Raw genomic sequence first — 72089 nt, 5'->3', positions numbered from 1 at the left:
CCTTTGTTTTACAGATTAATTTATGTCATGTCACATTTTTTTATACTGCTTAACTTAGTACAAGTTAAGCTTTGGGGATGTGGAAGATATCCTTCACAAAACTAAAGTGTAAAATATATCAACACACACACACACACACGCACGCACACGCACACCTTGAGGGGCAGAGGGAGTCACCTTTATCAGTCAGCAAGTCTGGTGAACCATGTGAAGGAAAAGCTGGAATGACTTTCAGGACTAAAAAGCACTGACATTACAGCCTCTGACAGAGAAATTCATAAATAAAACATCCTCACCTTCGTAAACACAGTTTCACAGCAAGCTGTTTTTGCAAACCTGGAACCTTTGAGAAAGGGAATACTTTTTCTTTCAACACTGTGCATCAAGCTTTTAAACAAATGAATTAATCAAGATTTTGTAAACATTTCCTGAGATTTGGTTTCTCTTGGTTATGAACAATTTTGAAATTCTGCTTTTTGACTTTTTCTTCCAGCCTAAATATCTGTTAGACTTTCTGCCGTCTTTGCTTGATAGTCAAGATTTTGTAACCATTTCTTGAGATTTGTGTTCTCTGTCTTTAACTTGTTTCTCTCAGGAAACATGAATTAATTCCTGTTTCCTGGGAATTAATCAGATTGTATGAGTCGGTGGCGAGAGAAATTTCTGAGCCTATGGAGCTTCAAGAGAAAATTTAAGATTTCCAGCTGGAGTTGAGCACCGTTAACCTCAAGAAGAATTATGATAAAAAATAATTTCCATCGCTCAAGAGACGAGCTTAAACAGATGCATTCAGTTTGGCATGAGAACAATTTAAACATTAAGGAAAGCGCTTAAAAGGGAGACAGTTTAGGATGAGATCAAAGAAAAGCTCACGGATAAGCTGGCGCTTCTTGAATCTAAGCTGAAAAGAAAAAAAGCAGGTAGCGTATTGGAATTTGTGTGCAGAGGGTTCATGCCCTGCAACAAAAGGAAAAATATCTTGTTTGAAAATTGGTGGTGCAAAGGAACACTGTTGATCCGTGATCTGAACCAATCCCTCTCAACGGTTTGGCATGCGCATGATCCGAAGATTCGAAAAAGCAAAAAGGAAAACAAATTTCCACTGTATGGTGCGTGGGCCTGAAGTTCAGGTCAGTCTAAAACAGAGAAAGCTAAAAATAACATGCCATAAAGAACGATTGAGTTTGATAAAGGTTTTGGATGAGAAGGTGAGCCATAGAATGGAGGAGCAGGTAGCAGAGCATCTTTCTGAGTGGGACAAACACTACGACAAGCCCCTGAAGAGCAGGCCCTTGTTAAGGAGGAAGTCCTTATCACCCAAGCCACCTACAGTGTTTAAATCCCCTGCTGATATAATGCAGGAAGTCCTATTGAGTCCTCATACCTCATCAGATTCTGACAGCCAACCATTGCGACCAACGCTGTTGTGTGGGATTTCAGATTCCTTGAGGAGGAGACCACCAAACCATCAGCTTCAGATACTAGCAGAGGCTCAGAGAGAGGTAAATTATAGGTTACTCGGTGGTGTCAGAACTACACATTTTCAGTTTGAACTGTACATTTTCAAAGGAAATAGTCACTCAACTAAGCTTTAAATTTTCCCATTCTTTCATCTACAATTATATTTATAATTATTTTTATGTATATAATAAAAGGTATTTAGTTTTGCATTTACTGACTAGATTGGAGGTTCTTTTTCTAAATGTTTTTCTTGACACTCCAAAAAGTTGATTCTGTTCATCTGGACGTAGCGTTTACTTTCCTGGATGATTGAGAATGCATCAAGACGTTTTTCTTGACAAGTCTTAGTGTTATATTGTCGCAGAGTTTGATCAGTGTTAAAACAGAGTAGAAAATAAGGCTTGTAGATGGTGTCAAAAGCTCTTTCCAATGAGTTTGACTGTATTGTCGATCTAAGAAGTCGCGTCCCTGAGCACCATCATAACCAATCACTACTCAGATGTTGGGTTGAAGCTTTCAAGCTTTGAGTGCATTTGTTAAAAATATGCTCCTCATTATTGCCTGGCAGGTTTCGCTAGTAGATGTGCATGAGAAGATTGATGAGAAAATTTGACGAAAAGATGGAAGAGTTTAAAAGAAAGACTCAACAGTCAGATGACATCAAAGATCTGATTGTGGCAGAGAACGAGAATTTGCGCGCAGAGGTTAAAACCATTCAGACAATGCACCTAGACGTTCAGGAAAAGGAAGCATTTCTCCTTGAGTAGGAATGAACTACAGAAAGAGAACACAATTGAGCATTGCTACTCAGTTGGCCCAGATTGAAAGTGAGAGAGATGAACAAAGGAAGGAGAACGCAAGTCTAAAGAAAGCTTTAGAATGTCTTGAGTACCAAGTAGAAGAAGCTCATCATAAAACAATAAAAAAAAAGAAGAGATAAAAGAAAAACAATATAGGGAAATAGTTCGCAAGACGGAACTGACAGTTGAGCTGAAAAAAGAAATATGTATTCTTCAGCGTCGGCTGAGACATGCTCTGAATGAAAAGCAGTCACAGGTGAAACCTCTGGAGGCTAAAATGCAGGAACACGTTAAAACCATTCAGGGGATGCACCGTGACTTCCAAGAAAAGGCAGAATCTGTCATTGAGCAGAACAGCAGCATTGCTGCTGAGAGAAACAAGTTAAAGACAGAGAACACAAATCTCAAGAAATGTTTAGAAAATCTTGAGTATCAAGCCAAGACAACAGAAAGTCTAACACAAGAGATATTTAGGCTGGAAGAAAAAGTCAAAAAACAGAATTTCAAAATTCTGCATAACCAAGATCTCATAGATGAACTTTATGAACATCTAAAAATGAAAAGAGAGATCATTGAAAATCTTAAGGATGAGCTGAGAAGGGAGGAGGAAGAAAAAGTATTAGCTGCTGTTCACAAGATCACTGGTGAACCTCTGCAGCTGGAGAATCTTGCTTCTGAACTTGCGGAGCTTTTTTCTCCAGTCTCAGAACCATCTACTGATGTGGACTCGACACAGGACAATCTTGCTCCTGAACCTGAGGAGCTTGTATCTCCTGTCTCAGAACAACCTCCTGAAGTGGTTCATGGCGTCATGGTGCCAAACGCCTACTTAAAATAGGTTTAGGTGTTGCCGCAGTAGGCCTTATTATACCTGCAGCTTACTGGGGCTTTTCAAAGCTTTACAGGGATTGCACAGGTGGAATCTCTGGAGGCTAAAATGCAGGAACAGGTTAAAACCATTCAGAGGATTCACCGTGACTTTCAGGAAAAGGCAGAATCTCTCCTTGAGCAGAACAGCAGCATTGCTGCTCAGTTGTCCTGGAATAATGGAATAGGACTCGGGTTCTATTTTGTGGGTTTTCTCTCTGAACTGGGGCCGTGATTAAGAGGGACAGCCGGGGGCATTCGTATTGTGCCGCTAGAGGTGAAATTCTTGGACCGGCGCAAGACGGACGAAAGCAAAAGCATTTGCCAAGAATGCTTTCATTAACCATTCAGAGGATGCACCGTGACTTCCAAGAAAAAGCAGAATCTGTCATTGAGCAGAACAGCAGCATTGCTGCTGAGAGAAACAAGTTAAAGACAGAGAACACAAATCTCAAGAAATGTTTAGAAAATCTTGAGTATCAAGCCAAGACAACAGAAAGTCTAACACAAGAGATATTTAGGCTGGAAGAAAAAGTCAAAAAAACAGAATTTCAAAATTCTGCATAACCAAGATCTCATAGATGAACTTTATGAACATCTAAAAATGAAAAGAGAGATCATTGAAAATCTTAAGGATGAGCTGAGAAGAGAGGAGGAAGAAAAAGTATTAGCTGCTGTTCACAAGATCACTGGTGAACCTCTGCAGCTGGAGAATCTTGCTCCTGAACCTGAGGAGCTTGTATCTACTGTCTCAGAACAACCTCCTGAAGTGGTTCTGACTAGTGGTTTGTAGCCACGTGGTGCCAAACGCCTACTTAATGTATGTTTAGGTCTTGCCACAGCAGGCCTTGTTATTTCTGCAGCTTAATGGGCCTTCACAACGATTGTCAACTGAAGTGAATTTCCCAATTGTTTTCTGTGGAACTGTGCTTATGATCTACTTGAGGCCTACTAAAAATTTTGGACTTGAAACACTTATCTTTTACAAAACGGTAATACTGTTTTCCAACCATGGCCCACCAACCATACTGTGATCTCCTTTATGTTAAGTTTTGCCCCCCCCCCCGGACTGAGTGTATCTCGTTTAGTTTATGTTCTTTGATTTAGTAGTATTTTTTGTTCTGTTTCTTGCCTCCCATGTGTCAATGTTGTTTGCATAGTCTGTCGTGTCTCTCATGCCGGTGCAGCATCGGGGAGTACGTCCACGTCGCTCCAGAGGCAGTCAAGCATGTCCATGTTGTCCACGTCACCACCACCACTGCCCACATCATCCACGTCGTCCACATCTCTTTCAGGGCGGGCGAGTGAGCACCTCCACATCGCCTCGACTTGACCACTCTTTGACTGCCTCCTTCCTAGCTGGATTATGGTCAGAGAATGACGAGGCCACCGCTTCATAATTTCAGCCTCATATGAACAATTTGGCTATGATGATGTGAATAATGTGTCTCCTGAAGGTTTTCATAGTTCTGTTTTCAGTCTAGAGAAAAGTCTAAATAAGTCTGGGGTGGCTGAGACAGCCAGCCCAGTTTGTCTTCTGCTGTTTCTGTTCTTGTGGAGTTCACTGTGTGCTCTAGGGACAACAAAAACAAAAAACAAGAGAACATGTTGGATTTACTTAATTCAACAGTGGTTGCACACAGATGTTTTGATTTGGCAGCAACTTAAACTTCAGTTAAATTAACACAAGGTATTCATATTAAAGTAAACGGCTGTGAAATTGGACGGTCTAGCCTTCAGATTTGCGTCACCACTGTCTCAGATGGAGTTTAATAAACTCGGCCGTCTGCTCCTTGCTATGTAAAATATAGTAGGACACTGGTGTAAATTCTCGACCATGCCACACTTCTGTTTAATCAGTTTTATGTTTGACGTTTATTCAGCTGTGTGAAAGCCAAGGAGGAACCCACCCGAGGGATTAATAAAGTTTTATTTTTATCAAATCTAATAACTTTAATCTCAGCCAAACCGATTTACTCCGGAACAAATAAAACACTGAAAAAAGCCAGAAAATAACATTTTTAGATTATCCAAGTGACTTCTATATTACGTTTAACCAGTGTTGGGTAAGTTACTTTAAATGAGTAACTTAGTTACATTACTTCTATCAAAAGTAACTCAGTTACTTCAAGTTACTCGTTACTTTCAAAGTAACTAGTTACTAGGGAAAGTAACTTTGGTTGTACTCAGAATTCTCTTGTTAATGTGTTGCTTCCGTAACTGGATACCCAGCAAGATTGTCAGTCTTCTAGCTTGCTTACTTGCCACAAGTGCACTGTGCCACCTACAAATAGAAAGGAAAAAATAATGTGCATATTTCTACAAGAGAAATCCCACGACTGGACCGCAGTCGACTGCCGCCGTGATTCTAGCCTACGTCACAACGTCATGTGCGCTTTTTACATTTTAAATGAGAATAAGAAAGAAAAGTATTTCTTTGTGCCCCCCTCTTCCTGTTAATGCCCTACCTGGCCCCCTGGCAAAACTTTGCTAGACCCGCCCCTGCACAGTTACCAGCTGTCAGCTACGTAAAAAAAGGATCCTGGTGTTATTTGTCTCTCAGAAACAGTTCATAACTTTCCTTCAACTCATTCATGTCACCTAAAAGGTTTACCTGTTACTCCATCACCTGTTCAGCTCTGATGATTTAGTAAGGACATCTCCTGGCTTCATCGTCATGTTTCCCTCTCACCACATATCCAAACCGATATAGTGACCAGCAGCTTTTACAGCTGTGGCCCCAGCAAACATCAGCTGATACTAGGAAAGTAATATTAAATAAATTCTAACAACAGCTGATCAAGCTTAAACGTGCTGCTGTTGTTTAACGCGACCTCCGCTGCTTTCTTCTTTCTGGCGCAAAGTGGCCGATACACAAACAAGAGAGACGGGACTTGGACAAGCCGATCAGCTGATCATTGATCAGTTTCATGAGTGAAGTAGAAACAGAAGAGGTGATTCCGTTTTTTAGGGGATGGTTGGCAACTCTAATAATTAACCTTATACATCATAGCACCCACCCAGCTGTACAGAAACTCCGTCATGCTAGCTAGTACCCAGTACAAAAAAGTCAGCATAACGAAAAATAACCTCCAACTAAACTTGGTTTATATCTGACCCAGATAGACTGCAGGTCATAACTTCTTACCTGAAGTTCAGTTCACCTGACACTCGGACAGGTGGCCGCCTGCTTCTCCTGCCTCCCCTTTCCCTCATCCACCTGCTCGCCTCCACCACTTGCTAATGTTACTGAATCTGTGGAAGCTCCGCGATAGCCACCGGAAGAAGTAATGAATAACGAGCCTATCTAAATCCCAGTAACGATTAACGCGTTCCTGATTTTGGCATAATAACTAGTTACTGTGCTCGTTACCACAATAATAACGTAGTTACAGTAACGCATTACTTAATAACGCGTTAGTCCCAACACTGCGTTTAACCTGAATAGCGAAAGCCCATTCTCGGCGGCTCTAGTGACCCTCGAGCTCCCGGCTAGCTATCGAGCTGGTGGGTAACAGACGTCTTTGAAAACGTCGGATCGCTTTTGCAAATACAGTGGCTTGCAAAAGTATTCGGCCCCCTTGAACTTTTCCACATTTTGTCACATTACAGCCACAAACATGAATCAATTTTATTGGAATTCCACGTGAAAGACCAATACAAAGTGGTGTACACGTGAGAAGTGGAACGAAAATCATACATGATTCCAAACATTTTTTTACAAATAAATAACTGCAAAGTGGGGTGTGCCTAATTATTCAGCCCCCTGAGTCAATACTTTGTCGAAAACCACCTTTTGCTGCAATTACAGCTGCCAGTCTTTTAGGGTATGTCTCTACCAGCTTTGCACATCTAGAGACTGAAATCCTTGCCCATTCTTCTGTGCAAAACAGCTCCAGTTCAGTCAGATCAGATGGACAGCGTTTGTGAACAGCAGTTTTCAGATCTTGCCACAGATTCTCGATTGGATTTAGATCTGGACTTTGATTGGGCCATTCTAACACATGGATATGTTTTTTTTGTTTGTTTTTTTTTTTAAACCATTCCATTGTTGCCCTGGCTTTATGTTTAGGGTCGTTGTCCTGCTGGAAGGTGAACCTCTACCCCAGTCTCAAGTCTTTTGCAGACTCCAAGAGGTTTTCTTCCAAGATTGCCCTGTATTTGGCTCCATCCATCTTCCCATCAGCTCTGACCAGCTTCCCTGTCCCTTATGAAAGAAGCACCCCCAGAGCATGATGCTGCCACCACCATACAGTGGCTTGCAAAAGTATTCGGCCCCCTTGAACTTTTCCACATTTTGTCACATTACAGCCACAAACATGAATCAATTTTATTGGAATTCCACGTGAAAGACTAATACAAAGTGGTGTACACGTGAGAAGTGGAACGAAAATCATACATGATTCCAAACATTTTTTACAAATAAATAACTGAAAAGTAGGGTGTGCGTAATTATTCAGCCCCCTGAGTCAATACTTTGTAGAACCACCTTTTGCTGCAATTACAGCTGCCAGTCTTTTAGGGTATGTCTCTACCAGCTTTGCACATCTAGAGACTGAAATTCTTGCCCATTCTTCTTGCCCATTCTTGCAAAACAGCTCCACAACTGCCCTGTGATGGCCTCAGAGGTTGTCTAAGAGAATATTGGGAACAACGACACCATGAAGTCCAAAGAACACACCAGACAGGTCAGGGATAAAGTTATGGAGAAATTTAAAGCAGGCTTAGGCTACAAAAAGATTTCCCAAGCCTTGAACATCCCACGGAGCACTGTTCAAGCGATCATTCAGAAATGGAAGGAGTATGGCACAACTGCAAACCTACCAAGACAAGGCCGTCCACCTAAACTCACAGGCCGAACAAGGAGAGCACTGATCGGAAATGCAGCCAAGAGGCCCATGGTGACTCTGGACGAGCTGCAGAGATCTACAGCTCAGGTGGGGGAATCTGTCCATAGGACAACTATTAGTCGTGCACTGCACAAAGTTGGCCTTTATGGAAGAGTGGCAAGAAGAAAGCCATTGTTAACAGAAAACCATAAGAAGTCCCGTTTGCAGTTTGCCACAAGCCATGTGGGGGACACAGCAAACATGTGGAAGAAGGTGCTCTGGTCAGATGAGACCAAAATGGAACTTTTTGGCCAAAATGCAAAACGCTATGTGTGGCGGAAAACTAACACTGCACATCACTCTGAACACACCATCCCCACTGTCAAATATGGTGGTGGCAGCATCATGCTCTGGGGGTGCTTCTCTTCAGCAGGGACAGGGAAGCTGGTCAGAGTTGATGGGAAGATGGATGGAGCCAAATACAGGGCAATCTTGGAAGAAAACCTCTTGGAGTCTGCAAAAGACTTGAGACTGGGGCGGAGGTTCACCTTCCAGCAGGACAACGACCCTAAACATAAAGCCAGGGCAACAATGGAATGGTTTAAAACAAAACATATCCATGTGTTAGAATGGCCCAGTCAAAGTCCAGATCTAAATCCAATCGAGAATCTGTGGCAAGATCTGAAAACTGCTGTTCACAAACGCTGTCCATCTAATCTGACTGAGCTGGAGCTGTTTTGCAAAGAAGAATGGGCAAGGATTTCAGTCTCTAGATGTGCAAAGCTGGTAGAGACATACCCTAAAAGACTGGCAGCTGTAATTGCAGCAAAAGGTGGTTCTACAAAGTATTGACTCAGGGGGCTGAATAATTACGCACACCCTACTTTTCAGTTATTTATTTGTAAAAAATGTTTGGAATCATGTATGATTTTCGTTCCACTTCTCACATGTACACCACTTTGTATTGGTCTTTCACATGGAATTCCAATAAAATTGATTCATGTTTGTGGCTGTAATGTCACAAAATGTGGAAAAGTTCAAGGGGGCCGAATACTTTTGCAAGCCACTGTATTTGACAGTGGGGATGGTGTGTTCAGAGTGATGTATGAAAATTGTAGTTTTCCATGTTTTTGTTTTGTAAAACCAAATTACATTATTTACCAATTTTTTTGCCAAACAAGCAATTCCATGTAATATTCTTAGTTTCCAATAGGGGCGTATGACGGCTTACCGCACTCCAATGGGCCAAAAGAATGACACAATTTTGATATAGGCTTGATCTTAACAAGGTAATAGTTTGCGTTTGTGTATGACATTGCCGCAAAAATGTGTATTTGCAAAATAGCCTGAAATAAATTACGACGCATCAAATATTACAATGGCTGCAGTGAATTTCTGTTGATGCTGAGCCAAGACAGAAATGGACTGTTACCTCAGTGAGGAGATCGTAGATGCAGAAGAAGATCCACTGGCTTGGTGGAAAATGAATGAAGAACATTTCCCGTTAATGTCCCACATGGCACGGAAATATCTGTGTATTCCAGCCACAAGCACACCACCAGAATGGATCTTCAGCACCGCTGGTAATATTGTTAATCACCTGCGCACGCAGATGAAACCTGACAAGGTAAACAATACATAGGAATATAGGAAATATTTACTTTCTTTTGTTCGTTTGAGAATAACATTAAAAGTCCATAGGAGAGATGGTATCTGATTAAACAAGTTAGGGCTGTGCGATATGACCAAAATCTCATATCCCGATATAAGACATCTATCGTCCCGATAACGATATAAATCACAAAAATTTTACATTTTCTGAAAATTCTGTGAATCTGTTTTGAAGTGTTACCAGCTGGGCGCCGTGTACCTGGAGTCGAATATTTTAACCAATGCATGAAACTATACATTATTAGACATAAGTTGTAACGGCCGCCGTTTTCTATGTGCTGCGGGGAAAAGCCTGTTCTAACGTTTGAGTCTAAGGTTTACTTTTTAGCACCTGACGACTCTTTTTTGCTTCTCATCCACAAACACTCTGCATACTCTTTCATGTGATTCAGTTTATTTTGAAAAGTCTCAACAGGATCTTGGGCTTTATTCTGAAAGGTTTATGTGGAAAATAAACAAGCGGACACGCAAGGGTTTTACCGTCGTTGTTGCTAACAACAACAACGCATAAAAACAGGCTCTTGTCCGTCCGTAGTGTGGTTATATTAAATATTAGAGAAAGAGAGAACTTAAAGAAATTAATATAGCCACTACAGTGACCATCAAAACGGTGAAAAAATATTGGCACAGTTTATTTTATGATACCATGAAACAAACAATAGCGTAAAATGAAACGATAGATGTCTTTATATCGTCATCATATATATATACGTTATATCGAACAGCCCTAAAACAAGTGTTACAAGATAATAATAAAATGCAAAGATTAGTGACAACGCTTGGAACCATAAGGCAACAGATTTAAAAAACTGTGGGAAATAAACCAAGCTCTGCCTGTGACTCACTCTTTGCTTCTCTTCCTCCTTCCATCTCCTCGTCTCATCTATCGCTCTCCACTTCCTGTTGATCAGAGAAAAAGGCACAATTTACTATTACATTAATCTATTATTTAATTATCCACACTTAACAACTCTTGCACCTAATCCATAAAAAACGTAATGATAAAAAATGTTACAGAACCAAAACATTGCAATTGTGTTTGCTATTATTATTTTTACATTTGAATACCTCTGCAGTTCAACAACTGGTACATGTGTTATTGTTGCCTGTGGTCTGGTGATGGATCCACTGCCTTTAGCAGCCTCACATAGCTCCTTTTGCCACCGTTTCCTCCTCATGTCCCTACAGGACATGTCTGGACATTGTTATATCATGAGTAATAATTTTAAAACATCTATACACATAAAATATGCACACACTGTGCAGAGTACTATACATACTATTGCCACAAGTTTTCATCATGGTGGTGATACATAATACTTCCCTCATTATTTAGTCATAGTGCTATAATAATAAAGTAGAAAGAATAAAATAATAAGAATAAAAATATTAATATAGCTACTCTTTGGACTATTCATTTATTTATTTGAAATGCGCCAAACTGCACAAAAACTTAACTTTTTTTAATTTTTTTGATGGAAGCACATATGTTCGCTGCAAGAGACATTTTGATTTTTAACATACTTTTGTTTAATTTTGTATTTGCTGCTTGATCGAGTGTATAAGACCGATAAACACTGGAAAAGCCTGGAAACACTGTTACAGAGGAAAAAGAAGCCAGTTTCTTTGTCTCCCTCCCCACTGTTGTGGTTTTTTAAAATTTAAGTTTTTTTCTGAACACAGGCAACTGCCTGTCTTTCTTTCTGTAATGAGTTTGAGTAAATGAATCGCTGCATTTGGGCAAACTCCGAGGAGGGTGCATTTGCTCGCAGATAAAATAGGGTGCTGTTAAAACAGCGCCATTTCTTTTTCTGTTGACTTCTTCTATTAGCGCCATCATTATTAGCAAACTTACTCATGGGCAAATAAATAAATCGTCCTTGTAAAAGCAATCGAGGATAGGATAGTCGATATATTTGTCCAATCGCCCAATCATAATCATATGGTTAATTGAATGCATTTTGAAAAGTTGCAAAGCCACAATCTATTCACAAAACGCTCACCATGTACTCCTGCACCAAGATGTCAGGGATTGTAATTGAGACAGATGCAGAATCCTTTGATGAGGGACTCCCTTCGAGCATCATTTTTCTTCAAGTGTGCATTAATGTGAGTCCAGTAATCCCTCTCAGACACAAGATCCTTACAAGAACAGAAATGATATTTTAATGACATTCCTGACTGATGACGACTAGTTTTAACAACATGACATCTATTCAAATGAATTAATAGTGTATTCCACGTTTGAAAAGTGCATTGGCAGCTTGCATGCACACCTGGAATACGATTATCATTTCCGTATCATTGCCCATGTCTCACTCGACAATGCTTCAGTATATGGGACCTACTTGGAAAAACTGAAGGGCAGGCCTAGCATTGCTACATTTATCATTTCACTGCAACACTTCTAGCACCATTCACAGTAAAAGAGGAAACAACGAATAATTTATATCTAGTGAGGACAAAATGGTGTTTGACATTTCAAGAATGCATTTTTGAATTAAATGTGTACAACAACTAAGGGAAGGTATACACAACAGTAAGAGTATTGCTAACCAAATGTGGGACAGAGCCTTTTTCAGGGTCAAATTCAAGCTCTTTAAGCACTTTCAAGGTCCCTTTTCACGCTTTTCCAGCACATCTCCCCCCCCCAACAAAAAAGAATGCATGTTTCAATTCGCATCACCTCAGTAAGACCATGTGAAAATTAAAACAAATCATCCTAGGTGAACACCTTTGTTCCCCTTTTGTTAAGACAGAAAAACGCACCACACAAAAATACTGCTAAAGGGAACAGTCACCTTATATACATAGTGTATAGGGATGGGTATCGTTTAGGTTTTATCCGATACCGGTGCCAAACCGGTACTTTTGAAACTGTGCCGGTGCTTAAACGGTGCTCAAACCGGTGCTTAAAGAATGGAGAACACAAAATTGGTCCAAAAACCTCTCATGTTTAGCTGTTTTTTGTAAAAAGATAACAATGTTAGCCTTTTCTTCAGCTATAGGGCATATATGGTATCACTCTTGGCTGGAAGCAGTGCTTAAACAATGGGAAAAAAAAAAACACAAACTTTGTCCAAAAACCTCTCATGTTAAACTTTTTTCCACTTTTTCTTTGGTCATTTTAGCCTTTTTGGCCAGGGTGAAGGGAGTATCTGCCATCAAACAAGAAGACAGCCGCATGTAACTACGACGGTGTTTGCTAGTTCACCTTACATGCATTAATTTAATAACATGGTTAGCCTACTCAACATAAATTACACACGAACAACATTAAGCTACTCACGCAGAGAAGAACGGCTGCTGCTGCCATCATCATCCTCATCATTTCTGCTACACTGGCAGGGCTAGGGGCCAGGACTCTCCTCTTCGAGTTTTTGGGGGATGTTGCTAACTCCAGGTCCGATAACAGGCACCACACCCGCAGTAGATGTGCTCGGTGTGAGGTCTCGCAGCAAGCTATCAAACACGGCGCATTTCTCGGCTTTAAAAAAACGCTATGCGTCGCCAGGTGTTTCATCGGATTCGAGGTGTTACCTCCTTTGACAGTATCACCTTAAAGCACTTGTTCCAGGCTGCTGAGTTTGCATCTTTTGCTGCGAAGTACAGCCAGACTTTTGACCGCTTCGCCTTGGGCATTTTTAATCTGTAGCTCTGCTCTACAAGAACGTACGTACCTGGGCCCACCTACTATCCTCGGAAACGTAAAATGATTGGCTAGAATTGGCTCAGGAAAAAAAAAAAAAAGCACCGAAACAAAGCACCGAAATGTGCGCTGCTTTTCGGTCTGGTTACTACCGTTTATGTCAGAACTGGTGCCATCATGGCACCGGACACCGGTACCCATCCCTAATAGTGTATAAACTCAAAATGCACATTTCACTTAAAAATTAAGATGTGAAAATGTGAACAAATCAACTTGTTGGAGAAATTCTTCTGTTGAAAAACAAACAAACAAACAAACAAACAAACAAACAAACAAACAAAAAAAAAAAAAAAAAAAAAAAAAAAAAAAAAAAAACACACAAAAGGAAGAAATAAGTCTTCTCATCTGATATTGATGCTTCCTTCCTGTGTGACAAAAAAATAGGAGACAGATGTTTGTTTGTTTATTTTTTTTAAGTTAATTCCAGATAAAACTGTTTTATTGCTAACTACATTGCTGTCTCTATTATTGCTGAAGTCCTAAATGATCACCTTTAAAGTGTTTGTGCTAATAAAATCATGTACAGTCAGACAGGCATGGAGAACAGCACTGACTGGGAGAGGCTTTGAACAGATCACACAGTTCAATTCAAAATATAAGACTTTAAGAATGCACAAGCATCTACTTAAAACCTATTTAATTTATCATCTGTGATATTATTATGTACAATTCCAATGTACAGTGGAACCCCCGACTTACGAAATTAATTTGTTCCTGAGGGTCTTTCGTAAGTCGAAAATTTTCGTAAGTCGAAGCACCCATTGCGCGTTTTGAGTGAGGCGATGCTGAACGATAGGCTATAGGCTAATTAGAACAATAATACGTCGTTCAAGTGGAACAGCGAAGCGCAAGTACGGAAGTCAAGGGGTTGTCACATGATTCGGAAGGCATTGTGGACATTGTAGGCTCAGCCAATCAGAGCCAGCGGATTTCGTTACTCGGCCATTTTGCCGTAACACGGGCAGAAATATTGCCGTTCAGTGCCTTTGTAAGTTGAATTTTTCGTGAAACGGGTATTTGTAAGTCGGGGTTCCAATGTATTTTGTTCATCTCCCTTAAATAAACAGGCAGCCTTAAAATATGAAATATTCATATACAGATACACATAAATGTGTCTACTGTCTCAGTGGCTGATAGTGCCCCACAGGCCTCAGTGTGAGCTTGAAGACATTTATAATGTTTAAGTAGTTTAATGTGTAGGTGCTGACAATAAACACATTTTGAATGAAAGCCGGGGAACTTTGGTAGCACAGAAACAAGTGGCTATTCTTTGTGACCATATGGATCGGTCCCTAACATTACCATTATTTCACCCAAAGTCACCAAGTTAATACTCAAAAAAGCTGCAGCAATACACACAAATATAAACAGCACTTGGTGACAACTTTGCTTTTAGCCTTTAACCCTCTGGTGTCCAGGGTATAATTGGCCGTTTTTGACTACTTTTGATTTGGCCTCTATATTTCACCTTTAAAAACTGTTTCTTGCCAATCTGTGATTTTCTCATTTTGACAAACTGTATCAGCACAATTTATCTAAATTCAGACAAAATTTAAAATACGAGTAGAAAGTAATATTTTTGACTGTAAAAACCACAAGCATGTTTAACGAATCATTTTCATAACTTGGAATGCAAACAGAAATTGTACATTGTTAAAAAAATATGCACAAGTTTTGCAAACAACAAAGTTATATGGTACTATTTACCTAAAAATGCAGCCAAGGCTCAGATGATTTTTATATAACCATTTCAAACTATTTACAGAACAATGAGGTGTTCTGTATCAAATAAGAAGGCACACAAATTATTTATGCAACTCCAAAAAAAAGTTTGTGTCCACTAGGGCTGGGCGATATGGCCTAAAATCCATATCGCGGTATAATTTGAAGCACGTGCGGTAACGATATATATCGCGATATAGGGCTGGGCCATATTATACCGTTCACGGTAATACCGGTATAATGTTAGGCAACGATAGGAAAATGAAATATCGCGATAGAATATGGGTCAAACGCGCATGCGCAGTGCCTTTGTTTTCATACGCACATGGCCGATTGTTGAGTGAAACGGATGAACCAGAATTAGTTTGTAAAAATGGTGCCACTTCAGTGATGTGGAACTGGTTTGGTGTTTGTCCGTCAGATACACAACAAAGCACATTTTTTTGTAGAACATGCAAGCGGCCGTCGTTATTGCCGTATTTGTCGGACTAAGGTGCTCGTAAATCTGGGAGTAATCTGGGTCCCTAAACTCCCTCCGCTTCAGGTCCCAAAGTCAAACAAACACTGCAGCATCACTGAGAGTTAAAAACTGTCTAAATTCTTTCATCTTTGATAAAATGATCAGCATTGCTGCTTTACCAGGTGTAACTATGAAGTTTAAGATCCAGGCATACATGAAAACAGAATTTATTACATTTAACGGAGTTAGAAGTTAGCAGGAAGCTAGCAGAAGTTAGCTCGCTAGTTTCGCTAGTTACCTAAGCATGATATAGCATGTTCTGACTGAGAGATTTCTGAAAAAATTCAAACGTACAGCTCTGCTATCACTTCCAACATAAATGAAGACAGGAAACTAAACAGCGGTGACGTTTGTAAGGTTACTGAAGTTGGGCTAGCTGGTATGTAATGATGTGCTACGTGATCGCTAGCGACACAGCTATGTTAGCATAACATAAACAGTGAAGCTGGAGGAATCAAGGCTAACACTTTTCCACTCAATAAAAGTTAACGTGAAGTTTCCTGATGGTTAGAGACAAATGTAATCGCATAGCAGGATGCTGTAAACGGACCAAACTTTAGTCAGGAGAACAACTGAGATAATCCATCCACAATAGAAGGTTAGTCATTAATATACTGCAACAACATGGGAATAGAGCAGCTGTGATAGACTACAGCATTAATGAATCAATGGTACAGAAGTGGAGGAAGCAAGAAGAATGAGTTGAATAAAGTTTGATTTATCTGACTGCTTTGTTTCGCTTAATGTGCCTTATAATCCCGTGCACCTTATGGTCCAAAAAATATGTATTTGACTTTTTTTATTTGGCACACTGCAGTTTAATGTTGCAAAGCAACTCTTTTTAACTTCAGTGGATATTATACATGGTTATGCTCAGGATATGTCAGCCCATTTCTACTGGAAATGCCTTTTGGTTAAACTTTCAGCAAGGAATTTGCATTTGCACTGTTAAATTTTTATATAGCTTTAATGCACATAAAAAACAGCTTCTTGTTTAAGTGAAAATAAATGGATGGTGTTTTTTGCGCTAGTAAAGTTGTGGAGTTGTATTTTGTCTCGCATCAATTATATCGTCAGTTATATCGTTATCGCAAATTTTCAAATATATATCGTGATAAATATTTTTGGCCATATCGCCCTGCTCTATCGCGATATATTCTTTTCTTCTGTACAACGTATTTTCCACACTATAAGCCACACTTAAAATCCTTTAATTTTCTCAAAAATCCAGAGTGTGCCTTATGTATGAATTCTGGTTGTGCTTACGGACCTCGAGCCGATTTTGGCGTGCAGAAATCTGTTAAAAAATGTTTTAGTACAACTTTGGTAAGCCGCACTGCTTGATGGATTGTCAGAGCATTACGGCTGCTGTGGTGAGGAGCTTCGCGGAGTAATCTGGGTCCAAAATGCCGTCCCCTTCAGGTCCCAAAGTCAAACGAACACAGAGTTAAAAACGGTCTAAATTCTTTCATCTTTAATAAAACGATCAGCGTTGCTGCTTTACCAAGTGTAACAATTAAGTTTAACATCCATGCATCCATGAAAACAGAAGTTATTAAATTTAACGGAGTTACAAGTTAACAGGAAGCTAGCTCGCTAGTCTCCAAAAGTTGATTCTGTTCATCTGGACGTAGCGTTTTGTGGGAGAAACGTTTCGTCACTCATCCAAGTGACTTCTTCAGTCTCAGCTGACTGCAGGTTTCCCCAATTTTATAAACAGTACATTTGCATAATGACTGAAACCAGCCCACTGAAGGAACAATGGGCTGGGAGGTCGCTAGTTTACACCTAAACATGACATACCATGTTCTGACTAAGAGATTTTTGAAACTAATTAAAACGTACAGCTCTGCTACCACTTCCAACATAAATGAAGACAGAAAACTAAACAGCAGTGGTGTTTGCAGGGTTACTGAAGTTGGACTACCTGGTATATAATGTTGTGCTACGTGATTGCTAGCGACACAGCTATGTTAGCATAACATTAGTACAGTGAAGCTGGAGGATGAACGCCAACTTTTTTCCACTCGATAAAAGTTAACGTGAGGGATTCTGGTGGTTAGGGACAAATGCAATCGCATAGCAGGATGCTATACACGGGGCAAACTTCAGTCAGGAGAACAACTGAGATTATTCATCCACAATAGGAGGTTAGTTATTAATATACTGCAACAATATGGGAATAGAACAGCTGCGAGAGAATTCAACATTAATGAATCAATGTTACGGAAGTGGAGGAAGCGCAGTTTTTGGCTTTCCCCATATTTCAAAAGTGCTTCATCTCTTTGCTATGACTGTCGCCCGGCATAATTTGCAGATGATAATGGTTGTAGCCTGTTTTCAACCAAAACAGGCGCAGCTTGATGACATCATCAACATGCGCTATCGCGATAGAGCGGTATAGTCAAAATCTCTATCGTTGGCCAAATTTATATCGTTTCTATCGTATATCGTTTAAATCGCCCACCCCTAGTGTCCACTATAACACAGATGAGAACAGCACAGGGATAAATCATGCAGGTCTGACAGCAGATGTGTCACTCAGCGTTTACACTGCAATCTGCCTTTGGTGGCTTTAAGGCAGTAACTGTGACATTCACTAGTAGAACTGACACACAAAACAAAACAACGACTACACTACACACTAACTACACAAGACAACACACTAACTTGAGACTCCAAACACGGTAAACATCACAAATCTCTCTCGTATCCAAACTCTCTCTCTCTCTCCCCCTTTCGCTCACTCGCTCTTTCGCCGGTCACTCCTAAAACTTCCCCCTCTTCCCAAACAACCGAATGCCACATGTCGCCATATCATTTTTTGATTGGTCGACATGGTACATTTTTCCACCAATAGGGAAGGAGTGTTTTTTTCTTTTTCTCACTCACAAGCAAAGCGTGTTTGCTAGCGCTCTCCTTAGAAAACGCCGTTTTTACAGTTTCTTGCCGGAGTAAACGCCACTGTTTTTTTGTTGTTGTTTTTTTCAGAAAAACAAAAACAAAAAAACATCGGTTTGACGTGGCCTATCAAGACAATTTAAAAACTGGTATATAGTTTGAAGTCCGCACGTTTGAACCAAGTTGAAATGGGGAGACTGGATCCGTCGAGCCCAGAGGGTTACTCAGAAAGCCTTAAGGTGGCTAGTTATGTATCTGGCTAATGTTTAAAGCTTTCACTTGAGTAAATGAACTCATATCACTGCTAAGTAATGTTAGCTAAGTTCACAGCATATTCCATAATAGCACTGCCATACTGCATCACACTCAGTGCATTTCAATCATTTCTCCAGCGAGTTTGACAGCTAGCAAAATAATAATCATAATTTTAAAAAAATAGCATGTGTAACGTACACATACTGGAAAATTATTTACTAGGACTCACCTATCATGCGATTAGAGAACGCAAACGCCGCCATTGTCGTTTTCCATCAAACACTCATTAAAACAACAACCTACAGGTATTAGCGCACTCATACCTGACTGTCCGAGGGAGAGGTGGGGTCACATGCTGAAACAGACAGAGGAGCAAGGCAGCCCAGGCGGGGAAATTTTGCTTTTACATTTTGCGACTCATTTTATTTCTCTATCTGATAAGAAAACTATTCAATCAGATAGTCATTTGTGGTGAATGAAATACAGTTACACTTTCAAGCACTTTTAAGCACATCTGAAATTCAAGCACTTTTCAAACCTTGAAAAGACAACATTAAAAATCAAGTATTTTCAAGGATTTCAAGCACCCGTACGAACCCTGAAGTTAAATCAATTACTGATTACTAGGAATGGGTACCGGTATCCGGTGCCATTATGGGACTGGTTCTGACATAAACGGTAGTAAACAGACCGAAAAGCAGCGCACATTTCGGTGCTTTTTCTTCCTGAGACGTCATACACTTCAGATTCTAGCCAATCTTTTTACCTTTGCAAGGATAGTAGGCGGGCCCAGGTACATATGTTCTTTTAGAGCAGAGCTACAGATTAAAAATGCCCAAGGCGAAGCGGTCAAAAGTCTGGCTGTACTTCACAGCAAAAGATGCAAACTCAGCACCCCGGTGATACTGTGCAAAGGAGGTAACACGGGGGTGGGCAATCTCAGTCCACGAGGGCCGGTGTCCCTGCAGGTTTTAGATGTGTCCTCGAACCAACACAGCTGATTTAAATGGCTAAATTAGCTCCTCAACATGTCCTGAAGTTCTCCAGAGGCCTGGTAACGAACTAATCATGTGATTCAGGTGTGTTGACCCAAGGTGAGATCTAAAACCTGCAGGGACACCGGCCCTCGTGGACTGAGATTGCCCACCCCTGAGGTAACACCTCGAATCTGATGAAACACCTGCCGAGAAATGCACCGTACCTACTACGGGTGTGGTGCCTGTTATCGGACCCAGAGTTAGCAACATCCCCCAAGAACCTGAAGAGGAGAGTCCTGGCCCCTAGCCCTGCCAGTGAAGCAGAAAAGATGATGGATGATGATGGCAGCAGCAGCCGTTCTTCTCTGCGTGGGTCAGTAGCTTAATGTTGTTCATGTGTAATTTACGTTGAGTAGGCTAACCACGTTATTAAATTAATGCATGTAAGGTGAACTAGCAAGCACCGTCGTAGTTACATGTGGCTGTCTTCTTATTTGATGGCAGATACTCCCTTCACCCTGGCAAAAAAGGCTAAAATGTCTAGGGCAAAATGTCAGAAACGCAAAGTAGTCCACTAAAATACACTGCACCAGTTAAACTAATTAGCGTAATCACCTTTCTGATAATATATACAGGCAGGGCCGTGCAGAGATGTTTGAAGGGGTGGGTGCTCAAAGTTAAAAAGGGGCACATAAAACAAGGCTGAATACCAACAACCCACATTCATCAAAAATCTAATATCAAACCATACTATATCTCTGTCATCAGGTGGGGACAATGCAAAGTAAACGTAGCCTATATTTTACCTGATGGGGTACAATGCTGCTTTTCAGAGGTTGCTGCTGCTCCTGCTGCTGATAGTGCTGAAGGGCAGGGTTGTGTTGATCTGAGACTGCAGATTTACAAAGTCCATAGAAGAGATGGTATCTGATTAAACAAGGGTTACAAGATAATAATAAAATGCAAAGATTGGTGACAATGCTTGGAACCATAAGGCAACAGATTTAAAATACTGTGGGAAATAAAACAGGCTCTGCCTGTGACTCACTCTTTGCTTCTCTTCCTCCTTCCATCTCATCTCATCTATCACTCTCCTGTTCCTGTCCATCTGAGAAAAAGGCACAATTTGCTATTACATTAATCTATTATTTAATTATCCACACTTAACAACTCTTGCACCTAATCCATAAAAAAGTAATGATAAAACATGTTACAGAACCAAAACACTGCAATTGTGTTTACCATTATTATTTTGTTGCCTGTGGTCTGGTGAGGGATCCACTGCCTTTAGCAGCCTCACATAGCTCCTTTTGCCACCGTTTCCTCCTCATGTCCCTATATCTGGACATTGTTGTATCATGAGTAATAATTTTAAAACATCTATACACATAAAACATGCACACACACACTGACATTTTATATCTTCTCCAGAGTACTGTACATGCTATTGCCACAAGTTTTCATCATGGTGGTGATACATAATACTTCTCTTATTATTTATTCATAGTTCAATAATAAAGTGATGACAATAAAAAATAAAGTAAAAATATAAAATTATATATTTATGATTATTCAATTTGTTTGACTAGCCACTCTGTGCAAGGCAGAAAGCTTATTATAGGTTTAAACGATAGAGATACAATAATTTTGCTGCTGTAAAATCAGCAGTCATATGTTAAATATAATTCTTATATAATCTGTTTGTCAATGTCATTTCTTGAAATGTGTTTTTAATATCATAATTATAATAATCCATACTTATCTATACTAATATATCCTAACATAATTCATACTAGAAGGTCTTCAGGAGTGGGCCCTTCACTCCAAACGACCTGAGCCTCCGCAGCAGGTACAGCCTGCTCTGCCCTTTCCTGTGGTGGCCTCAGCCATCTTTTACGGTGTGATCTGCTGGGGTGGCAGCATCTCTGCCAGGGACAGGAAGAGACTGAACAGGCTGATCAAAAGGGCCAGCTCTGTTCTAGGATGCCCTCTGGACCCAGTGGAGGTGGTGAGTGACAGGAGAATGGTGGCTAAGCTGTCATCCCTGTTGGACAACATCTCCCACCCCATGCAGGAGTCTGTGACAGCACTGAGCAGCTCCTTCAGTGGCAGGCTGCGGCACCCACAGTGTGGGATGGAGAGATTTCGTAGGTCTTTCCTCCCCACTGCTGCCAGACTCCACAACAAAGACTTTAACTGATCAAACACACACACCCATACATGTGCAATAACACTAAGTGCAATATTCCTTTCTGGCATCGTTGTATTTTTACTCAGTTGTATACAGCATTTGTATTCTATTTTTATCCTATTGTATATTTTATTCTATTTCATTCTACTGTATATAGTATTTTATTTTATTCTATTCTGAACAGTTGTGTACAGTATTTGTTCTTATTATATTCTAATTTCTGCTTCAGAACTTTTGCACTGTCCACTTCCTGCTGTGACAAAACAAATTCCCACCTGTGGGACTAATAAAGGTCATCTTATCTTATCTTACTAATATGAATATCAGGTCGTTTTTAGTGTTCTCCAGAAATGCAATAGCCCTGTAACTTACTTTAAAACCAAATATGTTCCCTAAAACGGTGGACAAAGCTACAGACCCATGACACCCTTACCCAGTTAGCAAGCAGCTAATGAGCACCACTCCTTATGCAGCGAATACAAGTACAGGTAATGTTTGTCTCGCGCATCGCAACACGCGGTGGTTAAGCTAACCTAATGCAGCCGCAGACGTTAGCTGAAGCTGTTCGATGGCCAAAATCTCACTAACACCACGGTGCAGTTAACACATAATGCACTGTCAGTTGACAAACCCCACACACACAAGACCAAAATATGTTAGGAGCGCCTCAGAATTAAGTTAAATGCGACATTACTGCTCCCACTAGAAAAAAAAATTCAAATGAAAAAGCGCCAATTCTTTCACAACAGATAAAACAGCGCGAGCAAATAAACAAACGGCACTTATTTAACATTAATGTTAGATGGTGACACTCTAGACATTAAACTACATTTGGCTGAGATTTGGACAATGTTTATTCAAAAAATCAAGGCTTACCAAAAAAAAGTAGTGGCGGGCGACTCAACTTATGGCTGCCTTCCTCAAGCTCAGATCCAAAGCGCGCGAGACAAAATCACATGCGGTGTCGCGAGATTTAACATTGCTAGTCGCGATGTCCCGTTTAATGACTGTAGAAAACAGTTTGGATTTGTCACCCGGAGGGGACCCACGCAAAGACGGGGAGAACATGCAAACTCCACACAGAAAGACCCCGGCCTGATGGTGGAATTGAACTCAGGACCTTCTTGCTGTGCGGCAACAGTGCCACCGTGCTGCCGCAGACATATTTATATTAAATTTATATCACATATATATCAAATCTACAAATTTAAAACCTCTCCAGCAAAGCTCAGTAAGCCAATAAGTGCCAAAAAGTAATTCAGCTTTTGTGATTTTTAAGCTTCATTTGCTGATAAACTTACCTTCACTCATTTGCGCTGATGCATTCTTCGCCCATCGAGTTTTCAAATCTCAACGAATGTCCCCTGGATCCAGGCACGTAACCATAGCACTCTCATTTGAACTCTTTCAAACTCCGTACAGGCAGTGATCACCCTCACTACTTTCTGGTGCACACAGAAAATTTGTACTATAAGCAGGTCTGAAATATGACAGAAACGGCTCATTACTGAAAAGAGTTTCAAGGGGTATAGAGTTAAAACTGCCTTTACACACTCTGAAAGTAATTAAGTAAAAGAAAATGACTTGCCATCAGGTGATCCAGCTGAATTGATCCATGCCCCTTGTCTTTTTCTCCACATGGGGTTATTTCATTGTAAAAGGTCAGGAGAAAGTCATTCTGATCCAAGAACAGCTGTCCAAGTACTGAATCATTGTGGAGCAGGACAGGAAGGGTGCAGTTGGAGTCTCAGTTACCAGGTACTGTAGCAACATTTCCATTAGCAGCTGTTCATCCATCACTTCATGCACTAATTACTAGGAATTGTGCAAAATTTCAGGCCCCTATTTTCATTAGTTTTCTCCATTTTCAAGTGTTTTCTATCATTGTATTAATATTCGGTTATCTAGAAAACTACTTGAGCTAGTTCCTCAGAATGATTTAGAGGACTGACACTTTGTTTACAGATTCTCGTACACAATGTCCATGATATTGTTTAATTATGATTTCAAATTAACAGTTTAAATCATGTGAATTGTTTTATAGACATTAAAGCTTTTATATGAAAAGAACAACTCTTTTTATCTAGCTGTAGTGTCACTTTTCAAGAAAATCTCACATGGTCAGGTGGGAGACATTTGATGAGCTGACACTGAATGACCTTTGTACCCTTCCTCAGTTCTGCACTCAGTTCTCCAACTTTTGTTATGGTTCAGTCTGGTTTGCACTTTTCTGTGAAGGGAGTAGCAAACTCTACTCTTCTAATATAGCAAATACTTTAGTCTTATACTTTAGAGTATATTGTTTGGTTTTCTTTTAAGAATACACAAGAAGTAGACTGTATTGTTTTATTTACATTTACCTTTGGGACGGGAAGCTTAAGCTTTTACTCTTATATTAGTGGATCCATCTAATTTCTGACTCATTGTCCAGTTTGGGGTTGTGTTGGAGCCAGCTGTCATAGGGTGAGCTCTGCTCAGATTCCCAGATCAGCAGAGAAAACCATTCACACCTTTGACCAGTTTATTATCACTAATTAAGTTTTTGGACTGTGGGAGGAAGTCTGAGTATGCAGAGAGACCTCACACAGTTATAAGGTGAACATGCAAAAGAACAAGAACATGACACTAATCACGCGTGTTCGCTCTGCTCTTTGTGTCCAGCTCCACTCATGAAAAGAAAAGCAGAACTAATATTACTGTTATATAGGGCCAAGTCTACCTGAGGCACAACACGCTGTCAGAGGATGACCCCATCACCATCATATTGAAGGTAGGGATGATTTTTTTATTTATTAATTTTTTTACAGAGGACTGATCCTCACTGCAGGCATCACTGTCTGGTATGGGAACATCACACAGGCAGAGAGGAAGGCTCTGCAAAGAGTCATAAAGACTGCAGAGAGATCATAGGGACAAAACTTCCTTCTATGTAGTCTGTATGTACAATGCTGCCGAAAAAGAGCAGAGCGAATTATCTGGGACTCACCATCCAGCTTCTTCCCCGCCACAGTCAGACTGATGGCAAAAACAAAACACTGGACGCTTAAAATAATACAACACTACCTCACCTCACTTCGAATGTACAATGTGATAAATCACTGTCTGTTTAATGTACAATATGCTTACTGAAACTGATTTGAGAAACAGGTGCAATATTAGGTAAAATATTCTAAATGTCAAAATGTGCAATACTATGTGTGAAATACCCAGAATGCTATTTGGATTCTCGCCAGCGAATACGTGCATTACCACCCTCTCTGTACAGAGTTTTCATGTAGGAAATACTATTAGTAGATTGCTCTATTTTTCGCTTTATGTCTACTTTTTACTTGCTTTATTTCCACCTCTCAAAAATGTAACTTGTAACTTACCCACAGAACTTGTGAACTGTTCAGAAAATATAACCCACAGGATTTGAGAGAAAAGGGACCAGTAAGTGCAAAATGCAAACTTATTTCAGGCATTTCAGGTTTGTTCCTGCAGCACTTTCTAGAAGCACATATGTAGCCTAGGCTTTCTTACTGTGCCCATTCTTAGATGGGTCTTTAAACCACTGTAAAACTACACTCATACATGAAGAATACAAAACTCAAACGTCATTAAAAACCTAGAAAGGATACGATGCAAGGGACAAAAAGTTAAAAGGAGGACATAAAGCAATAAACAGCAATAAACTCAAAAATAGTTTTTTGAGTTTTGATCTTCACCTTCTTGCTGAGTGTTATAAGAGCACTGCTGCCTCTCATGTTTGTGCAGGACATCTGAAGCTACAGCCAGTGTTTGGCTGGCTTATCGTAGCACAGAGGAGGCCTCTATGTGCTAGTAGTAACCCCCTCAAACCCTCAGCCTGTTGTTTGATACAAGCTGGTTTTTGTAAATAAGCTCCCTGCCTTCATATTTACAGATGTGACACATTTAAATCACCCCCCAAAAAATAAACTGGTGTTCAAAATGACACCTTTTCATGCACATGTAGACTGGATGTTAACTTTCTGACTGTTTATTAAACAGAAATGTTCATCATGCTCAAGTAAATAAAACTGTGATTCACAAAACTGTTAAAAAAATTATAATTTTTGGGAAAGAGGACTTTTCAGTCTGTTGTCAGCCTGGTTCAGTGTAAGCGTTGTTTTCCATAAATTGCAAGCTCAAAAAGTGCTTTGTCTCACTCCCACTTCTTCTTGTCGCATGTTGAAACTCTACTTGGAACTTTGTTAAGATCTAACCATGCAAAATATTATTTTTTTGTCCATTTATCAAGTGGTCTTAAACTTTTGACTGGGACTTTACATTAATTCTCTCTCTCTTTCAGTCACAGTCCCTCTATTTAAAATCCAACTCTTACCTGAACTCTCCTGCCTTTCTGTCTCTCTCGCTGCCTTGTAACGCACCATCCCCCTTTTGACATTAGATAATGGTAAATCAAACCTGCACTGCAGAGAGGTTGGCATTACAGGAAGTCGAGATGATAACGATAGACCAGCCTTCAAACTAAGACGCGTGATGTATAAAAGTCTTTCTACTGAGTAAAGGACAGTTTGAGTTTCCTGCTGGCACCATGCACTGTCTTCACAAGTTTCTTCTTTGTTTTCTACCATGTCTACAAGGCATCAGTGAGACATCAAAGACATACCTGATTTATCTTACAGCTGTAAACGGCACACTAACTTTATCATCTTCTTTTTTTTTATTTACCAGAGTTTGCAACAGGAATTATTCATGGAACAAAAGCTCCAGAGAACTCGATACCCTACATGGGATCAGTGCAGAATAACAAGGGTCAACATGTCTGTGGAGAATTCCTCATCACTGAAGACTTTGTGCTCACTGCTGCACACTGTGACCGGTTGTGAGTTAGATTTCCTGTTCATGAAGTTCATCCAAAAACAAACTTTTTCAAACTTGTGTTTATTGATCAGATCAGTCTGAGTTATTGGTAAGGCAGATGTTATTTCGAGGGAAAATAAAACACAATTAAGTGTAATAGCATCAAATAAAAATGACCTTTGACCTCTGATAGCCATTGGTTACAGCACTGCTGACATTAACCTGCATGTGACGATTGCGTAATGAGAAATAAAGATATCAGTTTAAAATTGTTGACATTTTTAATTCCCTCTCAATGATTACTCACACAGTGACCGCACACACTGATCATCCCAAAGTAACGATTGAGAGAAAATGAAATCCATGAAGGATACAAAAACACTGAACATGCTAATGACATCATTGAAAGCAGCATCAGTTTCATGTGATGTATTTGTAGAATAATTATATTTTTAAAAGAGTTTTTACATGAAAATGTGTTTCTATATGTGTTACTATTCTATGGCTGGACGTGGACGTGTCTGTCATTGAATCAAAGGTCTGTAAGAAACACTGGCCTGGTCTTCCTGCCGGTGTTTCCTGTGCAGGTGGATATGGAACAACCAAAGGATTCTGGCAGGTATGTTTTCTGTGATTTCAGTGGAAACTTGTGTTCTGTTGACAAATGTATAAAAAAAAAAAGAATATAATCTGACATATTAAAATCCTCACAGGGTGAGGTAATACCAGGATGCGCTGTAGAATCCTGACCACTTTGTCATGGGAATTGATCTGCTGCTGACCGCAAGGCACTGCAGCGGGTGATATAAACAGCCCAATTATTCTACCATTTATACTACCCTTATCTGTATTTATACATGTGTAATGACAATAAAGTGAAATCCTAATCCTAAAATGTGGATGGTGTTTTGGGTCTGCCACTTGAGGACACACAGAAATAAGCCATGCTGAACAGATTTCCACATCTTTTCATCTCATCACAAATGCCTCCAAGATACCTGAAAAGCTTCTGTTTCATTTTATATGGAGAAATAAAAGCTAATATTTAAAAACAGTATTTTGTTTAATGCTAAAAAAATCTGGTGGTCTGGAAGTTTAAAGTTTGAGACGTTAAAATTACACGGTTAACTACTGTAAGGAACAAAAAGACACTGTTAGAAACTCTTTCTCCAAACATATCCTTCATTTGATACATTAAATGATGCATGAATTCTACTAATTCTATTCTACTACATCAGTCATGCGTGATAAGCACTGTTGATGATTCACCAGCAGGAACGTTTTATGCTGAAATCATGTTGAAGTCAGGACGGTGTGTGGCCACAAAATAAATGATTCATATCAAATGAAGAGGCTCATTTTGGAAATGTGAGGGGGGAGAAAGTGGAGACGTTTGACTTCAGATGTTTGGTGTAAAAACAAAGCTGTCAGGAGAATACTTGAATACTGTAACTCTATGAGTACAGTAATGGAGTATTTTTACTTGCTTACATCATTGATTAACATCATTCAGCCTTTTAATATCATTTATTTAAAAAGACGTTTGTCTGTCTGTGTGCGTGCTGCTCTGCGAAGCGTCCTGCATTAGAAACAGTGGAAAACTATCCACATCTCTCATTTTCAGCCTCTCGTTTGATTTCTGATGCAGTATGCTCATTTGACCACACAGCGGCGCTTCTGACTTGTTAAATAGCTCAGCAGAAACATTTCAAATGATTTCATTCAGCATTCGTTTCGTGTCTTACTATGAAAACGCCTCATTCGTGATCTCATCAGAAACTTAAATGCCATTACAGCAGCCATAAGCGACGGAGCGATCAGTTTCTGGTCAGTCTCTGGTGTGCTGGATACTGGACTTTGGACTGGAGGGATATGATGTGAATTTTGTAAATAGAAGGAACAAAAGTGGAGGGGGAGTAGCTGTGTCTATCTAAAGGAGCTGCTGGATACAATTACTTCAGAAATGTGCAAAATTAAAAAATGATTTAACAGGAACAAACTATCGCTAAATCTAAGTAAAACTAAATTAATCTTAATTGGGAATTCCCTTAGAAATGCACAAGTGCAGATTCATATAAATGGTGTGGAAATTGAAAGAGTACTTAAGTTTCATAAACATAAGTTTCTTGGTGTGATTATAGATGATAAATTAAACTGGAAGTCTCATATTACACACACACACACACATGCACAGACACACACACACACACACACATATATGTATATATATATCATACAAATTCATACAAATTCACTATTCTTAAAATCAAAAATTCTAAAATTCACAGATCTGGTTCATTTTCTCACTGCACAATTTATGTATAAAGCAATAAATAACCTGCTTCCTGACAATATTCTAAAACTGTTTTCTAAAAGGGAAAAGGGATACAATTTGAGGGGGGAATTAAATTTAAACTTGTAGTAGTGAAATGTTTATTTTTAAAGATGGGGTTGATTTACTGTCATAAAACAAACATTTTGTTGCTGTTTCTCCCTCTCATGTTAACTTTGGGCAGACAAACAGGCTGTGTGGTCAATCAAATTTAACTGTCAGCTGATCTCCAGTGATTACCAAGGCAAAAAAAAAACTTCAGATAAAATGATCATAATGCAACATTTTGTTTTATTATGCTGTCAGTGGTTTGTCTTTCAGTGCACCGTTTCCTAGCTGCACTTCCTGCCGGGCTGTAGAAGGTTTGCTATAGAAACTAATAGTGTCAGTTGAATTATGATTATGGTACAAAAATTCCCTTGTCAGAGGAAACTTTCAATAAATCTGACTTTTGTCCAACAAATTACTATTTTTCATCTGCCTCCATCTCACCCTATCTCTAGCATCCTCCCACATCACACCAACCCTCTGTCCTCCTTCATTCACAAACCTCCTCTGAGGTTGTGTTCTTTTACTCCTGCCTGCCAGCTCCATCTTCAACATCCGTTGACAATCCTTCCTCTGCACATGTACAAACCAGCTCAACTTTGCCTCTCTAACTTTGTCTCCAAACCGCTCAACCTGAGCTGTCCATGTACTTGTACTTGCTTATAATCCTGTCTCTCCAGGTCTCTGACAAACAATAATCATAGCATCTTTAAATCTGCAACCTCCAGCTCCTTGTTGTCAGTGCTTTACAAAATCTGTTAGTTAAAAGTTTGCCATCTCAATATCGATCAAAAAAAACTGTGCAGCCCTGATTAGGAAGCATCCCATTAATCTGTCATGAAACCACTGACTTCCTGAAGTTTGCATGTTCGGTGAGAAACATTGCCTCCATCTTGGTTTTTGTTCCTTGTTGTTACTTAATAATGTGAATGAATAAAATGAACAAAACAGTGTAGCATAAAGGTATTTGTTCCTCTAAATAAGTGTGTAGTGTTGAAAGGAAAAAATCACAAAATAACAGCCTTCAATAAATTCAGCACAGCATAGTGCAAGACAGAGTTATGTGTACCCTTGACACACACACACACACACACACACACACACACACACACACACACACACACACACACACACACACACACACACAGGTTATTCATGCTTTCATAAGGTGAGAGGAAGAGTACACGCTGGACAGGTCATCAGTCTGTCCACTGTGAGGTGGCACAAAATCTGAATGCTGCTGAGTTTAGACGTGTGAACTGCTGTGGCTCTAAATGACAGAACACTCATTAAACTTATGAGATGCGTTCTGCACAAGAGTCCTGGTTCAGTGGTGAGATACACCCACCTCTGACCTCTGTACTGGTGATATACATCACACCACTACAGTGTAACCTACTATAATAATGCTGTTGACATGTGGTCACTCTACAGGACATGCTCACATAGTTAACAAATATGCATGCTCCTGCTCAGAGGTAAACCAGGGCAGCTACATTCGTGGGCAGAGTGAGACCATTAATCTTTTTCCGTAGAGCTAAATTTAATCTAGTCCGTTAACTTTGAATTTTAATTGGGACCTGATATTAAATTGCATCAAGTATGTGATGGTTTATAAGCTAAGTTGCATGAAAAATAAAAATTAAAACCACCTGAAGCTGCATCGCTGTATCACTTTAGTAAAAGTTCATGCAAAACCATAGAGAGGCTGTGCCCTGAAATGAGGCGCTATCTGGTGGTTAAAAGTGGGTCTCAGTCTCAGAAAGGCCCCTGCAAGATTCTGGGTGGAGGCTGGACCTTTAGACAGACAGGCTGTGTGTGAGTACTCTGCTGCAGTCCAGGCTGAAACAGTGGACACTTTCATTTGGTGTCATGTCTGTGAGGTTTGTATTTTTATTTACTGACTGAAAATTAGTTTGTTTACGCCGACGCTTCACTGGCTTATGAGCTGAACACGTTTTATGCTCGCTTCCACGCTGCAGCAATTAAAACAATTAAAACAACAAATGGCTGCGCGCGCTCGGAGTGCACCAGTGAAGACAATGCATTCAACATCACAGAGCATGCTGTGAGGAACACCTTCAGGAGGGTGAACACCAGGAAGACAGCAGGACCAGATGCAATCCCTGGCCGGGTCCTGAGAGCCTGCGCTGACCAGCTAGCACTGGTGTTCACTGAGATCTTCAACCTCTCCCTGGCCCAAGCAGTGGTTCCCATGTGCTTCAAACAGTCCATCATTGTCCCTGTTCCAAAGAAACAACAGCCCGCTTGCCACAAAGACTACCGTCCAGTAGTGGTGCAACGGATCAAAAATCTCACGGTTCGGATCAGATCACGGTTTTAAGTCACGCAAAAATAGAAAAAAAAGACAAAAATTCGACTCTCCATTTACTTATTTAAGTATTTTTGCCTATTAAAAAACATTCAACTGAAGACTCATTTCATGCACTTATATAAAAACAAATTAAGGTGCAATATGGACATTATGGACCATGCTGGGCATCCTCTGCATCCTCTGCACACGGTCATAAACAACCAGAGGAGATTGTTCAGTGAGAGGTTGCTTCTCCCAAAGTCAAGGACCAGCAGACTTAAAAAGTCCTTTGTCCCACACGCCATTAAACTGTTAAACTCCTCATTGGAGGGGAGAGGGAGGGGAAACGGGGACAGAGGAGGGGGGAACAAGTAAGCTGTAGTGCCTTTTCACTGTGCAATAGTTTTTGTTAATATCCAACGGTGTAATAGACTCACAATACTTGAAATGTGCCGTTCCCTTGTATTCTTATTCCTATTTATCCCTTTTGTATTCTCTGTATTTATATATGTGTATATATGGTATGTTTCTGCTCACATTCTGCAGCTTCTGTCGGTGCTGTGCTACTGGAAACTGAATTTCAGTTTGAACCCACCCCAGGGATAAATAAAGTTTCATCTAATCTAATGTAATAGGGCAGTACAGGGCTTTGTATCTACCACTCCGCTGTGATATAACGAGCGGTCACGTGGCTTTCCGTTGCCCTGGAGGTCCACCCATTTGTAGTTAGAGCAACAGAAGATGCCTGGGACAGTTCAACCATAACTTTAAACTTCTCCTGCTCATACATGCTTGGAACGATCTTGTCACACTGAAGTGGACGCGCAACGAGATATCATAGCGTGGCTCAAGCACGTTCATCACAGTTTAAACCCCTTGTTTTGCACAACGGAATACGGCCTCCCGTCTGCAGCTAAACACCCCAGTAGCTTTTGCAATAGCTTTAGCCCGGTCGGATTGGGCAGCAAAGGGCCGCTTAAATGCCGCAAACTCCTCTGCTCCGCCACTTGGACTGCTAGCGCTGGCCATAACTACCGCTTGACAGACCCACCACGCGCACCATACACATACTTTTTTTTCTTTTTCGAATCTTCGGATCACGTGCGTACCGAACCGTGGAGTGGGATCAGTTCGAATTTTGGATCAACCGTGATCCGTTCCACCACTACCGTCCAGTAGCACTGACTTCAATTGTAATGAAGTGTTTTGAAAGACTGATGAGAGATCACGTCATTTCTTCACTTCCTGCAACCATCGACTCACTTCAGTTTGCTTACCGGACTAATCGTTCCACAGACGATGCCATATCTCACCTGCTCCACACATCCCTGAGTCACCTGGACACTGGCAGAGGGAATTATGTTAGGATGCTGTTCGTGGACTACAGTTCAGCATTCAACACAATAATTCCCTCTAAGCTTTTCACCAAGTTGACGGACCTAGGACTCAGCTCATCACTGTGTCAGTGGATCCTCAACTTCCTCACAGACAGACCCCAATCAGTGAGGGTGGGAAAACAAGTCTCCATCTCACTCAGCACTGGAGTGCCTCAGGGCTGTGTTTTAAGCCCCCTGCTGTACTCACTGTACACTTATGACTGTGTAGCCACATCAGACACCACCTCCATTGTCAAGTTTGCTGACGACACTGTTGTTGTGGGCCTGATCTCCGACAACATTGAGACGGCCTACCTGGAGGAGATTAGGAACCTGGAGACCTGGTGCCAGGAGAATAACCTCCTCCTAAACGTCAGCAAGACTAAGGAGCTGATCGTGGACTTCACTACAAAGCAGGCGAGGAATTACAAGCCCCTCATCATCAGAGAAACGCCAGTGGAGAGAGTGGACAGTTACCGATACCTGGGTGTCCACATCACTCAGGACCTGTCATGGTCCTGTCACATCAACACCCTGGTTAAGAAAGCCCGTCAGCGTCTCTTCTTCCTCAGAAGACTTAGAGACTTCCATCTGCCACTGAGGGTGCTCAAGAACTTTTACTCCTGCACCATCGAGAGCGTCCTGAAGGGAAACATCTGCACCTGGTTTGGGAACAGCACCAAGCAGGACAGACGAGATCTGCAAAGAGTGGTGCGCTCGGCCGAACGCATCATTCAATCAGAGCTCCCTGACCTGCTGTCCATCTACACCAAGCGGTGCAAGGCCAAAGCTAGGAAGATTATGATGGACCTCTCCCATCCCAACAATGGACTCTTCTCACTGTTGAGGTCTGGGAAGCGCTTCTGCTCCCTTAAGGCCAAAACAGAGGGAATGAGGAGGAGCTTCTTCCCCCAGGCTATTCGGGCCCTGAACCAGGTGTAGGGCTGGACTCTCCCACACACATCACATCACTATAAGACTGGACTCTCACACACATCACCACACGCACTCTGGTTTTTCTTCATGCACACTTCCTATAATTTATAATCTCTTTCTGCTATTTGCACATTTTTACTGTAAATTTCTAAGTTAAATCTGTAAATTTTGTAATAGCCTGTAAATTGTAAATACTGTAAAACCACTGTCATTTAATGGTCGGGCATTGCGCAGCTACAAGCATTTCACCTTATGTCATACTGTGTATGGGTGTGTGTGACAAATAAAATTTGAATTTGAATTTGATGCACGGACAGCTGAATACAGGTCAGAACTTTGCTGCTTTTTCCATGTATAGAAAATGTTTTCACATCTGTTATATGCAGATTGTTCTGTGGATTTCTGCTCCTTGCAGTGTTCCTCAGTGGACTGAATGGATCAAGGTACAGTGGTATAAAGCAAACTCTGCTGATGTTTCCTCTATTTGTGTGTGCATGTGTCAGATGTTTGCATAGCCTCTGTCTGACACTTTCTATAACAGACCAGCTGTAAAGCAGGAGCTGTCAGCTATTCTCAATGAGCTGTGGAGTTTATATGTAAATCACATGACACCTGGGATAGACTACACAATCTCTGTTCAGGTGACAGGTGACAAACCTTTTCTAGTTTATTCAGCGCCTGCTGTGTCTTGTGTTTGTACAAAGACGTGTTCTGTGTTTGAACTGCCTAGGGTAGAGCAAGCTTTTTAAGTCAGGGCAGCCTCACAGTGCAGGATCACGCCTCACAGCCGCTCTTCTCCAACGTTAATGAGAGCAAACTGAGAAATGTAACCACTTTCTCTAGTGTGTACTTTCAAACACTCTGAGCTTAAACATTCAGATCGTGTTTGCAGTCATCACTGTAATAAATAGGATTTCTGGGCTCGCAGGTTACATGACAATCCTGGACAACTATGAGTGGTCTACATTAGCAATAATTCGTCCTATTCTACATATCACAAGACTAGATGCCCTTCGCATGAACTTAAGAATGTGTAGAGTGCACCCAGACCCTTAGCAGACCTAAATAAGGATGAGACATTTTATCAACATAGAAACAATTATATACCTCTAGACATAAATGATTACATGTTGCTAAGTACAAATGACAATTCAAAAATATAACCCTAACAAAACATAACATTTTTTAATCATCATTGTAGGTCAGTACCAGTAACAGTAACATTTATTTTTACTTTATTTTATTTTTGGATGAATGGCCAAAAAGAACATCACACATGGTGAGTTCGTGGCCATAAAGGCAATTTAATAACCAAATAACCACTGATATGAGCACTAAAATGATCAAAATTTATACACCTGGTGCAAGAGGCTGCTGTTCCAATCCTGGAGGTGTGCCTTTTGCACCTTGTTCTCATTTTATTGGTGGGGTGTGGGTCACACTCTGGTTCAGACTACTGTATCTTGAGATCAATGGCAGAAGTGGCTGAGAATCAGGGATGTCTTGCAGTTGCTGAGGTCACCAGCATCTACCCTAGCTCTTCCAGGATCACTCTTCATTTGTAGGCTGTAGAGGACTTCCCCACTTCAGTGAAGTTATTTCCGACGGGACAAAGGCATTGCATCCCAAGACATCCAGGAGTTTGGAGAAAAGAGCCAGCAGCTAGTTTTCCTTCAACAACTCGAGGTGCTAACATTCTCTCTAGGTTATCCAAGCTGTATTTGTGCCTATTGTAGTCCAGGATTGCTTCTTGCTTCCAGGCTTCCTCTATTCCCCATCACTGACTGCTGGTTCCCTGTGTGTTGTGCTCAAATGAAGCACATTCCTCCGTTGCTTTGGCATGTGGGAAATTGCCGTAGTAGTTTTGGTGAAGCCAAAGACAGACGAAAAAATCTTCCTCTGTTGCAACTCGAGGTAGGGAGGTAGCTCTGGGTTGTTTCCCCTGTGCCAGTTTTCATCTGAGGAGTCCCTCTGCCAAGGTGACCGAAGTAAAGACGTTGTCCCTGAAACTCCTCTGTCAGTTGGAGTCTGAACCGCTTGCCCTTTTTCACTACCTGAGAACTTCTAGCGTTGTCATCCAACATGCTATGTATTGCTTTATTCTGGTGTAGGCTCACATCTCCACTTTATCTATAATCCTCCAAAGCTCACATCCTTGCCTCTCGTGCAGGTTTGTAAGGGTGCATCGCAGCTAAAAGATCTCCTTTGTTTTAAAAAAGTCAAAAGTAGATCTCAGGCTGCTATTGCAGGGAACTGCATACAGGGTGAGCCCTGGTTTGATATCAGTGGGCACACGAGATTGTAGAGCAGTCTCTCTTCAGTAGTGGGACCCACACGGTTTTCCTGTCATGAGGGATACACTCAGTCGCTGGCTCCTTGTTCTCAGAAAATGCTCCTATGTTCTTTTCCATCAGCTGGTCAGCCTCCACCTACATGCCCCCCAACCCCAATCTCCCCCAAAGAAGAGGATTCAGGAACTAGCTAGTACTCATCATCAGTGGTGATGCAGTCAGCCTCTCTGACCAGATCATATGAACTTTATGAACATCTAAAAATGAAAAGAGAGATCACTGAAAATCTTAAGGATGAGATGAGAAGGGAGGAGGAAGGAAAAATACTAGCTGCTGTTCACAAGATCACTGGTGAATCTCTGCAGCTGGAGAATCTTGTTCCTGAAACTGAGGAGCTTGTTTCTCCAGTCTCACAACCATCTCCTGATGTGGTCCCGACACAGGAGAATCTTGGTCCTCAACCTGAAGAGCTTGATTCTCCTGTCTCAGAACCGCTAGTACTCATCATCAGTGGTGATGCAGTCAGCCTCTCTGACCAGATCATATAGACAGTGCTTGAAGCAGTTATGACCTTCTTGCCATATTGGCAGAATAAATGACCTGGAAGCTGTTGCACTGTCTGCACCTGTAAACTCCAGGACACGTTTACAAACAATTTTCGTTGTTATTTGCGCTGCAGCTGCAGGTTAGGGTGGAGTTACTTTGTGTGTGTGTGTGTGTTTACAAGTAGTTTTAAACCTTGTGATCCACAAAACAGCATAACAGTAAAAGAAGAATTGACTGCGTTACAGTCAGTGCGGGAGCGGCGGCTTTGCTCGTGCGCGATTCATTTGCAATTTGGACGCACGTGAACATCTCCTGCCCTGATAGCGGCTGGAGGAGGACTATCCTCCGCCTGTGAGCGCTTTGGCACGAGCGAGGTGCCCACGGCAGCACCCGCTGCTTGTTGAGAGTAAGTGCAACAAGCGTCAAAAGTCGTCATAAATAAGCCTCCAATAACACCAGAAAAAGTCGCCAGATTTGTCGCTTTTTAGGGGTTTAATAACCCCCTAAATATAGCGACAAAGTCGCTAAGTTGGCAACACTGTTTGGACTGTTTTCAGGGTATTTAAAAAAAATTCAAAACAAAACCGTGCATCTCAATTGGTATTCTCTGAGCATGCGCAGAATTACGCACAGCTGTCCTGTGATCCTTTGATCAAAGGATCAAAGAGCGCTGACGTCAAATTTGCGGCCACAAAAGTCCTTAAATACCCCCTCTTCACCTTTGCAAACACAGTTTTACTTGGAGCATTTTCAGAGACAGCGAGTTGTGTTTAGCAAACCAGAAACCTTTCAGAAAGGGACTAGTTTTAAATTTAAACAATTAAGTAAACATTTTTTCTTGTTGACACTTTGCAATAAACGTTTAAAGAAATGTCACACGAAACATTTAATAATTCACAGTCTGACAGAGAGATTCGAGAGGAATCACACAGACTGTATGGGTTGATGGAGAGAGAAATACCTGACCCTATGGAGCTTCAAATAAAAATTCAACAACTCCAGTTGGAGTTGAGCACCCTAAAGCTCAAAAAGAATTATTATAAAGATAATTTCCATCAGTCAAGAGATGAGCTTAAACACATGAAGGCTCAGGCTAAAAAAAATCAGACACAGGTGGAATCTCTGGAGGCTAAACTCCAGGAACAGGAAAAGAACATTCAAACAATGCACCATGACTTTTTGGAAAAGGCAGAATCTCTCATTGAGCAGAACAGCAGCATTGCTGCTCAGTTGTCTCAGATTGAAAGTGAGAGAAACGAGCAAAAGAAAGAGAACACAGATCTCAAGGACGCTTTAGAGAGACTTGAGCAGCAAGTGGGAGAAGCTCACCATAAAACAATAAAAAAAGAAGAGATTATAGAAAAACAATATAGGGAAATATTTCGCAAGACAGAACTCACAGTTGAGCTGAAAAGAGAAATTTGTATTCTTCAGCATCGGGTGAGACATGCACTGGATGAAAAGCAGTCACAGGTCAAATCTCTGGAGGCTAAAATGCAGGAGCAGGTTAGCACCATTCAGAGGATGCACCGTGACTTTCAAGAAAAAGAAGAATGTCTCCTTAAGGAGAACAGCAGCATTGCTGCTGAGATAAACAAATTAAAAACAGAGAACACAAATCTCAAGAAACATTTACACAATCTTGAGTATCAAGAAAAGACAGCAGAAAGTCTCACACAAAAAATATTTTGGCTTGAAGAAAAAATGAAAAAGCAGAATTTCAAAATTCTGCATAACCAAGATCTCATAGATGAACTTTATGAACATCTAAAAATGAAAAGAGAGATCATTAATAATCTTAAAGATGAGCTGAGAAGAGAGGAGGAAGAAGAAATATTAGCTGCTGTTCACAAGATCACCAGTGAACCTCTGCAGCTGGAGAATCTTGCTCCTGAACCTGAGGAGCTTGTTTCTCCTGTCTCAGAACCATCTAATGATGTGGTCCCGACACAGGACAATCTTGCTCCTGAACCTGAGGAGCTTGTTTCTCCTGTCTCAGAACCATCTAATGACGTGGTCCCGACACAGGAGAATCTTGCTCCTGAACCTGAGGAGCTTGTTTCTCCTGTCTCAGAACCATCTAATGACGTGGTCCCGACACAGGAGAATCTTGCTCCTGAACCTGAGGAGCTTGTTTCTCCTGTCTCAGAACCATCTAATGACGTAGTCCCGACACAGGAGAATCTTGCTCCTGAACCTGAGGAGCTTGTTTCTCCAGTCTCAGAACCATCTCCTGATGTGGTCCCGACACAGGAGAATCTTGGTCCTCAACCCGAAGAGCTCGATTCTCCTGTCTCAGAACCATCTCCTGACGCGGTTCCGAGTAGTAGTGGTTCATGGCGTCATGGTGCCAAACGCCTACTTAAAATAGGTTTAGGTGTTGCTGCAGTAGGCCTTATTATACCTGCAGCTTACTGGGGCTTTTCAATGCTTAACAGCGATTGCCTGTTTGACTCTGTCTATGGCCTCCTTGAACCATATTGCTACCTTGATGATCGATTAGTCCCTTTTTAAAGACTAGTAATGATGGACTGCTTTTCATCCACAGTCCAGAAAACCATACGCTGTTCATGTTAGACAACATGAGCAACATATAGCTAACTTGTGCTCTCATTTTTCTTTTCTTTTGCCTCTCACCCCCCAACCAGTCGTGACAGATGGCTGCCCCTTCCTGAGCCTGGTTCTGTCAAAGGTTTCTTCCTGTTTAAAGGGAGTTTTTCCTTTCCACCGTGCCTAGTGCTTGCTCACAGGGGATCATTTGATTGTTGGGGTTTAATTTGCTTGAACTAAAAAACTTCAACATTCTGGTGAGGGGTTCACATAGTAGGAAGCACTACAAAAGCTACAATTCTTTTTTTTAAAGATTTGTTAGTGGCAAATCAAAATAAAGACAACAATTTTTGAAAACATCTCTTACGGCTCTGTTTATTTGCTTAAATGAACACTTGTATTTTGTTGTCATAGAAGAATATACATTGTCTTAAGTATTTAATAATTTTAAATTTAGCCCTGCGCTGCATGAGATAAACTGTGGCACAGACGGCTGTCGGCCTGGCGAGGGAAAGTTCCTCTTCAACCTCCAAACTGAACCCAGTTTGTTACTCGCAACATCGCAAAATTAGACAGCAATTTCTTAGAGTCTGGTTTAAGTCCTGAAATGACATCTCCTTACCTGTCACGGTTCTGGGTCAGTTTGACCCAGTATTTTGAGTTGTTATGTTTTGGTGTGTTTTTGCATTATGGATTGTGTTCTTATTCTCTTGTGGTGCTTTTGTTGGTTATGATGATGATGATGATTATTAATCTATGTTTTAGTTATTCTTGTTTAGGGATTAGTTCTTAGGTTTTGTGTTCTCGTGTTTATTGCTGGTTTAGTTCAGTGTCTAGTCTGTCTCTCTCTGTCCAGTCCGTGCCTTAGTTTAGTGTGTATTTGTATTTGTATTTTTCACTCTGTTGTATATAGCATTTGTATTCTATTTTTATCCTATTGTATATTTTATTCTATTTTATTCTACTGTATATAGTATTCTATTTTTATTCTATTCTGTACAGTTGTGTACTGTATTTATTCTTATTTTATTTTATTCTAAGTGTCCTTCATAACTTTTGCACTGTCCACTTCCTGCTGTGACAAAACAAATTTCCCACGTGTGGGACTAATAAAGGTTATCTTATCTTATCTTATCTTATTGTTTCCTGTTTTATTTTGAAGGATTGTGTCTTATGTCAGTGTGTCCAGCTTCGCCCCCCTGACTCATTAGCCCCAATCTCTCCCAGCTGTGTCTCCCTCCTGTTTTCCATTCCCTGATTACTTCCCTGTGTATATTAGCCCTGTGTTTGCCCTTGCTCAGTGTTGCGTCGTACCATCGGATTATGCCTGTGTGGTTTATGCCGTGTTCAGTACCCTTGTTCAGTTTGTTTTAATTTCTCCAGCAATAAAGCTGAGGTTTTGAGTTACAATTCTGTGTTCGAGTCCTGCATTTGGATCCTCATCTCCGCCTGCCTGCACACAGAGCCCTGACATTACCAGCATAGAAGCATTCACAGTCATTACACTGTATATACACTATATGTGGAAAAAAAGAAGAAAAACAGAAAGCCAAATAAGAAATGCTTCTAAGCAGTAGAAGGTTGTTGACAGTAGCAAGCTACAGGTCTCTCAATATCTTTCAATATTGCTCTCCCTGAGAACTCTGTGCACAGCTAGGTATTCTCAGGTATTAGAATTTAACACATTTAAGTATACTGACATAAGTAAGTTGGTGGAAGTTTCAGGTGTCCTCCTGCAGCTTGCTGGAATTCTTGTCTGGATTGCCTGGCCTTAAACACTTGCTTAGTTGGCAACAAGATATCAAGTTAGTGGGGCACCTGAGACACGCTTTGTCTAACTAATTGCAGTGTTTTGCCATTCTCAGTGAGAGATGAAGGGCTGCTATAAGTGGGTTTTGATAACAATGTCCCGGGGGTACAAGCTGCAGTTTCGTCATCGATCCCACCCTTTTCAGAGAAAGTGACTTCTGTCACACTCTGTGAAGACACTGGGCTTGTCATAGGAAATATACTACTGGGCAAAAGGGCTATCATAATAGTGCAATCAGAGATAATGAACGGGATTTGATTCCACTTCTTGATTCCAGATACTATATCAATGTCCTGCAGACCATCACTCCAGGAGAGTGGTTCACCTTAGTAGTCCTCAATGACGCTTACTTCCATGTGCCAGTTCATTTTGAACACAGAAGGTTTCTGCATTTCACCTTTTGGGAAGTGTACATCAGTTTGCTATCTTCCCCTTCGGCCTGTCCCTTGCCAGTTGGATTTTTACGAGGTGACAAGGCCATCCTTGACCTCAATAATCCTGCTGAGAATAAAGATCCCTGATGATTTGCTTATCTGCATCCCCTGATTAAAGGAGACAGAAAAGGCAACAGCCAACGTCCTAGACCACCTTGTGGCCTTGGGAATGTTAATCAGTTGGGCAAAGAGCTTCCTACATCAATCATAGCAGGCCAAGCTCAACCCTCCAAGACCCAAAGGTTAAAATTTTTCACTATATAAATAAAATGGAATTGCAATTTAATTAATATGTCAATCATTTATAGTGTTTTTAAATATTCCAGTATAGTAGATGCATGGATGTCAATGCACAGTAATTGTACACAGTATTGTGTCTGACATTACCTCTAAGAGGGCGCGATGGAGTCAGTAACGTGTAGAAAAATGCATAGATAACAAAAACTGGAATCTGTGTTAACTAGATTGACATTAATGAAGTTAAGGTTAAATTTTAGTAATGGTGGTTTCAAAATATTTTCAATGCACTGATAGGTGATCCAGAAGTAGAGGAGTCATCAGTCAATAATGAAACTGGAGATGTCACTTCTAGAGCAGGACATCTGACTTAAGTCTAATGAACCACGTGCCATTCATTCTTCTTAAAATTTTATCACAGTAGTTCATTAAAGAAAACACGAGAGAGCGAGAATATGAACTTAGATTAAATAAATAACTCCAATAAGTAAGAAAGGAAACATTCTAAAGTCTCATTGTACTGTTTTTGCATCGCACAGTTACTTTTTGTTGAGACGCAATTGTGAGTCACAATACCAACAGTACCAACCGTCAGTGTTGATATCTTGCAAGCGTGACTCCTTTGTGTTGCACTCTACAACGTCCGTATGACCGGACCCAAGAAAAGCGTTCCGATTCTGTAACTCACAAGGACTGTATCGTTCTACTTTTTAAAAATTACGTCATATAATATTGTATTGTGACGCACAGTTACTTTTTGTTGTGACGCAATTGTGAGTAATTGTGCGTCACAATACAATATTATATGACGTAATTTTTAAAAAGTAGAACGATACAGTCCTTGTGAGTTACAGAATCGGAACGCTTTTCTTGGTTCCGGTCGTGCGGACGTTGTAGAGTGTAACACAAAGGAGTCACGCTTGCAAGATATCAACACTGACGGTTGGTACAGGTTTTTGTGTGTTTGCTGTTAAGCAGTGGAGTAAACCATGGAGGTCCTGGGAGGACAGTTTAGCGACATGACTCCACAGGAGCTGGCGGCTCCTGTCAACACCGTAGCTGTGAGTATGAAGACCGGAAAGGACCGAAAGTCTAGCAGCACGAGCACAGAGATGCTAACGCTAGCGTGGAGGCTGTTAGCTCATAGAGATGCAGAGTGAAGGGGAACGTCCTGTGTGTTTGTTGTTTTTGACAGATATTTTTTCTAGTGTACAATTTGGAGAAAGTGCATAAGCATGTACACAGTTCGAATAGTTTTCGCGTTATAAATAAAAACGGACTTGTTGTTTATTTGCTCGTTTTCCCTTTTTAACAGGAAAAATGGAAGTTGTTACCAGCCTTCCTGAAGGTAACAGAACACACCAGCCCTTACACACTTTTACTAAATTTTAATGCTTCTTGATTAAAATTTGTTTAAAGTATGGTAGAAACTATAATAGTGTGCTGTCATGTTTATAAAAACAGTTTGAGGTGATCTGGCTCTGTGAGATGGTGCGTTACCCTGCTGGAAGCAGCCATACTGTGGTCAGCACCAATGCTCAGCAAGCCTTGGTGTTTAAATTGTGCTTAGTCAACTGGGGACCGGAGTGTGAGAAGATAATGTCCCCCAACCCATTTATACCACCACAACCAGCAACCCCATGCTTTCATGATGTTCACACCAAATTCTGAAATCAAAACTCATTAGACCAGAAAACCTCTTTCCAGTCTTATATTGCCCAAGGTTGTTGAGTCTGTGCAAAATTTAGCCTCAGTTTCGTCTAGTGGTGTAGTAGTAATTTGACTTACTGTTGCCTTCCTATCACCCCAAAGCAGTCAGACAATAACAATGACATTTTTATTTAAATAGTACAGGTCATTACATAGAATAGAATAGAATTCAACTTTATTGTCACTGCACATGTCACAGGTACAAGGCAACGAAATGCAGTTTGCATCCATCCAGAAGTGCTTTAGCATGATATAGATATATTACAAATATATATTAGCAGTAATATAGATATGTATGTATATTACACAAATGGGTCTATTATGGTATGTTATAATGTACACGGTATGAAGGTATGTTATGAATATGCTATAACTATAAGTATGTACAGGCTATGAACAGGATACAAATATGAAAAACTATATAGAAATATGAAATAAAAAAAAACTATACATAAATATGAGATATACAGCTATAAAGAAATGTGAACTATGCAAGTTATAAACAGTTGTAGAATTAAAAATTATCGTATTTTACAGAATGATTATTTATACAGAATTACATGACAGCTGAAAAAAACCCTTTGTAGGTTTATGATGTCTTAAGGCATTAAAAACAATTAAATAAAACAACAGCATCTATTAGCTGTGGGCCTGTGCGGCTAAAAAGGTTTTGAGTCTGTTTGTCAATCTACACAGAGATTTAACTGATCCTAGGTCAGCAGCCTGCTCCAAGGAACAGAGCCAGAATATCTGAAAGTACCCTCAACACACTAAGATACAATTTTGAGAACAGATCTGAAACTGATGTACTGAGATGTCTGTACTGGGTACCAAATCATCAAAAGCTTTGTGATTTCTGTGTACCTATAAGGATTCCAAGGCGAGATTTTAAATGAGTAAGGGAAATCCAACTGATGATTTGGGGAGTCCTGAAACTAGAGCGCTACAATAAACTAACCTCCCTTGACATCCAATTTCTCACAGTCAGTTTGAGATAGGGTTTTTCTAACCTTATATTTTTTAAGTTGCATAAAGCAGTTTTGGTAAACTTATTGATGTGGTTATCTGGTCATTTTTCTTCTGATTCCTTAGCAAGATATTTTTGGCCAAAGAAATACATTTAGTAAAACGTGAAACAGTCCAGTATGGCAATGAAATAATGAAATATTGCCATAATGACCAAATATACCCTGTACAATGTGTCTTGTTCTTTTACCCTGTAAAAACTTTAGGTCATGGACCTTCTTTAAATTACTTTTTTTTGTCATCAAATATCAAAGTATCCTCCTGTGTGATGATGACAGAACAGTTGGTGGGTCTACATCTGTGTGAGTAATATTATTTGGGAGAGTAAACATGTATATCATGTTGTGTGTTTTGCAGGTGAAAGGTTTGGTAAAGCAGCACATCGACTCATTCAACTATTTCATTAATGTAGAGGTAAAACACGAGCATGTCTTTGTCTGTTGCTGCTTTTTCATGTACATTTGGATTTTGAGCATCGATGTTTCTGCTTCTAGATCAAAAAAATTATGAAGGCAAATGAGAAAATCACAAGTGATGCTGATCCAATGTGGTACCTCAAGTAAGTCACTGTGTGCATCCACCATCACTGACTTTAACACTGCAGACATGCACAACAAGTCGTTTTTTTTGTTTGTTTGTTTTTTATTAAAAGAGGAAATAATGGATTTTTTAATATTTGCAGATACCTCAATATCTATGTTGGCATGCCGGACGTGGAAGAAAGCTTCAATGTGACCAGACCGGTCTCTCCCCACGAGGTGAGAGTAGTCTCTTTTTTTTCTGTTAAATATGAACCATTGTTTACTGTGCTTTAATTCAAGTTGAATAAAGCTTTTGAGTAATCAAATACATAGTTTTAAATGAGTTAAAATATATATATTGCACATTAATTATCTACACTTTGAACAGATAATCACACATTAAATACAGAGGGAAGATGTCTCACTCAGGCATCTCTAGACTCAGTTAGCATTTAGTTGTAGCCCTCATAGAGGTATTTGTTAATTATATTTGACAAAAGTGCCGACACCTCCAATACTTTCCTTTAAAGATGATGAGATATAGCTGAGAGTCCTCTGTCTCATCCCAAAGTGTCGTCTCAGAGATATGACCTACTCTGCGCCCATCACAGTGGATATAGAGTACACCCGCGGCAGTCAGAGGATAATTCGCAATGCGCTGCCCATCGGAAGGTATCTTTTTTTCCCTCCCCTGCTTCTGTTCTGTGATGCAGACATATTTATTTTACATTTATATCAAATGTACAAATTTAAAACCTCTACAGCATAGGTGTCAAACTCTGGCCCGCGGGCCAAATTTGGCCCGCAGCCTAATTACATTTGGCCCGCGAGGCCATACCAAATTACTATTAGAGCTGGCCCGCCGGTCTTATACAGCGCATGTACTGCTAATACTACAAATCCTAGAATGCTCTGTTGGTATTTTGGCGCGTCAGTCACTAACGCCCTCTCCTCTGTTGACCGTAGTCATAGCAACCATGCGAATACTGCCGCGCTACCTCTCCCAAAATGGCGAAAAGAAAGAACGAAAACAGGAGCTTTCTGGACAGGTGGGAGACAGAATATCTGTTTACCTATGTAAAAGACAGACCTGTTTGTCTTGTATGTGGAGCTCATGTGGCTATAACCAAGGAGTACAACATTAGACGACACTATGAAACGAAACACCAAGAGAAGTACAAGGAGCTGGACATGACTCAAAGGCGCCGGAAAGCAGAAGAGATGAAAAGAAGTATTGTTTCTCAACAGACTATGTTCAAAAAAGCCATATCACAAAGTGAGGCTGCTGTAAAGGCTGGTTTTGTTGTGGCAGCAGAGATCGCAAAATCAGCCCGGCCCTTCAGTGAGGGTGAGTTTGTGAAAAGGTGTATGATGAAAGTTTGCGACGTTGTGTGCCCAGAGAAAAAGCAAGCATTTTCAAATGTTAGCCTGAGCAGAAACACAGTAGCTGATCGCACACGTGAACTTGCCAACAATCTATATAACCAGCTGATGGAGAAGGGAAACAGTTTCGTTGCATTCTCCCTCGCTGTGGATGAGAGCAGCGACGCCTCTGATACTGCCCAGCTTTCAGTCTTCATCCATGGTGTGGACTCAACTCTCTGTGTTACGGAAGAACTTTTAGGATTAAAATCAATGCATGGCACAACCACAGGGAAGGAAATATTTGAAGAGGTTTCCAAATGTCTAACTGAAATGAAGTTGCCATGGGAAAAACTTGTGGGGTTAACGACAGATGGTGCACCAGCGATGTGTGGTCAAAGGAGCGGACTGGTGGGCAGGGTACGGGAGAAGATGCGAGCGGAGAACTGTGCAGGTGAGCTGACTGTTTACCACTGCATCATACATCAAGAATCACTTTGTGGCAAAGCCCTAAGGATGGAACATGTTATGACCGCAGTAACACGAGTAGTTAACTTTATAAGAGCCAAAGGTCTGAATCACCGCCAATTCAAATCTTTTCTTGAGGAGTGTGGTTCGGAATACGGAGACGTGCCGTATCACACGGAGGTGAGGTGGTTAAGCCGAGGAAAAGTACTGAACAGATGTTTCGAGCTACGTGAGGAAATATTTGAGTTTCTGGAAAGCAAAGGGCAAGACACAGCTGAGCTCAGGGAGCAGGAGTTTCTGTGTGAGCTGGCCTTTATGTGTGATATCACGAGCCATCTCGATGCGCTGAACCTGCAGCTTCAGGGACGGGGGCGTATCATCACAGATATGTACGCTGCAGTGAGGGCTTTTAAAACGAAATTGTGCCTGTGGCATAATCAGATGCTACAAGGAAACCTGGGCCATTTTCCCTGCTGCCAAACGATGAACATGCAAATCTCTACTGCTGTGTTCCCATGTGCACAGTTTGCTGAAAAACTCTGTGTACTCAGTACTGAGTTTAACCGGCGGTTTGCCGACTTTGATGCCCAGAAACGTCGATTTGAACTGCTCAGTAATCCTTTTGCAGTTGACGTGGCAAAAGCACCAACAAACCTCCAAATGGAGCTGATTGAACTCCAGTGTAGTGACACGCTGAAGTCAAAGTATGATGCTGTGGGCGCTTCACAATTTCCACATTTCATCCCTGACACAATGCCTGGGCTCCGCACCCACGCTGCTCAGATGCTCTCCATGTTCGGCAGCACTTACCTATGTGAGCAACTATTCTCCTCGATGAAGATGGCTAAAACATCTCACAGGAGACGTCTGACCGATGAACACCTTCACTCTATCCTGAGGATTTCCTCAGCTCAGAGCCTGAGCCCAGACATTGAGGAACTAGCATCCAAGAAGAGATGCCAGGTATCTGGCTTGGACACATCAGAGTAGATCAGTGTGTAGCAAACTGAGCTATAATTAACATTTTCTTTGTGCAATTTGTCTTGCTACTCCCAGACATGGGCTTGAATGGTTTCACGTTTAATGATATTTTTATTAGTTAAGTGGTTTATTATTGTTATTTTATTTTTACATTTGTTATTAGCCTTGGGAAAAAGTTTACTGCTAAAATTTAATTCAGAAGGCCGCAAATACAATTTTTATTTAAGAAATGATTTCCAGTGATATGTTATTCAATTGGAATTTCAATTTTGCATGTGTGCAATATTAAGTTATATATATTTTTATATAAGTTATATATCGTTCAGTATTAAGCTTTGCTTATTCCATATTCAGTTTTTCAGTAAAACTTATTTGAGTCTATAAGAAAAGGTTCCTTGTTATATCTTGAGGAAGATTTTTTTCAATAAATATTAATGTTAGCCCGCGACTTTGTTCCAATTTCTAATTTTGGCCCACTGTGTATTTGAGTTTGACACCCCTGCTCTACAGCAAAGCTCAGTAAGCCAACAAGTGCTAAAAGAATGATTTAGCTTTTGTGATTTTTAAGCTTTGTTTGCTGATAAACTGACCTCCTTCGCTCATTTGTGCTCACGCATTCTGCTTTATAGCAACACTGTAATAAGCAAAATTCATATTTTATTAATGAAGATAACTCTGCTTTTCTCAGGATGCCCATCATGCTGCGAAGCTCGAATTGCGTTCTCACGGGAAAGACGCCCATGGAGTTTTCAAAACTCAACGAATGTCCCCTGGATCCAGGCACGTAACCATAGCACTCTCATTTTAACTCTTTCCCCCTCAAGGGCCTCACCTGGACCCTTAATGATGAGTTTTGGCATCTCAGTATATATCAGTAAAATGTTTGATGACCATTCAGGGCTCTAATGTGACCAAATTTTTCAATGGTGCGACTAAAAAAAAATCTTTTGTCGCACCAGTGTGACCAACTGTTCGGGAAACAAACAAAAAAAAATCTCTGCAACTCTCCGTGTGGTCAACAACAGACACACATTATGCCCCGATCGTGGACTAAACCAATCAGAGATAGTCAGGGGCGGGACCTCTCTGATTGGTGTGGTCCAGTTGAAAGTGCAGGTGGATAGAGAGAGGTGAGTAGCTTGAATAAAGCGATATCGATTCATTAAATCCTGAATCGACTTTTAAATAGAACTGTGTTTTGCCAGAAACGCCAGATTCTCAGATTAAAGCTCACAAAAATAATTCAACAACCACCAAACAGCAAATGAGAGCAGGTACACGGATTCCACACAAAGACGTAAACACAGAGCGGACTTGACGCATCAGAATCAGCTTTCTCTTTCTCGGCTTTCTCACCTGATGGCCCGTAGACGGACACGCTGTCGGAGCTCAGCGATTCTGATGCGGCGGGTCCCCTCTGTGTTTACATCTTTTTTGCGCTGATTCTGAGCCGCAGGTTTTGTCTCTCTCCAACCAAAATTCACCGAGCCAGCAGCAAAAGAAGCAGCAAACTAAGCTTCACATTTGATAAATGTCGTCATGAGTTCCCTCTTACTTTTACTGTTTTGCTTTCACCACGATAAAAATCACACTTCATGCACAGCTCTCTCTCTCTCTCTCTCTCTCTCTCTCTCTCTCTCTCTCTCTCTCTCTCTCTCTCTCTGTACTTCAAGAACAGTTTCCCATCTCTACCAGTCTACCGTTGTTTACAGCGCTGTCGGCCGCTGTCTTTATTTTTTCTTCTTTCTTTTTTTTACTTTAATGACCTCGGACAAGAAAGCCTAATTTCTGCTCTTCAATACTGAAGAAACTAAAACTTTTTAAAATTATGCAAAATTGCAGAATATTTTAAAGGTTATCTGCTATAAAAATCCAGACCAGAAAAATCTCCTTCACGTTTTTCTGTGTTTTATTCTCAGTTACTTTCACACAAAGGCATCTGCTGTGATGTTCACAATTCTGATGAAGTCTCACATGTATCAGTACTGATAAATGATCAGAATTATAATATTTCTGACTGTCTGAGGCTAAATCGAATCGAATCAGGACTTTGAGAACCGGAATCGAATGGATTATAGAAATCAGTGATGATACCCAGCCCTAGTGAGCAGCCTAGGCCTGACAGAAGTGGATGTAGCTGTGGGTAATAAGAAAATATGAAAAGAACTACTGATAACTTTTTTGTTATGTTAAGGCCTGATCCGTCTGAAATTCATAGCCAGTGCTCTGACACAGTGCCGTCAATCTTGAACACTGAAAAAGCAGTGTATCCAGAAAACACATTATATGCTGCAATAAATGCACTGCCCAAGTGTCCCCTCTCCCCACTGCCTTTCAGCAGCGTGCAGCAGCAAACAGGTCATCAGAGGAGGCCGAGATGATGATTAAGTTTAACATTTTCTACAATATTGACAAAGAGTGCCAAAGCACTTTAAGCACAAGATTGTTAGTTAATCATTTACAAATGAATATTGTCTGTATGGACTGCAATCCCCCCCCCCCCAAAAAAGTGCACATATAAAACTGCGGTGTTATGCAATGCGGTTGAAAAATTTGAGTGTGCCTAACTTTCGTGCCCGTGCACAAAGTGCAGTTTTTGAAGTTAGGCGCACCGGTGCAACCATGGCAAAAAGTTAGTCTAGAGCCCTGCCGTTAGAATAGTTTCCAGGTTTTTTCAAGGGTGGCTGTACAGGCAGTGATCACCCTCACTAATGTCTGATGAACATTCAGAAAATTTATACTATGAGCAGGTCTGAAATATGACAGAAACGGCTCATTACTGAAAAGAGTTTCAAGGGTTAAAGAGTTAAAACTGCCTTTACACACTCTGAAAGTAATTAAGTAAAAGAAAATGACTTGCCATCAGGTCATCCAGTTGAATTGATCTGTGCCCCTTGTCTTTTTCTCCACAGGGGGTTATTTCATTGTAAAAGGTCAGGAGAAAGTCATTCTGATCCAAGAACAGCTGTCCAAGAACCGGATAATTGTGGAGCAGGACAGGAAGGGTGCAGTTGGAGCATCAGTTACCAGGTACTGTAACAACATATCCATTAGCAGCTGTTCATCCATGACTTTAAAGTCGCCTTCTTGGCAGACATGTAAAGAAAAAATCAGCGGTTTCTTTTCAGTAGCTGTCTTGTTTGACCATCTTAACCTTTTCCTTTTATTGGCTTCTTCTTTGCGATTCTGCCCGGAAGCGCAGAAGTGTGGAGATGACTCATCAGTGTGGATGCTGTGACTGGTGCTTGGTGAAAACCATAAAGTGAAGCTGCTAATTTAAGACCTGTGAAACTGATATATTTGTGGTTACTCCAGTTCATCAAATCTAAAAGGAAAAAATTCCACCAGGACTGTGATCATCAGTCTTTCTTGAATTAATTCCAGGGAAAGATGCACTAATTAGTAGGAATTATGCAACATTATCCTTGGAATGTCTTAGGGGAAATCCCTGGTATCTCAGGAGTGTAGCTTATGATAACATAGACTGATGGATGCTTAAAGGTCAGAAAATATTTGAGTGTCCTGTCTGTGATAGCAGATGTTGGAGGCCACGATTCTGCAGGTAGAGGACTGACACTTAGTTTACAGATTCTCGTACACAAGGTCCGTGGCATTATTTAAGTATGATTTAAAATAAAAGTTTAAATCATGGCAATTGTTTTATAGACATTAAAGCTTTAATAAGGAACAGCACTGTTTTATCTGGCTGTAGTGTCATATTTCAAATCTCAGATGATCAGGTGGGAGACATTTGATGACCTGACACTGAATGACCCTTACACCCTTGCTCAGTTGCGCACTTGGTTCTCCAACTTTGCACTTCTCTGTGAAAGGAGGAGCAAACTCTACTCTTCTAAATGAAAAAAATACTACTACACTGTAGATGTTGACTGGAGTTAAATATAAACCTTTGTTTTTTGTTTTGTTGTTGTTGTTTTTAAGACTATACAAAAAGTAGATGTATTATATTGTCTTATGTCTTATATTAGTGGATCCATCTAATTTCTGACTCATTGTCCAGTTTGGGGTTGTGTTGGAGCCAGCTGTCATAGGGTGAGCTCTGCTCAGGTTCCCAGATCAGCAGAGAAAACCATTCACACCTATGACCAGTTTATTATCACCAGTTAAGTTTTTGGACTGTGGGAGGAAGTCTGAGTATGCAGAGAGACCTCACACAGTTATAAGGTGAACATGCAGAAGAACAAGATCACTAATCACGCGTGTTCGCTCTGCTCTTTGTGTCCTCTCCAGCTCCACTCATGAAAAGAAAAGCAGAACTAATATTATTGTTAAACAAGGTCGTTTCTACTTGAGACACAACACGCTGTCAGAGGATGCCCCCATTGCAATCATATTTAAGGTAGGGGTGATTTTTTTTTCTTAATGAGTCTGCTGAAATAAGTCCAGTAGGTGGTGCTATAGCACAGGTAAATGGTCAGAGATGAAGATGTTTGTGATGTTATTGCCTTACAGATTGAAGCAAAGACCTGTGAGTGTTTCCAAAGTCTCTGTCTTTGTCTTTGCTACAGCTTGAAGTTGTTTCAAAGCTTAAGTTACATATATAGAGAAGTGTTTTTATATGAGATGGTGAATAGTTTTAGAACTCTAGTTTCATTAGTTGCTCGACTGATTACATTTCTTGCACCACCTCTGAATGAAAATGTTAGCTGACAGCTGGTATCATGAACTTCTTTGCCCTCTGAGGAGAGACCTCTTCAAACATGTTACCTTATGAGTGTGAAGTGTCACAAACTCCAGTCTGATCGAGCCTGCATGCTCGCTGTGTTTTCGCTGCACTTGTGTTTGCCGGGTAACGCCTTCCCCAGCCCTCCCTCTGTTTGGCAGCGGCTGCAGAGACGATCTGGAATCAGTTCCCACAGCTTCACATTTCCATAAGCAAATGTCAGGCAACATTATGACTCCCTCCTCACCTCACCCCTCCCTGTGAACACTCCCTGTCTCATGTACTCCCCCTCCCCAGTTAAGCTTTTATCTAAATATAACAAGATTTTTATTTTTTGTAGTTGTACAAACATTTTACACAATCTGTTTACATATCATCCACATAGGGGATGGGTGTGGAGAGTGACCAGGAGATAGTTCAGATGATCGGCACAGAGGAGAGTGTCATGGCCAGCTTCGCCCCGAGCCTGGAGGAGTGCCAGAAAGCGCAAATCTTCACACAGACTCAGGTATTTTATCGATCCAAGAGAGCCAGAGCAGGCCGGTGTTATTTCAAGCTTAAACAAACACTCTGGTCAGTTTAGCCCCATGGACTCGACGTTAGGTTGAAGCTTTAATTATCTTTGAATTTTGATCTCCAAAGACAATATACTGGTAATATAAGAAAAAAAAGTAATATTAAAAAACTGAAGGAGCACTGAAAAGCACTAAAAGTACAGTGCTAATGTTTATGCTATAAAAGAACTACAGTTCTAAGGGTTATAAGACTTGACCTTCACCACCACTAACAGGAGATATGTCGTAACATGCATGGGATGTATATCTCTGTTAAATCTGTGCTGTAGGTACGTTGTAACCGTAGATTATTCTCTCACCTCCGCCTTAATCTGATTCACACCTGAAGTGAAAATTAACCTCCTGTTCTCAGCATGATGACCTATAATACAACCACCACTTAGCAAACACCTTCCCGGGATGGCTGGGTGGATTTCTGTACATATATTATGTTGTAGACCAAAACCTGAAAATGTCTCACACTTGGCTTACCCACAGACCTTATTGATCCCTATTTAAAAATATTTGAGCTTTGAGCTACTGGAATCGGAAATTTCACCTTCTTGCTGAGTGTTATAAGAGCACTGCTGCTTCTCATGTTTGTGCAGGAAATCTGAAGCTACAGCCACTGTTTGGCTGGCTTATCTTAGCACAGACATGGTCCTAGCACCACCAATGATGACCAATTGGTCACATAGCCCCCTCAGAACCTTAGCCTGTTGTTTGTTCCCGGCTGGTTTTTGTAAATAAGCTCCCAACCCTCATATTTGCAAATGTGACAAGGTAAAATCACCCAACAAAAATAAACTGTTGTTGAAAACAACACCTTTTCATGCACATGTAGAGTGGATGTTAATTTTCTGACTGTTTATTGGACAGAAATGTTCTTCATGCTCAAGTGAATAAAATCCTGATTCAAAAAACTGTTAAAAAATAATAATTTTTGGGTGAGAGCACGTAAAAGTCAGTGTGAATTGCTTGGCATCTCTAATGTGCGATCATTAGCTGCGGATGTGTGCAGAGCAGGATGTTGTTTCTGTTTCTATTGGCTGTCTGCTGTCAGAAGGTATTTTCTTTGTCTCTTTGAGATCAGATGACGAAGGTTTTGTCTTACCAGCCAGTTAAGTAATGCTTTTCATGGTGATTTCATGAGGCCCACGTGTTTTTCTTTGACATCGACAGATGAATGCAATCGGCCAATTTGTTTTTCATAAAGATTATGTTGTTAGAGGAACCGCTGATGCATTGATGAGTCCACATTTGCTTCCTAGCAACCGGTCGCCACAGCTCTCGTGTTCCTCTGTCTGCCAGCCTCCATGATGTCTTTTCATGGTATTCATTGGGTCATTGTATTGTGCACAATGAGGCCCAAATCTATATAATTAAAGGCAGATAAGGCTTAAGAAACATTGTTATCAGATTATGATAAATAATCTGGCAAAACCAAATTTGACTGTCATCTTCTTTTTTTGAATCCGGACTCTGTTGATTACATCTGATTTTTTTTTAATTTTTTTTTTTATTTCTCTAAATTAAACAGATTTTTTTTTTTTACATTTACCTTAAAGAAATACTAAGAATAATTATTTTTATTTTTTATGCAGTTTTGAGGGCAAGTTGGGTGGTCCAGCCTTATTAACCTTTGACCTTTGCTGTAATTCTGCTGAGGACTCCGGCTGGGCGCTTACTCAGGTGTGGGTGATGTGCACATTGTGCCCTTTGTGGTTCACTTGACCTACCAAGAGTCCGATACACGTTTCTCCGTTCTCTGTTTAAAAATTCAGATCTTTTACACAAAATATCTCCTTGAGACTGTAACATTAATTTATATTAATATTTATTTATATTTGTTGTTTTGGACATTTTTGTTGGTTGGAAAATTAACTGATTCTCATGGTGCGTTTCTGGTCTGACAGTTGATGTAACATATACACACAGTTTTATTAGGAACACCTGCTCAACTGCTTGTTAACACAATATGGCAACAAATCAGTGAATTTAGGTTTTTAGACTTGTTCAGAACGACCTGCTGAAGTTCAAACTGAGGATCAGAATGGGGAAGAAAGTTGATTTCTCCACACAACCATCTGTATGTATCTGAAACAATCCAGTCAGCTGCATTTCAAGCGGCTGACTTGAACTTGAACTTCTTCAAGCTGGTAGGATGGCAGTACTCAAATAACCATTCTTTATACCTAAGGTACCAGAAGAGCATGAGTGCTGCGAGCTACAGCAGCAGAAGACCACACCTACTGCCAGCCAAGAACAGGAAACTAAGGCTACAGTTCACAAAGAGTCATTAGAACTTGACAGTAGAAGATTAAAAAAATGTTGGCTCATTAGGCTCTCTTCTACAGTGTGTCCTTGTCCTCCTCCTGTCTTCCTCACTCCCAAATTAGTCATGGCAGATGGCTGCCCTTTCCTGAGCCTGAAGGTTTTTTCCTGTTAAAAGGGTTTTTTCCTTCCCGCTGTCTCCAAAACGCTTGCTCATATGGGATCATCTGATTGCTGGGGTTTTCGCTGTCTTATTGTAGGGTCTTTACCTTACTATGTAATGCACCTTGAGGCAACGTTAAGATTGGGTTAGAATTCGGATTAAACAACATGCCTGTGTCAGTAGTTCAGACTGCTGCTGGGGGGATTTTTTTATTGGCATGACTTGTACTAATTCAGCATCATTTAAAAACCGCAGCTTTCCTCTGGGTTGTTGCTGCCCAGATCATCTCAAACTGGTTTCTTGCATTTGGCAGTGAGTTCACAGTCACCAGATCTTAATCGAATAGAGCGCTTTGGGATGTGGTGAAACTGGAGTTTCACATCGTGGATGCGTAGCCGACAAATCTGCTGCATTTGTGTGATGCTTTCATGTCAATATAAACCAAAATATGTGGGGGATGTTTCTGACACCTTGTTGAATCTGTCTCTCAAAGAATTGAAGCAGTTTTAAAAGCAAAAGAATATCCAACCTGGTGCTAGCAGGTACCAAGTGTAACTAATGAAGTAAATTTGTCTTTTGTCTTCATTTGGGTCACTAAATATAATCTATTAATTCATGTCTATGACAGTGTTTTTTTTCCCCTAAAGACAGTGAATTACTACTGCTTTATGTCTGAAAAGACTCCACTGTAATAGACTTGAGGTGGTGATGATGAGTCGAGGCTTTCTTGGCTTTTAATTATCAGTGAGGTCAGGTCGAGGGGGGTTGGTAAAAATATTTATGTTCCTCAAAAGGTTGAATCAAATGTTGTTTGGCTGCTCTGTTTCAGGCCCTGAGGTATCTTGGGAATAAAGTGCGCAGACAGCGGATGTGGGGAGGCCCCAAGAAAACAAAGATGGAAGAGGCCAGAGAGCTGTTAGCATCTCTCATTCTCACACATGTGCCTGTATGTAAACAGAATGCTCATCACGATAACTGACATTCACACTAAAATGTTACTCGACAATTGTAAAGACTGTATAACTTGTGTCCAGGTGAAAGAGTTTAACTTTCGGGCTAAGTGTATTTACCTGGCCGTGATGGTGCGGCGGGTGATCCTGGCTCAAGGGGATAACAAGGTGGATGACAGAGATTACTATGGCAACAAACGTCTTGAACTGGCTGGACAGGTAAGCTTCTGTGCACCTGTCATCCTTGAGGTTTTATTGCACTGCCTTTATTTAATGCTGCATTCAGTTCTGTTTTTGTTCTTTGACTTTAAAACCAAATGAGCCAGAGTTCAGTTCAGACTATAAAGTTTTATTTAAATGATTATTGATTTTTTTTTCATGTTTGTGAGCTGAAAGGTGTTTACTTCCTTTTCTTTACTCATAAAACAACTAGAAAACAAAACATGCCTGATGCTTATTAATAACATACGAGCAGAAACACACCAGCACTCGTGCTTCAGTGTGAAGGGATCACAGCGCTGCACCAGAGGACAGCGCCGGCTCCAGGCCTGATCTCTCACCTGCACCTTTGTTCCTGCCACCTTCTTTTAATAAGACTCTCATTATTTTCCCTCAGCTTTGTTTTTCCCTGTTTTGTTTTCGAACCCCCCTCCTTTCCCCCGCTAGTATTTCAGCCTGGCTTTGTCAGGAGAGAGATATGCGGTGGCACCAAAATCCCGAGGCTGTGGAAGCATGGGGATTTTTCAGCACCGTGACAATAGAAATGCTGCCTTGACTGGAGCGATTGAGCTAATCCGCAGGCCCGGCTCTGATAATGTAATTACTGCTGTCTTAAGGCCTTTAATTTCCCCCCCAACCTGCTCTGTATAAGGAGCAGGAGATGGAGGGATCGAGGGAGGGGGTAGCACAGAGCCCTGTTTCAATAGGGGGCTTACATACTAACAACGCCAGCAATCTCCTCACTCTCCAATTATGGTTCCCTGACATTCAACTAATTGGCCTGGCTGCGCAATGGAAGCTTAATTTCTTTATTAATTTCAAGCAGTGCTGCCTGTTTGTTTTGATGTATGCTAATGCACAGGTTGGGTGGGGGTTGTAAGAGAGGTTGCCTCCTGTAGACCGGACAGAGGACCACAGGGACCTGGCTTACTTGTGATCTGGCACACCTGGTTATTACATCTGGCAGTAGATGCACCTGAACTGCCACTGCGTGCCAGGAGATTTGAGATTAAAAAAAACCAAACAAAAACATCTGCATTTTTTCTTCTTTCTAGCTCCTGTCTCTGCTGTTTGAAGATCTCTTTAAGAAGTTTAACGCCGAATTGAAGAAAATCGCAGACCAGATCATCCCCAAGCAGAGAGCAGCTCAGTTTGATGTGGTCAAGCACATGCGGCAGGATCAGATCACCAACGGCATGGTCAATGCAATATCCACGGTGAGCAAGTCATGGCTGCTATAGCCTGTGCTAACAAACATCTGGCTGAGAGCACTGGCTGTCCATGCTCTGTGACTTAGCTCCGTGTTAACTCAGGAGGTCGTTCCATCTCAAACAACATTCTGGAAAGTTTTCTGCTCAACCATCTGCATGTTGAATCAAAATTTTATGGTCCAAACTTTTTGCATATATAATGACAATTTTAGCTTCATATATGAGACACTTTTAAGATATATATTTTTAGAAAAGGTTCATCGCTTTCAAACCTTTTTTTTAATGTTTATTTATTTTTATGTTTAAATATAAATAGCTGAAAACTATTAAAAGTAAGTTACAGATCCTCTAATTTGCCTGCATGCAAAAATGTCTGTTCATTGGCTAGTTAAGGTTTAAAGAACAAAAAATCCCATATTTGAGTACGCACTAATAAAAACAAAAAGAAAAACTTTAAATAGGCTATTAGTGATCATTTTAAAATGATATATAGTTAAATTTCACAGCACTGTAATGCAAAACATGTGGACATGAAATTCTTTGTCACAAAAATGGACCAAATTTATTTTCATTCATCTTTTATTTTGGGTTGATCAAATATTGAACATAAAAAACTAAAATATGAGTATTAATGGTGTCCTGGTCGGCTGAGCTTTATTGCTTGCTGGCTGGACTCTCTTTAAAGTCAGTATCTGACATCAAACAGCTTGCAAAACAGACTTGATGGATAAATAGAGCTGCAGGCCGAAAGAAACAGACATGCAAGGGAAATGTTCATTTAACATATCAAAATGTTTATTATATTTATTAAAGATGCTTATGATAGCTAAAAAAACAAAACAAAACTATCAGGCGTACCGACATCATCAACTGTAGTGCCTCCAATTAAGTAGAGGTTCAGTTTATGTTCCTATGTGAGTGTTAACTTAAAATTTTCTCATGATGTACTTGTAATAGAAGAATAAAGTGGTCACTGTTCAAACAAAAATTAGAAAGCAGGAGTTACTTAGATAGAGATTTATAGATTTATATTAAAACAACATTAAGAGTCAAATCCTGCTTCCGCTTTCAGAATTTAAGCCAGAAATGTCTCTTTCTTAATTTAGAGTCATTGCATGACTTTTTGTAATATTAAAATGAAACATGCACCACTTAGGAATAGTTGCTAATACTGGCACACTCTAGCATCCATTTTTGGATGCTTTTCAGTCATTAAAATGCATAAATGAGCAATAAATTGTTGTGTACCAAGTAATATTTACTGTGCAGTATGTAATTAATGGTGTTGATGTTTTCTTGCAACAGGGTAACTGGTCTCTGAAGAGATTCAAGATGGACCGTCAGGGAGTCACCCAGGTCCTGTCTCGTCTCTCCTACATTTCAGCTCTTGGCATGATGACCAGGATCTCCTCCCAGTTTGAGAAGACGAGGAAAGTCAGCGGACCGCGCTCCCTGCAGCCGTCACAGTGGGGAATGCTGTGTCCATCTGACACCCCTGAGGGCGAGGTGAGTGTGCTGCGGCAGCCACACCTGATGGCCCAGGAGGTTTCTCAAAGGCTAATATGCTGTGGCACATGTACTGTTATATATAGGAATCATGGTCAGCAATTTCTTTTTCACTTTAATGAGTTATTCTCATGCTATAACTCTCCCTGTGGTGGTTAGATAATGATCTACCTCTAAATGGGGATTGGAGGGAAAGTTACTGACACTGAGACTCTTAGAAAAACTCTTGTTTCTGTATTATTATGTATTTCGACAAGGATAATATTGGATTATATATGTGTATCTGTAGGCCTGTGGTCTGGTGAAGAACTTAGCTCTGATGACGCACATCACCACCGATATGGAGGACGGTCCCATCATCAAGCTGGCCTTCAACCTCGGGGTGGAAGATGTGAACCTGCTGTGTGGAGAGGAGCTCTCCTACCCGAGCGTGTTTCTCGTCTTCCTCAATGGTAAACCTCCTCCTCCGCAGTGGAGCCTAATTAATAAATAAACACAGAGAGAATTAACACCGGAGGCTTTTGCTTTAGATCGCTTGAAAAGAAAGTCTTAATCCTCCCTGTTTTGAATGTGTTGCTTATGAACATGAAGGGAAAAATATTCTGTTTAGTTTACAGAAGGTAATTTTGCATTTCACAGTGAGGCTGATAATTCATTCATTTCACGACAGCAGTAGGTATTATTCTTGAGTCAAAACTTGGCCCCTTAATTACTGTATATGTTTGTCTCGCCACTGATAACTGTCAAATTATATTAGCTGCCATACCATTTAATTAGTTGGTAGCAGCAGGTGTCAAAGCCCTTCAGAGTGTGTTCAGTGCAAATGTGCCCTCACACAGAGGCAGAGCACAGTGTCTCCTCTGTTCTCCAGTCATTTGTCTGTCAGACTTGATATGAACACACCCCTACAGGCAGTTAGAGCTCCGTTTCTTCCAGAGTAAGCTGTGGTGTCTTACAAATGCCGCCTTCACTCCTTCTTTGCATTTAAAGTCTGAATTTTAACCAAAATCAGCTGACTAATAATTTGTCGTGGCTTTTTTGTGGAAAAATCCCATAAATGTCCTGTTTTAGCCTCTTAGATTTCAAATGTGCCGGTGTTTCTTGTTTTTTTTATATGATGGTAAACAGCTTCAGACAGGTGTTTATTGTACTCTGGCCATTGTTATGTGGTTTACTATTCTTTGGCATTTTACTGATAATTTGACTAACTGAGAAAGCAACTGGTCCATGTGTTTATTAATGTGAACTCTAAATGTTAAACAAATGGGACGCAGCAGGTTAAACAGCTTCACACACAAACAACCAAGCAGTGATGCAATCAAGAACAATCCTACTGTCCCTAATGTTAACTGCAGTATCTGTCAAAACTATGTCAAAAGATGTTGTTATTGAACAGTCTCTAAGGCATAAACTACATTTAACAGTGCACTCTTTTGAGCGGGTTTACATCCAGCAAACATCTCTGCTGTGAGGGGAAAACCTTCACTCATCACAGCCACACACCTACAGATGCTACCTGGCTCGTCAGAGAGTGAAATGTCGCTCCTCAATGATGCTGGCAAATTTTCTGTCTCTACGCTGTGACAATAGTGTTGTATGCATTGTGATCCATCAGATGTTTTCAACATTGACAAACGTGCTACAAGTGACCAGTGACATGAATTTGAAAGAATGAAGTGAAAAAGTCCCATAAAATAATCAAAGGAAGATTAATATAATGGGTTCTTCTTATCAAAGGGTTTTGTAACATCAATAAATTTAAAAAATTGGTCTTAGCCTGTTTTGGCGCGCTGCATCACAATTGCGTAACAATTGTTTGCTGGATCTTAAAGATTACTGAATACGCAAAGTCAGAATGTGTTTAGCTCAGCACATCAGTCTTCTAACCCCAAAAATATGTTTAATATTTAATGTCTATCCTCCTTATCTGTATTATGTCCACAGGTAACATCCTCGGTGTCATCCGAGACCATCAGAAGCTGATCAACACTTTCAGGTTGATGCGCAGGGCGGGTTTCATCAATGAGTTTGTGTCCATCTCCACAAACCTGAGCGACCGCTGCGTCTACATCTCATCTGATGGAGGACGACTCTGCAGGTGCGGAAGTTTAGAAAAAATAGCATAATATGGAAATAAATGTTTGCTGCGAATAAATACTTAAAGATCTTTACACACCAGTGTGTTTGATTAGCGTAACATTGAGTTCTTTAATTGTAAGAATGTTTTTCACACAGCTTTGTTTTGTTGTGTTTCCCTCTGCAGACCATACATCATAGTAAAGAAGGGAGTTCCAATGGTGAAAAACAAGCACATCGAAGACCTGTCTCAGGGCTACAGGTGAGGGTAGGAGTGCAGAGAGTGACTGCTGTTAAAGAAGCAGCTCTTTAAGTTACTGTTTTGTTTTTTAAACTCACCACATTGGCTTATTTTCTAACTTAATAAACATCAATTATACAACTGCTTGAAAAACAAAAGTCATTGGATAGTATCGTGCATATCTGTGAAATTATGAGTGTGTCCTCACAATTGCAGGGTGTCTCTGCAATCACACCACATACAGGCACTTCCCAAACAGTAGATTTTATTAATAGTTTCTGTACTTTATTTACTTCAGAACTTTTGAGGATTTCCTACATGAAGGCCTGGTGGAGTATCTGGATGTCAACGAGGAGAACGACTGTCAGATCGCCCTTTATGAATACATGATTAACAAGTCAGTGGCACATGATAAGCTGATTTAAGTAAAACGAAAAGATTGTTCAGGTTTATGTCAAGTAAGTTACCACCTCTCTCTTTTTTTTTAAACCTCTCTAGAGACACAACACACTTGGAGATCGAGCCCTTCACACTGCTCGGAGTGTGTGCCGGCCTCATTCCCTACCCCCACCACAACCAGTCACCCAGGAACACATACCAGTGTGCTATGGGCAAGCAGGCAATGGGTAAGAGTGGGCTGAGCAGGTAGCACACAGGTCATTAAACTGCAAGGATCTCGAATCCTTTCTCAAACATCCTCCCCACAGCTGCATGTGCACACACAAACACGGCCTCTTACAGTAATTTAATCTTACATGAACACATGAACGGTGTTCCTAAGCCTCCTAAATCTGCTGGTTCAGAGTTTGCACTTTTATTTGCACAAGTTAAAATCATACAAAAGGGCATTAGAATAACAAATGGTATAGATACAAGCAGCCTGCTGGTTCTTCTCCCCCAAAACTCCACTCCTGCACCACTTCTTGTCAGAATGCATTTGTATGTGTGATTAAGTGTCTCGTGTGTGTGTGTGTGTGTGTGTGTGTGTGTGTGTGTGTGTGTGTGTGTGTGAGAGAGTGTGTGAGTATGAACATCAAACATGGGGAGCTTGCGTAGGTTTTCTTTTGTGCTGTGTGTGCAGAGGCCCTTTCCCTGCCAGTCACCCAGAGTGTCATTAGCAATTCATTGTGTCTGCTCTGGCTGTGCTCGGGGGGTCAGTGTGCTCAGCTGCAAAAGACCACTGAGTGTGCACCCGGAGCTCCTTGGTAACCAGAACTTCCCCAAACGGCCCTGCTAACATTCGTAAGGACTGCGGTCGCCCCCACCCCTCCACTTTACCTTCATCTGTTCCTTCCTCCCCGCCCTCCCAGTCTTTACAAAAACACTGACTGGAACTATATTTGGGCCAATATTCTCTGCCTTGTCTGTTTTGTATGGACGGCTCTCATACATGTGCAAATCTGGCTGTGTGGCCCGGCCCTGTTATCACACGCAGTTTAATTGTGAAGCAGTATCATCTGACAAGTGTCAAAGCCTCCATGGAGGCCAGACTTTAGGCCATAATATAAGAGAGGTCTAATCAGGAGGAAGTAACACCTATAATCCTCTAAAAATGGATTTATTGACAATTATATATTTTCTTATAGATGCCCTAAATCACTAGATTACAGACATACAGTGAGTTATATATAAGTTTTTATTAAAAATTGAGTTCTTTTTTTTAAAATCTGATCTTCGTGATTGTTCTCTCCAGGGACTATCGGCTACAACCAGAGGAACCGCATCGACACCCTGATGTACCTGCTGGCCTATCCTCAAAGGCCGATGGTCAAAACAAAAACCATCGAGTTGATTGATTTTGAGAAGCTGCCGGCTGGTCAGAACGCCACTGTGGCTGTGATGAGCTACAGTGGCTATGATATCGAGGACGCGCTGGTCCTCAACAAAGCCTCACTGGACAGAGGTGTGAGATCTGTCCAACTTAAAGAATTGCTGTGTAGTCGTTTTTAAGCAACAAAATACCAGAATAGGAGGTAGAAAATCTAATGTAACAGTAAATGTGTCTCCAAACAGGATTTGGACGGTGCCTTGTCTACAAAAATGCAAAATGCATACTGCGGCGTTACACCAATCAGACTTTCGACAAGGTGATGGGCCCCATGTTGGATGCTGCCACACGAAAACCCATCTGGAGGCACAACATCCTGGATGCTGATGGCATCTGCTCCCCTGGTCAGTACCAGCAGGACTGGAGCAAATCCAGCATGGTTCGCTGCTCCTTAACCGCCTCTTCTGTGGCATTCATTTTGTGAGCATTATCTGTGTCATTAATAGTGGTCAGGAGTTTGTTCTTACTGATGTTTCACTCAGAGAGCCCATTTTGCAATATTTACACACACCACTTCTTACATATCTCCATACTTTTTCATCAATTGGAACAGTTAGAAATGTGTCATCAATATTATTAGTAAGAAGAAGAATAAGAAAATAGGATCATACAGTACAAGTGTGGATTATCAACTGCATTGATCAAAAGCTGGGGACTGGAATTGACCAATTTCAGTGTTCTCAGCTGGTCGGTCTCACGTATGCCTGATTACAAGCCAGTCCATTTCATGCATGCACAGTAGCGCAGGCAAATAGTTGCTCACACACTCGCTGTGGCCATTATTGAGCTCTTCACTGTGAGTGAGCACACAGTTCCCAGAGTAAATCCTGGGGGAACCACCACAAAATCGTTTGTAACAACAAACCAAATCTGGCACCTAAATCACCCTCACCAAGCTCAATATGGACATTTTAAAGGAGTTAACAAAGAGAAAGTGCCTAAAGCTGAAGCTGTCCAGAGCTTATAGCCGGCCAGCAGCCATGAGATGAATTGTAAGCCTCGGTATGAGCAAAGGATCAAAGCGGTTACAAAAAAAATTGTAGAGACGGGTGAAAAGAAACGAAGGTCCTGTTGTCTGGTGACATTATAAACATGCTGAAAAATGATGTAAGTAACTGACGTTTGTTTTGTAATGTAAATCTGTTGCATCTGCTTTTGGTTCGTTATTATGTAAAGGTGGGTGTACAGTAACTTATTTTCAATTAATCAATTGTACCTCATGTGGCAGACCCCTTTAAAAGCATCCTGTGACTTACTGCAGTTTTGGAGAAATTGTAAAGTTTAGTGATTTATTTTATTATGAAAATAATATTTAAGATTCAAAAAGTTGATTTTTGTTTGTATATCCTGTATTAGCAACAGAGTCCAACTTGTATAAAGCTCCTATTTGCTGATATAGTAATTTTCATTTGTCAGGCAATAAATTAACAGTAAAGAAGAAACAGAAAAAAACACCCTTCAACCATGTTATCGGTGTTGACTTTGCATAGTTTGTCCACTAGAGGGCACTCTGCTACTTCCCTGTTGGCAACATGCTACAAACAAAACAGCCAGTTGATCTGAGCACAGTCAGATGGATAATGAATAAGTAAACCAAACTTATTTTTAAACCTGCATTGTAACATTATGTTGGTAAGGACACATAAGTTACTGCACATAACAAGTATGAGGCAAATGTTTTTGTTTCATGTGCATTTAAAAAAAATCGTCCGATATATCTGATTTTTAAATCTGCAAATTTCAGTATCAATTCCAGTATCGGTCGGGCTCTAGCGTGCGGATCACTTCTCAGTCGGATCCACTCCTCATTCATCATATTTAGTTTAAAAAAATAGCACAGGAGACCACAAACCTTGGAGGGGCATGGACATCAAAGAGCTTGTTTCTCTCTTTCATATACAGTTTATGGTTTTAGTAGCGATTCAAAGTCATTACCAGAACAGTAGAGACATTTTTGAAGAAAGCAGATGTAAACAAAGCTAGCAAAAACAAAACGGGTAACCAGCAATTTAAAACTGTGTTAAATACAGTTTTAAATTGAGAGCCCACATGTGTGAGCTCAAATAAGTTTGAAAACAAACTTATTTGGTTTTGTTCTTTTGTTTTTGGTCAAAGATTTGACGTTAGCACAAGTTAAAGAGAACTTAATGGCCTTTAGTCTACGTAGGTCAGTCTGTCTAAGACTCTTTGATGTGTTTTGTGTGCTTCAGGTGAGAGAGTGGAGAACAAGCAGGTGCTGGTGAACAAATCTATGCCGACTGTCACACAGACACCACTGGAGGGCAGTACCCAGCCAGGCCAGCCCCAGTACAGAGACGTGCCCATCAGGTGAGTCAGCTCCCAGCACCACGCCCACACACATCACTGTGGAACTATTTTTTTCAGCTCTTATATCTATGTAGAGGGAAAAACGGGACTCAGTTTGAATTCTCTTGTTTTCAGTTATAAGGGGTCAACGGACTCGTACATCGAAAAGGTCATGATCTCGTCCAATGCTGAAGACGCCTTCCTCATCAAGATCCTCCTGAGGCAGACCAGGAGACCGGAGATAGGCGACAAATTCAGCAGTCGACACGGACAGAAAGGTGCCGACCCCATGACAGCCACAAGGCCTGCTCTGTGAGACCAGAGCCTAGAGATTTTGAGCTCAAAGCTGGAGGGAGAGTACAGAGGGTTAGGGTTTTCAACCTGTTGCGAGAGATTTGTAAATGCCTGGACAAAAAGAGGAAAATCTTTCACCGTGCTGGAGCATTTGTTGAGTCAAGTCCCACTAGTTGCTGCTCTGTCACTGCCCCCCTGTTCTCATCTTTCAAGAGCCTTTTCAATTAATTGGCTCTTTGTCCTGTGCCAGACTATGCAAATTTATTACACCCCAGCAGTATTCTGGTGCTACTGGGGGGAAAAAAGTGTTTATAGCCTCTATTGTTTTGCAGCACCTCCCCTATAGAGGGCTAGTATGATGTTTTAATCAAAAAGCTAACTGGCGCCATGCATAATTTACTCTCTTCATTAACATGGTGGGCACTGGGCGGTCAGCTCGGGATGGGACAATGTCTTCTGTCTCAGATAGTGACAAGGAGAGGGGTCAGTGTGGGGTTAGCTGGAGGAGTTTTGGATGGAGACACCCAGATGTGCAGCTGATGTGGAGCTAGTTTTAATCACAGTTGCCTCAAAGAGGAAAAGTAAACCTTTTTATCTACATTTTTGCTTCACTGTGGTCATCTCTCTGTAAAAACAACCATTTATTTCTTCTCTGATGAGTAATTTGAAAGGAACAAACTCATTATTTCTTCATCAATATATAAAAGTGTTTAATTAGAAGTGAATTTGCCTGCAGTGATGGATCGCCCAGCTTCTCATGACTACTCTCATAAGTCCTGGTCAGCAGAGCAGAATAAGTTAATTATTTACCGGTCACACACACATACACAGCTGTGTAGGTGGGGGAGGCGGCGGACGGGCTGTTAGTAGTAGGGGCCTATTGTGTGAGCCGCCACTGTGGAGCTGTATGAGCTGTGATGGAGGGCTCTGGACCCTTGCTGTTGTCTTGCCTTTCTCTGCTGATTTCATGCCTCTTTTATCATTTACTTTCACACAAAACAAACAACACCCAAGGATGTCTGCTGTTGGTAGTGTCTCTCTGGTGCTTTCCACCGTTTTCCAACTTCATTCTTCCTCCTCCCACTCCTCTTTTGCAGTACTTTTAACCTGATAATCAGCCTTTTTCTTAATGCCTTTTCTCTCTTTATACTTTCTTCTGGCCCTGCCTTACCCGGCTTTTCTCTTTTCTTTTCACCTTCTTCCTGCCGTTGGATGACTTTCCTGTTAATCGCCGCACTTGTTCCCAGTCAACATCCTGTTGCAACATCCTGTAAGGCATCAGCAGTCAGCTGCGTCGCTGACTGGTCGGCTAATAGTGAATTTTTCCCACGTGCACTGATTCGTTTTCTCCTCTCGAGTTGATCCCCTCCACTTCCTCTGACTTGAACTGAAAATCATGGGTGTGTAATCCCAGTCTCCCTGTCCAGCTAAGCACCTTTCTCCACTTCCTGCTCTCCTTCACTTCACTCCTTTTTCCTTTTTTTTCTTCGTTTTTTCATTTGCAAATGGACCTACAATCTGTTTACCATGGCCAAGGAAGAGTGCTTCGGCCCCTCAGTAAACATTTGCACTCACACTTAAACTCCTGGCTACCAGGGGTGCTTGTCCCCCCACATCATGCGAGTCAAAAGAGGTCCCTGTCTGTCCACATGAGTATGGAAATGTCATGCTCTGCCAGTGGTCCACACAGAGCCCCCACAGCACAAACACTATTAAGTTTGCTGAACTGGTGCTTGCAGTTAGGTCAGAAAGTCAGATTTTTTGTCCTTAAAACCACATTAAAACTGCAGCCATTTAAAACTTATCACTTTTATTTTTATTTAACATTTTCTATTCAAAATATTATAAAATGCCAATTACACATTCTGTGCAGCCAAAGTGATGTGTTAACACTGCTGTAAAGTTAAAGTACAGCCTCGGATCCTCACATGTGGGAAGCTGATTGGTTTTCTCTTTGCCATATGTGTGCATTAATATTTTTTGTGTGTGTGTGTTTGTGTGTTTCAGGTGTTTGTGGCCTCATCGTCCCACAGGAGGACATGCCGTTCTGTGACACAGGGATCTGTCCAGATATCATCATGAACCCTCATGGATATCCCTCCAGAATGACGGTGCGACACTTCGCAGCTGTGGAAACTCAAATTCTGCAACATTTTTCTCTGTTGATTCATATGCCAAGTATTTTTTGCATTTTTTTTCCCTTGTTTTGTTTAGAAATAAACCAGAGGGGAAGAAATTTAAAAAATTAAACCGTAAACAACCCTAATGTCAGAAAACGGTGTGAAATATCATCTGCAGATAATGATACGTTTGCTAAACAGTTGATTAAACGATTATTTTCTCAAAAGTTTTAAAAGACCCCAAAGGCAAAAAGTGATACCTTTAAACATCTTGCAAGATCCAATCATTAATGATCAACCCATTCGCTGGAGCTAGAACTTATAATATATTATTCATGGTATTTTTAGGGCTATTAATTCACCACTGGCTTTGTCATTTCTGCTCCGATGTTGTAACATTTGTCAGGGAGGTTAAGTTTTCTTTTCTCTTGGTTAAAAGCTGCTTATTTGCCGTCTAATTTGAGGACGTGCTTCTGGTTTTTATTTGTGGGTTGTCTTTTTTTTTTCTTCTTTTTGCTACGACTTGAGTCTGAGTCACCTAGGATGCTGTGGCTGTCGCTCTTTATAAGTTTGTGCCGGCTCTCCTGAGACAAAACCCTCATTATCCCCGCTCCTCTTCTCTCTGGGTTATCATTGGCTTCCAGAGCACACGTCCATTGACGCCGTTAAGCAGCAATCTCACTGTTCACAAACAGATATTTGTTGCTGCGGAGACAGCTGCCAGTGAGGCCACCGCCTGTAGCGGTGTGTGTGGAAGTTTTATCAAACGTGGCCAGTACATGTGAACTGTAGGATGGTGATGAATGTGAATGACATGAGACTTGGCTCTGTTTCATACACTGTAAAAACCTGAATGATCTTTACTGCTGCTCACTCTGGTTTCCATGGAAAAGGCTCAGAAATGCTTGGCTCCAGAGGATGTTTCTGTGGCCTGGGAGTGATATGAGAGTAGGTGTTTCCCTTTGTGTGTCGGGGTCAGGGGTCCTCTGAGTGCAATCTTAGTGGAATTGTTGAACTCAGCCATCCTTGGACTGCTGTCACCAACCCTGAGGAGTACATGTGTAATCTAATCTCACCCTTAATATACACATTTAGTGCCAGGAGAGGATGTAAAGCACAAAAAGATTTGTGTAATGAACAGAGCTGCTGTTCTTTTCCTGAACTTCGTCAGGTGGGAAAGTTGATTGAACTCCTGGCTGGGAAGGCGGGGGTCCTGGATGGGCGTTTCCACTATGGCACAGCCTTCGGAGGCAGCAAGGTGAAGGATGTGTGTGAGGATCTCATCCGTTATGGATACAACTACCAGGGCAAAGACTACGTCACTTCAGGCATCACTGGGTAATTAATAGAGGATGTTTTAGGTTAATAACCACACACAACACAATGCTGCTACACAAGTGTTTGCATTGCTACTCATGACTGTTTATAAGTCTTATTTCTCTTAATGCTGTGAAAAAACCATTTCTCAGAGTGATGTTAACATTTTATCACCACAATGTTAGTTCTTAAACAGTAGCTTGAATGTTTTCATTATGCAGAAATTGCATATTGTCATAGTGGCCCCGTTAGTGCCTGTCCATCCGGCACCTGCTGTATGCAAACAGTAAATTTAATTTCTGTGTAAAATCTGCCGTCTGAAGGCAAAGATCACGTGTACAGATTAAAATCTTTCATCGTTAATATTTCTTTATTCAAATTTATGGACCAGCAGTCCAAAAAGAAGGCAGATTTTTGTTGTAATCATCCCGTGCTTTGTTTATCCACTATTTTATTACAAAAAATGATAGATTTTATATGTGTATGTAATGTATGTGTTAGCCTGATGTGCACATAATTCCTGACGCCTGCTTTTCCCTCAGAGAACCTCTGGAGGCTTACATCTACTTTGGACCTGTGTATTACCAGAAACTGAAGCACATGGTTCTTGACAAGATGCACGCCAGAGCCCGAGGCCCCAGAGCCGTTCTCACCAGGTAGTTTCTCATCTGCGGTGACGTTGAGATTTGATTAGTGCCTATAAGTGTTGAATTAAATTCTGCGTATCCACCTGTCCTGATAACAGGCAGCCTACGGAGGGTCGCTCCCGAGATGGAGGTCTGCGTTTGGGTGAGATGGAACGTGACTGTCTGATCGGCTACGGAGCCAGCATGTTGCTCCTGGAGCGCCTCATGATTTCCAGCGACGCTTTCGAGGTGGACGTGTGTGGGCAGTGCGGGCTGTTGGGATACTCTGGGTGGTAAGCTGTTTCTACTGGTGAAACATGTTAGGGGGCATCACAAGATCTGGTGCACATTGATATGAACTGAAAGAAGGGGAAATATTTTAGTTTACACAGTGAATAAAAAAGTTTGGTAGCTGTGTAATCCGGGTGGTCCATAAACGTCTGTTCTGTTTCCGTGTTTCAGGTGTCATTACTGTAAGTCGTCCTGCCACGTTTCCTCCCTGCGTATCCCCTACGCCTGCAAACTGCTCTTCCAGGAGCTGCAGTCCATGAATATCATCCCTCGACTCAAGCTGTCGCGCTACAACGAGTGAGCAGGACAGGGACAGAGACGGGATGTGTGAGTCACAGGTTTAGAGCAAGAGTTATAAGTTGATTTGTGAACGTTAGATCGAGCGACAAACAAGCAGAAAGAAGCTGAAACAGGACTATTTTTGTTGTTGTTTAAAATGTGAAAACTTCTTTTCCTGTTTCTTTTTTTATGTTTATTCTTTGTCTGTTTGTGTACATAATAAATAAGTTGATGGTTTTTCTTACACTTTGACTTTTTTCATTACAAATATCAAAAGGTTGCCCTTTGAGGGCAAAATCTCCAGGATGTCACCAACTTTAAATTGTTTGTCCTGAAACGTGTTTTTACCACAAGATCTTTTGAACATCCAGCTGATCTGGGTCATATTTCCCCTCTTTCTTTTTTTTGTCTGCTCTTCTCCTGTCTAATAAATGTTGAGTAGGATTTTGAAGCTGGGGAACTTTGAGATCGGCTGTAGCAGTGCAGTGTGAAGAAAACATACCTTAGATTCAAAGAGGTCCCATAATAACTTCTTATTTTCAGTAGATTCACTCTTCACTGCTGATTTAATCACTTAAATTCAAAAAGATAAAAGCAGGTGCCTGCAGCTACATGCCATATTTCCAACTCAAAGACACTATAAAGCTAAATGGTAGAATTAAGTGAGTGAATCTAATCAGTATCGTCACCTTAAATATAAACTGATCTTTGTTACCCACGATCAGTGTCCTGTATCGCTGTAAACTTTGTCACTTACTGCAAATTAACCAGTGTAACCTGCCCCAGTGTTTTCATGCAGCCTTTGAATAACATGAAATTAGCACACACATTTGTTTTTCAAGTTCTTTCTCAAAGATATCATTCAGAAGCACATCGTGTATAGATCCACTATCTGATAAATATACGAAACAATAGGAGAGTACATTTGAGATTTAGTTTTGTAGTGTATAAAATATCAGCAGTCGTCCCGTTTTTGCTAACTTCTTTCTTGAGTCTTCCTCTACATTTCTTGACACCAGTTTAGTTCACAAACTGCTCAGAAACAGTTTCTGTGTTTTGTGATATTTGCTGAGCCGTTTGAAAAGTATTTGAGATTACCCAACACGAAAAAAAACATTGCTTCTCTAATGCTGAATTACTGTGACTGCAACTTTACACCTGCACCGTGAACACATGATCGGGATGAGAAGATAAAAGGGGACGTGTTGAAGGTGATGTCATTGTTTTTTATTACCTGAATTAACAAATTCTGTTGTATTATGCTTTAACCTGCCTTAACTTTAAAATTAATTAACTAGGAATTAACTAAAACTAGATATGAAAACATTTTAGTTACCTAAAATAAAAAACTTAGTTATTTGTTTTTCAAAACTTAAATGAAACAATGTTGTGAAATTGGGAGATTAACTGAAATAAAACCCCAAAACAACAAATTTAGATGAGATTTTTGTATTTGTTAGTTTTGTAAGATTTATTC

General features: G+C 40.8%; 1 protein-coding gene across 2 annotated transcripts; it reads left to right on the top strand.

Moving 5' to 3' along the window:
- Positions 1-42514: 42514 nt before the first annotated feature.
- On the top strand, positions 42515-70858 carry polr3b (polymerase (RNA) III (DNA directed) polypeptide B). Of its 2 annotated transcripts, XM_063479907.1 has the most exons (28): positions 42515-42665; positions 42920-42952; positions 44698-44754; positions 44835-44899; positions 45023-45098; positions 45433-45533; positions 48361-48452; positions 50585-50702; positions 51924-52032; positions 52742-52864; positions 56177-56293; positions 56382-56516; positions 57572-57733; positions 59033-59233; positions 59523-59685; positions 61178-61331; positions 61497-61571; positions 61849-61947; positions 62049-62176; positions 63244-63453; positions 63564-63722; positions 65589-65706; positions 65821-65963; positions 67987-68090; positions 69271-69437; positions 69959-70072; positions 70162-70335; positions 70505-70858. In XM_063479907.1, the coding sequence occupies exons 1-28, from the start codon at positions 42594-42596 to the stop codon at positions 70632-70634; spliced, it is 3399 nt and encodes a 1132-aa protein (XP_063335977.1). In that variant the 5' UTR covers positions 42515-42593; the 3' UTR covers positions 70635-70858. The 2 variants fall into 2 exon arrangements, with proteins under 2 accessions (XP_063335977.1, XP_063335978.1); XM_063479908.1 differs by lacking the exons at positions 42515-42665; positions 42920-42952; positions 44698-44754; positions 44835-44899 and having other exon boundaries at positions 45039-45098; positions 45392-45533.
- Positions 70859-72089: the final 1231 nt, after the last annotated feature.

This window comes from Pelmatolapia mariae, linkage group LG7 (genome assembly GCF_036321145.2).
Source record: "Pelmatolapia mariae isolate MD_Pm_ZW linkage group LG7, Pm_UMD_F_2, whole genome shotgun sequence".
Classification (NCBI taxonomy): Eukaryota; Metazoa; Chordata; class Actinopteri; order Cichliformes; family Cichlidae; genus Pelmatolapia; species Pelmatolapia mariae.
Note: the sequence above shows the minus strand (reverse complement) of the source record. Positions and strands in the feature narration are given on the sequence as shown.

What these genes read in the sequence shown, in the direction of transcription:
- polr3b (XM_063479907.1), top strand. Translation starts at nt 42,594, where the DNA reads ATGGAGGTCCTGGGAGGACAGTTTAGCGACATGACTCCACAGGAGCTG. An exon ending in TGGTCAATGCAATATCCACG is followed by an intron (nt 57,734 to 59,032) that starts GTGAGCAAGTCA and finishes TTCTTGCAACAG; the next exon opens with GGTAACTGGTCTCTGAAGAG. An exon ending in GTCACTTCAGGCATCACTGG is followed by an intron (nt 69,438 to 69,958) that starts GTAATTAATAGA and finishes CTTTTCCCTCAG; the next exon opens with AGAACCTCTGGAGGCTTACA.